Raw genomic sequence first — 56,985 nt, 5'->3', positions numbered from 1 at the left:
TCTTGACTTGAACCCACTCATACAAGTGAATGCGAATCTGGACTTACTCAGGGACCAGATGTTTCGTTTTTCTACATATTTATGATAAACATATAGTGGACACACCTATTTTCCAAGGCAATAACTACCGTATACATATGACTCGAGTTTGTACATAGTTGGAGGAACTTTATAGCACCTGATCTAGCCAGCAAATTCCCAAGATTTAAATCCAATTGAAAATCTGTAGAACTATATTTGCAAAGCGGATAAAACGCAGACATAAGCACCTCTGTACTTTGCTGGCTGGACATATGGCGAACAAGAGAATTCACATCGATGAGACAAATCTGCAACATTTCGTGGAACTTCCAAATAAATCGAGTCACGCAATATTACGTTTACGAAGGAGTTTGTTTGCTTACGTAAAACTGCATATTAGAGACAATTTCATTTTTAGAGGGCAAAAGGTTCATATTTTGATCGAAGATATATAATAATAGGCGTAGGCGTATAATAGGATTTTACTCAAAGCACAAGTATGTATAGAAGGTTATTCCAGGTTTGTAAATAAAGTTGTCACGTCTACCAGCTAAATAACGCGACGGCACCAGTGATTGTGCTCGATATGAAAGCTATTGTCCTGCAACTGTTTCCACTAAAGAAGATTGTTGAACCATTATTTGATCACGTCAGTTCCATTCCTCTTGACAAACTTTCCAAAGATCGTAGTGTGCGCAACTGTCAATGGCCTAAGGTTCGTTTCAATAACGGGAACCTATAAAAATCCACGGATGATGCACCAAGTGATTTCAAAGGAATGTTTGTAATTAATTAATTAATTATATATATAAAGCATTCCAGTTACACATGCCATATACAGGGTGACCCAATAAAACCTCCACATTTTGAAGGCTAATAAAGTATTGCAGATACAAAATATTTATTCAAAAATATAAAAAAAGGTATTGAAAGCAATTTATAATTACTTTGTTCTGATTTGAAATGACAACTGACAATACACTTTGAAGGTTAGAGTTCGTAATTACTTGGTTTTGTAAAAAAACGTCTGCTTATGCTTACCCATTGTTATCAATACAAATTTGAAGACAATTTCTGATAGCTATCAGTACCAGACGTCACGTTTTGTGGAATAGCTGCTACCTCGGCTTTAACTGCTCTCTTGAGATCGCCGAGAGTGTAGGCAGACATGTGTAAACCTTAAGTTTAAGGTAACCCGAAAGAAAAAAAATCATTTGGGGTGAGGTCTAGTGAACGGCGCGGCCAAGCAACATCACTGCGTAACGAGATAAGTTTTCCAGGAAGGTATCTTGGCACTGTGACATCTCAGTGATGTGCGCTGCAGTGCCAATTTGTTGGAACCGAACATCAAAGTCATTCAGTCTGAAGTTGAATCCTTAAGTTCCCAAGCACGGCAACGTAACAATGGGACGTTACTGTAACTATTGCATCCTTCTCTTAAAAATAATGACTAATAATGGTCTTTCGTGAGTTATGATCAAACCAATTCCCAAGAAACTTTGTTTACACAACCACTTAAATGGAAATGTTCATCACTACACTAAAGAACAGCATCTTTTTGGAACACTGCAGGTTGTTCTCACATGGCTGCTGGCGTCTTAAAAAATCTGCTGGTTTAAGTTCTTGGATACCCATAATTTTATAAGGGTGGAAGTGCAAATCTTCTTATAAAATTCTTATTACACTCTCCCTAGGAAGCCCAACAGCTGTAGCATGTTTCCTTGCAGAGCACGGTAGTAGCGATTCTCCTAATAATTAGCGGCCTTGAGACAAACCCTGGGCCTTATTCAACGGACGACTTATTCAAGAAATTAGAAGAAATGGATAAGAAAATTACAGGACTGTATGACATGGTAGGAGATTTCAAGAAGCAGATGGATAATGTAGTGGAGGAAGTAACTAACTTACGGAAGGACAATGAAATGCTAAGGCAGGAGATCGCAATAAATAGGGAAACTATCGACAAACTGGAAAATCACTCGAGACGAAACAACATTATATTCCGTAACATACGACGAGAACCCAATGAAACGTGGGAAGAATCTGAAAACTTAGTGAGAGCATTTTGCAAGGAACAATTGGGAATCGAACTTAGTTCGCATGATATTGAAAGGGCACATCGTCTAGGGAAGGGTCAAAATTCTCCAATCATTGCTAAACTTTCTTCGTATAAGACCAAAATAATAATTCTAAAAAATGCATTTCGTGCAAAAGGTTCTCCTGTTGTTATAACGGAAGACTTTTCAAGAGCTGTTCGAGAGACTCGAAGAGAACTTAACATGTTTTTAAAGGAGGAGAAATCTCGTGGAAAGAACGCTAGGCTTCGGTTTGATAAACTCTATATAGACAACAAACCTTACACACTAACTGAATTAAAGGCTGCGAAGAGTGAAGTGCGTGTGAATAACAGTGAAGTGCGTCTGAATAATAGTGAAGTGTGTCTGAATAATAGTGAAGTGTCTGTGAATACCGCAGTAAGTGTATGGAGTCCAAAAGAGGATCAGAATCCGGAGATGGCAACAGTGGCAAAGGAATGTCATTCCGAAGCACAGGTGAGTGAACCAGTTACCCCCCACAATCAACCCTCTAGTTCTCATCCTTCAAGAAAAACAAGAGCATCAACTGTGTCTCGGGGAAGGGGAAAGGGGCGACCTTGACAGAAGGATGACTCAGTTTGCTGCATTGTTAATCCCCCCAGCAAATCTGATAACAAAAGCAGTGCTCAAAATAAACAATTTACTGTATATTATCAAAACGCGAATGGACTACGAAGCAAACAATTTGAATTCTATACAAATGTATTAGCAAATAATTACGATTTAATTATAATAACTGAGAGTGGGCTTTGTGATGGTATACACAACGCGGAATTCTTTGATTCAAGATATACCGTATTTCGCCAAGATAGGAATCTTGAACTGACTGGGAGGGCTAAAGGAGGGGGGGTAGTTGTAGCTGGGCTGCACGTGCACTCTGTTTATAATATTGCTTCATATGATAGGGGATTTGAATGTGTAATAGCAAAGATAACAATCAGGTCATCAAATGTATACGTATGTGCTGTTTATATACCACCGGATTCAAACATGGGTTTACGAAAATTTTTTCAATTCATTGAGGGCAACATTTCTGTGGGAAGTGCTGTTTTGTGTATTGGAGATTTTAATATTCCAGAAATAACAGGAGTGGCATTTTCTTTTGAGCATTCAACTGGTACTTGTAAAAGTTTGTATAATTTCATGAGCTTGTTTGGTCTAAGTCCATATAACAATGTTGGAAACGAAAATAATCGTACATTAGATTTAGTAATATCTAGCATAGAAGGAGTGGAAGTTGAAAGAGCGGAAATGTCATTGGTGTCTGAAGATCGCCATCATCCAGCACTGGTAATCTTATTGTCATATAAACGACCACCAAAAATGATATCCCAAAATAACTTCCAGGGTTACAACTTTAGAAGGGCTAACTTCTTAAAAATGTATAACGATTTATCACATGTGAATTGGGACTGTCTTAAGCTTTCAAATGATGTTGATGTTGTAGTAGATAAATTTTACGAAATACTCCATAACGTTTTTGGTGCAAGTGTTCCTCCTAAGAAACTCACTAACCAAAATTATCCGTGCTGGTTTACGGCTAGTATCATTAAAAAACTTAAAGCAAAATCATACCATCACGAAAAGTGGAAAGGGGAATATTTCATTTCACAGAGAGGAGTTTCGCAAAATGCGCAGGGAAATAAAACTAGAAATATCGCAAGCTCTTAGAACGTTCATATTAGAAACGGAAAATAAAATAGGCACGGATCCTTGTTATTTCTGGAACTACATTAAAAGTAAAACTAAACATATTTCAACTGGGTTTCTTGCCTTTAATGGTCAGGAATTAAAAAACAACAACGATATTGCTAATTATTTTCGGTCAGTATACTCAGATGTCGGTGCTAAATATAGTACACAATATTACACTCCTGACAAACCTGTATATGATACATTAGATCTGTTAGTACTCAATGAAATAAAAATGGAAGAAGTAGAAGAAGCGATAAGAAAATTGAAGCCAAAAACGTCGTGTGGTTCAGATGGCATACCACCTTATATACTAAAAGGTTGTATGGACATTCTTAAATATCCCATACATATTATAGCGAATATCTCAGTAAAGACAAGAATTTTTCCAGAAAAGTGGAAAGAAACCATAATCTGTCCGATACCGAAGGCCAACGGAACTAGAGATGTAGATAAATTTAGACCCATATCAGTATTGTCACCATTTTCAAAGGTATTTGAACAGATTATTTATCAACGTATTCTGAATCATGTGAAACCCGTGCTATCGACCTATCAACACGGCTTTGTACGAGATAGATCAACATCCACGAACCTGGCCATCATTACTAACTACATCTCAACGGAGATTGATAAAGGTAATCAGGTGGATGTAATCTATACTGACTTTTCTAAAGCCTTCGACCTAGTGGATCATGACATTTTACTAGCCGAACTAAACTCTTTCCACTTTTCTCAAGAGTACAAACAGTTAATATCTTCCTACTTAAGTAACCGTAGGCAATCAGTTGTTTATAAAGGGTGCATCTCTGAAAAGTTCAATCCTTTGTCAGGAGTTCCCCAGGGCTCAAATCTCGGACCGCTTTTGTTTCTCTTGGCAGTGAATGATTTGCCGACTAGAATTAAACATGCTAACTGTCTTCTATTTGCAGACGACCTCAAAATATATATTAAGGTAAATTCAATTGATGATTGCGAGAAAGTACAAGACTTAACTAACATTATGGAATGGTGTAATAAAAATAAATTTAAAATGAATGTAAATAAATGTAACTTCCTACGTTTTACACGTAAGAGTAGTTATGTAGACTATACTTATTCGATTGATGGGACAAAATTAAGCTCTCCCAAGTATATCAAAGATCTTGGAATTTTCTTTGATCAAAATTTAACATTTAAGCATCATATGGAAACAGTAACGAGCGAGGCTTATAGAAACCTTGGTTTTATCATGAGGCTAGGTAAAGAGTTTCGTAATGATTTAACTTTAATGAAATTGTACTTCACTTACGTTCGGTCAAAATTAGAATATGCTACTGTTGTGTGGACACCAAATATGCAAAAATACTGTGATATGATTGAGGGAATACAGAAAAAATTCCTAAGACTTCTAACGTACAGGAAAACTGGGCTTTACCCGAAATATGAATCTTACAAAGAGTTACTGGAAAATTATCAACTACCCACTTTATACGAAAGAAGAAGATATAACGATCTAATATTTTTATATAAATTAATACATGATAAAATTGACTCTATTGAGCTGCGTTCGTTGCTTTGTTTCCAAGTCCCATCAACCAGAACGAGGATAGGAAACACATCTACGTTTTATCATAGATAGGCAAGAACAAATATCCTTCGGAAATCTCCTATATGGAGGATAAGCACTTTCCACAATGAGGTTGAAAAAGACTTCAATATCGATATATTTAGCATGTCGGAAAGTTTGTACAAAAGAACAATTAAACAGGCATGTTTTGGAAACGGCATATAAAGAGCACATGTGCTAAAGACAATATAAATGTGTATTTTTAAATTGTCTATTTTGTAATGTGTATTTCTTTTATTTATTTGTATATCTCACTGTTTTGTATTATTATGTATTTCGTTGTCAAAGACAACACAATAATTGGGCCTAGAGCCTGTTGTGTTGTGCTTGAACTAAAATAAAATAAAATAAAAATAAATAAAATTTTGGGGACTAAAAAATGGCACACACGAGTCTCAATATCCTCAGACATACGAGCACTTTTAGGTCGGCAATTTTATTTTCCACCGCCGAATCCATTGTTCGGAAATTCTCGATCCACTGCAAGATAGTCTTTCGATCAGGAATATTTTGGTTACGTGGAATAGCAAAATTTAAGCGAAAAGCTCTTTGCACTGTAATCATTCGATTTCGTACGCGCGATGAGATCCTGACTAAACCATGATGATTGCAAATGGCAGGAGTGGTGAACGGAAGCGACGATCCACACTTCTCTACTGACAGCTACAGCCGATCGAAAGTGGGATATTTTATTGGGTATTATTGATAATAATTGCATTCTCAATTGTTGTGTAATTTAAACACAAAACAGAAGAGAGTAATTACTAGAGACGATTTTTTGATGACACATGAAAACGCAAAATGTATCCGTTTTGTGCAAAAACGTTGTGTACCTAAAATATATACTTTTTCACCATTTGTTAGGCCATATAACGCTCGCGACTAAACGTGAAATTCTGTCGAAGTAGCGAAATTTGCAACAAGTCCCGATATTCCACGAAATTTACTGAAAAGTGACAATTTTTCAACGCAATGCGTGATGAAAATTCTCATTTTTGAGAAAACCATGAATTTTTGAAATTTTACATGCGAGCTCCAAACGGTATCTACGGGTGAAGTGGATAGTGTGGAAAGTGTTGCGCGGTATGTTAAATGAGCATTCAGAAATCGCTGGAAAGTGTCCCCAACTAATGTACACTTCTGTCCAAAATTATTGTCGCATGTCTATAAATATGTTGTTGTAGGAATATAATTTGATAACGAATTTGCCCCGTATTTCTTACATTTTTAGTATGTATATAATCAGCAAAGACATGTATGCAACACATTTAATGTCAAAAGAGCAGTAAATAAAAAAAAAAAAAAACTAAAATAAATCTTTCTTGTCCATTTAGCAACATTTTGTTTCACTCATACTAATTTTCGTATTTATAATTCTTTCCCCATGAAATTACCACAAATATTCATTTCCCGTTATACACATAGTATCAGTATTAAAAGTCCTACAAAAGCATTATCAAATTATGTCTTACAAAAAGACAGTTATTACAGATATGCGACAATCATTTTGGACATGAGTGTACATATCAGTTTCGAATGTTCATGTGGAGAGGGCTCTCTCTTCTTACAATGACATACTTACCAACAAAAGAACCAATTTAACACCAGAAAACATTGAAACAATACTTAAATGTTATTTGCATAAGTAAACTGTGAACACTAAAGTTATTTTTTTCTATTAATGTTCTCTCTGTGTGTGTTTTTTCTTTAAATGGTATTTTTATTCAGTGAGGATGCTTAGTGTTATTTTTTAAAAACTCAAATATTGTTTGATATAGTCATGCATAAGCTTATATCATGGTGGTTGATGAGTGGAAATTAAGGTGAAATAAAAGGTAACTAATTGTAATTGCCAAGGAAAAAAGTGTTCTTACATTGAATTTTTATTCACGATTTTATCCCTCTTTACGCATATTTTTTATAACGAAATTGCGAATTTTTATTTACCACAAAATCGTGTCTCTAGTAATTACTAACAGTTTTCAATACCATTTTATATTTTTGAATAAACAAGTTTTCCTCTGCAGTACTTTGCTTTAATAGCCTTTAAAATGTGGAAGGTTTATTGAGCCAACCTGTGCATCTCTGTTTACTTCGCCATATAACTGGACGCCTTGTCCTGGTGAATAACACGAAATGTTGCGCTGCCTGTACGGATGGAATATCATGGTGGTATATAAGGGGACCAAAACATTTGCCCACTATGCACATTAATTTTATACTTTTTATCTACTCTGCGCAGCGTAAGTTTACCGTTATAGCAATAACCACCAACAGCCATAAAGCCACGTGAAAACTTCGCACATTCACGTCCCGTCAGAGCAATCTTCGGAATCACGGGGATGATAGAAGATGGCCCTCTTTTCATCATTTTCTGACACACTCATGCCTTGTCCAGTCACTACAAACCTCCATCTTGTTCTTCGTCTCCACACTTGAGCTCGAGCATTATGCTTCTTTGCCAGATGAAAATCTTGCGCAGTTACGCGATTTAAGGTCGCTGGCTATTGTTCTATGAAACTGTTATTCCATCGCACCAAGAAGCTCACTCTTTGCACCTCATTGGGACTATACCCAAACCTCTCATATCTACGATCCCCAATTATATTGGAGGGTCCAGCAACAACAGAGATGCCAGTTTATTGCGATTTAACACGATGTGATACTTTTCTATGATATACCGAAGCTTTTCATCACACCTTTTTACTTATTTCGCTCGAACTATAATGTCGGTAAGGGTACAAATGTGGCCCTCCCAAAAGGCCGTATGACCACTCACACAACAGCTGCAAGTGAATACACAACACACTTCCAAATTATCCGCAATAATTTCTTGAGTCCTGTACTTAGCGATCGAATTCGTTACCACAAACCTGAAACTATCTTTTGTGATAAGAAGATGGACATCCACCGACAGTATTCAATGCACATACGTTTGCAAAATAAGATGAATCGGAACAACATAGTATAACATTGAGATAAATTTCATAGTGCAGTGGTTCTCAACCTAACTCCTATCACGATCCCCATTTTATCACATCCTCTTGCCAGTGGGATCTTTAATATACCTATCGCGGAGATCTCACGATATTCTTCTATTTCTATAATAGTAGAATCCATTTCTCGCATATAGTGGATACAGTAATATATTTCCTACAATGAAAGTGCTGGTTCAAGATGGATATTGAATCCCTTCATTGAAGAGGCCATCAAAGTAGTTAATCTGAGCCCACAACTCCTTGACCAACTTATAGAATTATCGTGCGACAAGTTCTTGCAACTGGTTTTCTGTAACTAAGACTTGGAGTAGCTCTGGCTGAAGAGGAGAGAAGAATGTCCTGGTCTGGTACCTGCTGCTTTAAAAGTAATAATTCCATTTGCTACATCGTACATGTGCGAAAGTGGTTTTTCTTCCATGGTAAGCATTAAAACAAAGACAAGAAATCGTTTATCAGTTGAAAATGACTTGATAATGTTCGTCACAAAAATTGAACCGGATATTGCTGCACTAGTGAAATCACATCATGCTCAGGTATCTTATTAGCACAGACTAGAATACATACAGATGAGCAACTTCCTATATGCGCTATTGAAATCAGTTTGGATCGTTTACACAAAGAACGAACCAATCATCGCTCCCGGTGGGTGGGATCAGTGTTGTTGTGTGTGAATGGCGCTGCCATCGCTCTCGGAACATGACATCATGAGTTATGATAGTAACTGGCATATTGTGTTCGTCTGCTTCGCATTTCACGAGGGAACCTATCTAAGTGTAACTCTGACTTCGAGTCAAGACTTTGGCCGTTGGATACCTTATCCCAAAAGAACATAACACGAAAAGGGATCATCTTAGATCTCAACCGTTGCGGAGATATAAGCGTGAAAAGTTAGAAATTGAGCTCCATACTATACATTACAAAGTCAAATTCCGGGTCAGATTTTTCGGAAACGGTCGGGTAAAGAAATTCAGTGAATACATATCAAATTAGTGTGGGGAGCCCAGCACCTCTTGAATAAAAAATTGTGTCCCCGAGGCACACACACGGTCCCAGGCGGGGTCCAACTCAAAATTTGCAAATGGAACCGGGGGTCAAGTAGCATATTGTATGGAAGCTATTGTTAACTAAAAGAAGATAGCACAAGTCTCAACTCTCTACGATAACCCTGTGCAAACGGGCAACTGGTCAAAATGTCAATACAACCTACATCAGAAAATCTATAACCACGCTTCTAAATCCGTTAAGTTGCGACAATAACAAAACAGAAAAACACGTTTAAAAGTGCAAGATATTGAAGTAAAGCAAATTGCTGCAGAGTCTCTCACAGAGTTGCACAACGGACCTTATGCAAGTATAAGTGAATGACCAATCCAAGTATAAGACTTAGAATGACCAATGGACCATAAAATTACCATGACCATTGGATTTTGTGTCCCAGAAGAGAAAGGATACATTGTTAATCGCAACCGTCGTGGAGGGTTAGAAGGTCCCGCCTGGGATCCTGCGTGTGCCCCGGGGACACAAATTTTTCATTCAAAACGTGCTGGACTCCCCATACTAATTTCATATGTATTCGCTGAGTTTCCTTACCCGACCGTTTCCGAAAAATCTGACCCGGAATTTGACTTTGTAATGTATAGTATGGAGCTCAATTTCTAACTTTTCACGCTTATATCTCCGCAACGGTTGAGATCGAGGATGTATCCCATTTCGTGTTATGTTCTTTTGGGACAAGGTATCCAACGGCCATAGTTTCGACTCGAAGTCAGAGTTACACTTGGATAGGTTCCCTCGTCAGTGTTAGATGTAGTGCAGAAAGATGAGATAAGCTTTTTTTTTTTTTTTTTTTTTTTGGTGTGTGTGTGTGTCTTTGGACTAGACGTTCCATTCCAGCTTTTTGTATATTAATAGAATTTTCTTTCTTTTAAAGAGTTCAGTTTGAAAATATCCAAGTTCCGCGAAACACGTCAACAGAAAAAGCTGTTCCTCAAATGCAACTAAAGGAGCAAAAATCTAGTGGTTACTTTCGAAATTTCCACATTAAGTGACGTCAGATCGATTGGTTAGTTCCATTGTCACGTGTTACAGGCGCTACTGTCGCCAAATTTCCAGTTTTTCGTTGCGTTTGTGGTCTTTTTTTTAGTCTGTGCTTATTAGTTTTCAATTTTAATTGTATTTCAATATGCAGGTATTGTTGCATTTGTATTTTTCTGGTATGTCAATATGCAGTTGTTGTTAGTTTCATATCGTACCTCTTTAATTTAAATTGATTTTTAAAAATTCTGCACCTGTTGAAAATGTTTAGTAAACTTACTTTTTGTTGTTCTTAACAGTATGTATAAAAATAAAAATATGCCAATCAGAACAAAATTCAAAATAACATTTAAAAATATTCTCCGGTATTAGATTCTAACTATATTTTATCTCTTCCGCTTATCTTCGCGACCCCCCGGTTGAGAAACTGGCATAGTGTATCAAAACCTATGGAAATAATAATTACAATGAAAATTCTCTTCGATGTACAGGCCTAGCGTGACTTTACGATATGATACCCTGTTATATTATAGGCAATGTACGAATCAAGTGATTTCGTCATTTCTGCTCTCAGCCTTAGTGAGTTCATAATTAATACTTTCGGTTCCAAACAATATGTCTGCTAGGTAAAGAAACCGCAGGGCGGCGTAGCTTTTTTTTTTTTTTTCTTTCTTTCTTTTATTCATGTCACTACCTACCCTATCTTTGATCCATTTGCTCTTTCAAGTTTCTTCTTTTAGAGATTAAACAAAAAAATCAGTTCTGTCATTGTAAAACGTAACGTAATTTCCAAATGTAGTTCATGTCTTTAAAACCCACAAACAAATACTGTAAGTACTGGTGGAAACACGTCACGCTTGATCCATCTATTTAGCTTCTCAGTGACGAGAGGCTGCTGAAGAGTTCGCAGCCCAACCTAAACGGATTGCAGGTAGAATGATTAAATTGGTACAGTTTTAAGGAGCATATCTCTGTATGTACATTTTTTTTTTAAATATATTAATGAACAAATTATATCCCACGTGCAGGAAGACCAAGAACACTGACTGTCCCCGAAATTGTGGATGAAATTCATGACATTATTATTGAAAATCTCAGCAAAACGTGTGACAGAGATTGTGGGCATTTATGATGACTGATACGCACGAGCTCTCGGCAAAAGGGGTTCCCAAATATTTGATAGCAGAAATGAAATCTTTCAGTTTAATGACCCACATATATGCCCATTAAGCTAATGGAGACGAATGATTAAGGCAAGTGAATGATGGAAGAAAAAAAGAAATAAAATATTTCAGTTTAACCTCCCCGATTATGCATAATTGTCCTCTTATTATCTCTACACTATTGGTTTCTCCTTGATTCAAGAACAACTTCATTCCTTATCCTATATATAGATTGCTAATGAGTCGGGTCTGTCCAGTTGACCCCGGTTTCTTTTCATATACATCAATTTCTGTTTTGGTAATTCTGAAATTGATCGACATCAAAGAAAATATTCGAAATCGAATTTACACTAATTTTACAATTCTTTCTTCCCAACCAGTGACCTTGCAATTTCATGACTATTATTGAGAACATTAAATGATTCAAAATTAAGGGTTACACAGCGTAAGATAAAGACTTCCATAAACTGGAGAGAAACATTTTGTTTTTCCTGTTTAGAATGTACCATAAGCAGCACAGGGAGGCAGACGGACACATTCAATGCGGTATTTATCTTGAGAGGAAGAAGTCTGGTAGGATGTATCTTCTGATCCAAGAAACACATGTAACAGCGAGAATTTATCTTCGCCATCCTTAGTTTTCTCGAGATTACGCAGCGAGAATAACACACTAAGTCTCCGGACAAGTAAAAGAAATACAGTTAAAGATTAAATACACACATTTGTAAAGAAGCATGAAATAATGTAGAATTTATTATATTTATTCTGGGTACCTTGAACACCATAATTAAACTATCTGTATACAATTAACTAAAATTGTAATCGAACCTGAAAAGAAGATAGAATAAATTGTTTCTACCATGGCACTATCCTAACTCGTATTATATGCAAACAACTTATTTAACTTCCACAGAAATGTAAATTAAGAGAATTAAAAGTAATTCAAGGCAACTGAAGTATCAATTCAATTTCCTTTACAGTGATCACTTGTAGCAATGTCTGTAATCAATACTAAGTCCTTCATAATATATTTCGTTAATGTAAGTCTTTAAGAAGAGCAAGAATATATTAAATCTTTTGCGGAAAAATAAAATACGTACAGACTAGTTACTCCTGCGGTCTGGGAAGAAAAGTGTTTGCAATAAATTATCTTCCCAAATGGATATAATATTTACAAATCAGTAATTCTACTCTCCGCTCCCATCAGAAATAGGATTTCTCTCTCTTTATGTTACAGTCACATCCAGATGCCTTCTGTCCTTTGCAGTAAAGCACTTTGTAGATTTCACATTGATAGACGTGTTGTGCACCACCAATACAAACAATTCTAATACCCTGTCCGGAGTCGTGGCATCTTGACTTGAAAGCATTTTCTACACTTGATAACGCTAGAAAAAGGATCATATCTAGTTGTATTTTCCTCCATTCTTTATTAATTGATCCGTCCTGAAACAACTTTCTTTTTGAAATGTACTAGGTGTGTAGGATTTTTTAAACGCCTCTATTATTACATTACATATTTGCTGGTATTAAAAGTTGCTTTCAATTTTCACATGTTGCTGTTACATTACTAATGCATACAACCACAGTTGCGCATTATACATTTTGTAATAAATGCACACAAATACTACTACAGTCATATTTTAATTACAGACCTGCAAAAGTTTAAATTAGGCATTATATAGATATATATTTGCAGTGGATAGTTCAATTTGATTTCAGTTATATTACAAAGTAACCAGAGTTGGAAGAATATTCTTTTTTAATACCCATAATGGACGAAGAAGGAGCGAGCACCATATGTATTTCACATTCGACTAACATACGTTAAACTACTACTTTTTTATTGTTTTTAAAAAATCCAGATATAATAAATTCAGAAAGTACACTTGATTTATGTTATTCACTCCAAGTTACAGGAAATATTTAAATATATAATGATAGAATTCTCATCGTAATTCAACATTTTACGTACGGAAATTGTTCATTGAATGCAGCAAGCAGAAATATGCAATACCTTGCGTATTAGAATGTTACCCAATGTGAAACATTTGTGCGTAGTCAGTATTTTTTTTCTTTCTTTACCATATTAATACAACCACTATTTCGTAATGTATACAGTATCTAACCTTCCCTCTGGTTACGAATTTCATTACTTATCTAATTTAGAAATTTCTTTTTATATAGTGTACGGTATCACCAATTTCAAAATTTCAATAGCAGTTTCTACTATACATAATATATATCATATCAAGATCATTAGAAAAATTACCATTGGAAATAGTTTTTCAAGTATTGTTAAACGTGAAATATATTCCTTAACTAGCTAAAAAAATATACCCATGACCTGAAGATTTGAACGAAAATGAACTTTTAACAGCCTTATGCGTATCTATGTTAATTGAATTTATAGTAGATTAATTGGTAAATAATAAACGAATCTGGTTTTCACAATACAGATACCCCAATTTTCTTTTACTCTACCGATCACTGACTGCACGATTTCTTAAGTCATTTGTATTATACAGAATGGACAATGGAACCATATGATGCATACAAAACGGCACAGGTATATGTGATTCCGAAATTTCTTCACAAGCCGTCATATACAGAAGCACTGTTCCAATCAAAATGTATATAAGAGAACCGTCTTGAATTATTGATTAGCTATTGAATAGTGTTAATAGATGTTTTGTTCCTTTTCTCTCGTTACAAAGCTAGTATTATTTCGGACTTCCACTATATTTCCTCATTTTGCAACGTTCATATTGATACAGAAGTTTTTATTTAGTAAAAAAAAAGTCTTACATCCTCACATCCACTGCATAGGATTTTCTTGTTCAACTTCTATATCACATGTTATGACCCTGCCATACGGGTTCTTGCGGTGATGCATAATGAGGTATTGTTAAGTTGGAAAGCTGACAAGGATTGGATTTCCGCTGTAAAGAGAAAGAACATATAGAAACAAGTACATGAATTAACGATATTGCTGAAACTTTTATTTCTTACACTGACTATTTAAAAATAATTCAAAATACCAATAAAAGTTATAAAATAACTAATATAAACTATTTTTATACAAATATACAGAGGATCGTGTTATTCAACCCGCTAAGGGGTTCTGTCACACACATACTGATTGTCCAAGCACAACTGGAGTTTTAATTAAGTCCATGTACTCTAAAAAAAAAAACTATGCGCTGACCTAATAGAAACAGAGTAATGGAAAACCGTGTGCCACTTTAGAAAGAGTAAGTAGCGTAGTAACCCGAGAATCTTGGTTCGATACCCGGCCCAATTCGTGCATTTTTTCTTTGAATGTAATGAAACACCTTAATTAAACACGAAAAGCATTATTACTTTGTCGAGTTATTGAAATCATTAGCAATATAATAAAATGAAATGAAATCTTTCAGTTTAACGTCCCACGCGATTATACCTGTTACGCTAAGGAAGACTACGATTAAGGCAAGTGAATGATGAAAGAATTGGTGGTGGCTTTACCATTGAGCCACCGTGCCCCTAGCAATATAATGAAGAAATCAAAGCAGAGTGACTTTTTAATACTAGCAAAAACAAGTTACTAAATACAGCAATCTCAAACAAACAAACAAATAAATAAATAGCCAATAACGACGCATAACACTTACAGATATTGATTAAAATGAGAGGCATCCCAGATCTCTAGTATTTCGGACGCAACAGGTCAGGTCTAACAGCATTTGACAGTGATAACTGAAGCTAATAGGTGTGCAAAAAGTTGCTATTCTTTTCATCAAACATAAGATATGAACTTTTCACAAAGCTGTGTCACATCTTCCATTTTATTTCGATAAAGGCGCAATGCTGCGCAGGCCCGCTTAGAAATTTGTGCTGTTTATGGGAGATACGTTATCAGAGTAACAGCCAAAATAAAGATTCAGTCGCTTTTGTTCTGGAAATTTTGGAGTCCACGATGCTCCTCGAAATGACAACGAATCACCGAGCAAAAGCTGACCAAGACCGGGATGTAGGCAATCATGATATCACTAATGACGTAAACATCCATCACCAAATAGTGTTAAACCACTTGGCTACAAGTAACAGCTCCATGTTTGGATGCCACATGATCTTACCCATGAATATTTACTCGATCAAATTTCTAATCTGCAAATCTACTCAAACGAAACGAACTGGAGCTACTTCTACAGCGGTTGATCACGAGTGGTGGAAAGTAGATAATTACGACAAAAATGGGCGAAAAAGATCGTGGTCGAAGCAAAGAGATGCTTCCAGTCTGTAACTTTTGATTTGATTTCAGTTTGAGTTTAGCGTCTCTTTCAGCATTGAGGCTATATGAAAAGTGAACCTACAACTTACCGTGGGATCCGAACTACATTAGCTCCCCGAGAATTGAACCAGAGTAAGGCGCGTATGCTAACCGCTTAGCATAGTTTGTGGAAAACTAGACGCTGACGACCAGGAAGGTTATAATGTGCGTTGGCGAGCTTAATGCATCACAAGGTGCTGCTGCTGAAAAGATATCATATACCACATTGATAATTCCAGACTGCATATATCTTTAACGACCCGTCAGAAATTGCGAGAATCTGGCTGGGAGGTTTCAATGCATACACCGAATAGCCCGCACCATCAGACTATTATTTGTTTTGATCTCTGCAGAACTCCCTGAATGGTGGTGTTTGTTTCAAAAAAGGTCTGGGGAAACAACACTTAATAAAGTTACAGGAATTGTATAGCGACAGGATTATGGTGGTGTCGCAAAAACGCCAGGTTACTGAACAAAACGGTTCATATATAGTTTCCATAATGTTACCTTTCAATAACAATAAATGCATTCTCAATTTTGACCTCCAAAGGTTCAACACTTTTTAGACAGCCTAATATTTATAATCACTCACTTTCACTTAACAATACAGTCTCTACCGAAAAATTCGCTATTGCCTTCAGTAGAGGATACTTAAGACTCAATATTGGGATGTTTCTCCCTTCAGACCATACCCTCAAGCACGGATCATTATTTGTAGTTCAGCCGTTTAAGTATCTTTAAGGCCAATCAGCTGGTAAGATGAAATAAGGCACATTCCCCTGAAGCCACTTCAGCAATGTACCTGATTGTGAGCAGATACTGAATCCTGTTCGAAGCACTGCTCATTATGAAACATGATGCTCATCAATACAACAGGCGCCAACACGCCTTTTGGTACATTTCTGCAGACGTTTTTACACCATTTTCAAAGAAGTGGAGCTCCACTGTGGCGCTATACGACACCTCGAACAAAACCACCACTAAGGCGAGTAAGGCTTCTCAGAATCTTTGACGTTTTGCATGAGCGTTCTGGGATAAGGAGGCATACACCCTGTCATTTTGACAGTTAAAAGAATCTTCAATTCTGAGGATGTTTTCATTAATGTAGAGAATCCTCCAATGGCCACCCTTTGCGTAATGCTGAAGAACTCTATGAGCTCTCTCTGAGCCTTCAGCTATGAAGTGAGCAAGTGACCAATACTTTGCTGGTAAGCTCTTAATTCTAAATAATTTCTGAACATGAGACATCGACATATCAGAAATGTTCAGCTCATGAGCCATCAATTCCTATTTGTCAGGATTTCTTCGAATACGCGGCGCCACTGCTTTCATAATCTTCTGGCTCTTTCACTTTGCGCATTCGACCTATCCTGGAATGGTTCTCAATGGTTCCTGTGTTACAGTATCTCTGAAAACCTGTCTTAAGTTCTTTTCAGTTACTGAAGATTTCAGATTGTGATTTTCTCCTCTTAAACAGAGCTACAGCCATCACATGGTTCCCTGGAACACCTCATTAGACTAGTCTCGGAATTCACATGTTTCTACCAGAACCCAACATACTCATTTTGTACAATCACGCTGAAGGATAACTTCAAAACCAGTATTGTAATTCTTGTCAACAGTAGGTAACAGATCTTATAATAAAGGTAGCTAAAACAAGAGAATTAACTGGATTAAGACTTTGCAAGTTACCATGAACTATCCGATTGCCTGTGTACAAACATTTTATATACGCAGGAAACATTTGTAGTTTACCTCAACAAGCATTGTATTCTCAATAAGGATATTTAGCCTTTTGTTTCATATGACTAGTATCAAATGTAGTGGCACTTACTTCATATTTTTAAGGATTCCAGAAACTCGAATTATTATAAAATGGCACACTTTCTCCTCTTCACTGGTTCTGGAGGTTCCAGAGCAGCGAGAATAGCTTCATCAAATACATTCTTCAATCCTTTCTGCAAAATAAATTAATTTTTTAGAAAGTAAAAAAGGGGCAACGAATGATAAATTTAAGACTACTAAGACAGCCAATCAAAAGAATTAAACAGGACAATTACTAACTTTCACTACGGGTTAAATACTTCAGAAATCACTTATGGATATCTAGAACAGAATGAAGAAACCTAGTATAATCAACGTTTCGGGTCACAAAATTATATCTGTACATATTTCTTTTAAATGAATGTAATAATGTTGTTATACTATACAGGGTAACCCAAAAGTAGGTATACACCCCATGTATAACATCCTAGTTTATGGGTTCCGAGCTTAAAGTATAAGTAAAAAGCTATTAAGAACAAATAATAAAGTCTATCTAATGGATAACAATAAGAAATTATGTAAAATGCAATGAGCTGATCAGTACGGTACTTACTGATACTTACTTTTGGGCCACCCTGTATATCTAAAATGACTACTTGCTTTGATTATTGATAGAAACTTAAAGCAGCATTAACTGCTGATTTTGTATTCTTCGGATTGAGAAATTGCATATACTTAATTACTGTAAGTGTCGAATTCATATAAAATACAAAACTCCAAAGTTCAAATAATGTAAAGACTAACTTTTGATTCTGTTTACAAACGACATTATTATCAAAAGTAAAAGCACTTTACTATTTGGAAATTTTAGTTGACTACAATTTTCACATAACTTTCCTCACTTAAGAAATATAATGTATTTCCGTGATACTGTTAGATTATGTAATAGTTAAGATTTAACACTGGAATATTTGAAAGTATGAGGAGTAACTACGAGACACTAATTTTCATTCTTCCACTGAATATATTAGTAACGCGGGTGTTACTGCATAATAGTGTGGAATAAACACTTCGAAGAAATCAAGAAAAAAATTGGGGTTTCTGTTTAGAAGAAAATCATCCTTTTAATGCTTATATTAGTAAAGTAAATACAATGTCATTCCACGCTACTTTTAGCAGCAAACTGAAATCACTGTAAATTCTAAATTTCTGGAACAGAACTGTTATTCTATGCATCTGTGACACTTAGCAACGTCACCTAAAATTCAGTTTGAAAAAGATTTCGTCTTAAGTTCATTTACAATATTGATGACTACGAAGTTGATAGAGCAGTACTTACATTTCACCTTAATATTCAAATCACATGTAAAATATTGAGAACTTGTTAGACTATTACATATAGTTAAAAAAAATAAATTAGGAAGTGTAAATTAAAAATATTTCATCTCTTTCCCAAGTACTTTACCTGTGTCAAAGCTGAGCACTCTACGTATTTTACTGCTTTCAACTCTTTTGCTAGCTTTTCTCCTTGTTCAAAAGCTATTGGTTTCTGTTTGTTTTTTGCAAGCTTCTCTATCGTTGCATTGTCATCTCTCAAATCTATCTGTGTTCCAACAAGCAAAAATGGAGTTTTCTGACAATGATGCGTTATTTCTGGTACCCACTGTAAAGAATTAACCATATTAATTGCATGAAATCAACACAAAAAGAGTCAGTTTAAATACCACAGCAAAAGCAAACAAATATTTAGGGAAACACTTAACAGATTATTATTTTACGTCGTAGTTTACAAATCAATGAGGTTGTTAAGTTCCGTGATGATGTGAAAATATTGAATGAATTCGTTAACGTCCCACGATCATGTCCTTTAAGAAGACGGGTGATTAAGGCAAGTGAATGATGGAATAATTGGTGGAATGAGAATGTGGTAGGAAACGGAAGTATCCAAAGAAAATCCACGGACATGTTGTGGTAGTTCCCCCACAGAACTCTCCAGGTGACGTAGACATCCGAGTGACGTCACCACACAAGCTAGCAACGCTGCTGTCTAGTTGGCGAGCCTACGAAACGGCTATACTTCACGAGCACTAAAAAGAACTCGGCGCTGCACGGAGCAAGTAGTGAGCTTCCACCGAAGGACGACGCAAGCTGCAACGAGTGAGCTCCCACAGAAGAAAGGAGAAATGTGCTTAATTACGTGATAATCATATGCATCTTTATATGTAAAAACAGTGGACGAATATTTACTCTAGCCATTTTTATACTGTAATATACTTTACAAAAAATGTATAATGAGTATTGGGCTCGAAGCCTAATAAAACTGTGATTTTATTTCAGTTGTTTGAATCATCCAATTAGTTCATAGTCGCATGCCATTAGTTGTTAACTTTCCTGCATGTGGTTTAATTCGTTTTTTCTGAGCAAGCAACGTTAAAGCGTATTCCTGCTGTTTGCTACTTTGGCTGGCAACGGGTGAAATTTTCACTTGTTTTGAGAGTTTGTTGGTCCCCAGATCATTTAATTTCGGATATTACTTCCTGATCCTTTTAAGTAAATAAGTCGGCGCCCACAATATTATTACGCCAATAAATTTTACAGACTACCTTCTCACCACACTTAAATTAGCTACATTCTATTCTCCGATGATTGGTGCTGCGCATTCACTCATTTACTCGTCTTAAATCCAATGTAATGTTTTCTTTAACGACCTAACAAATTTCAAATATATATAGTGTCTGGTTCGAGAATATCTTGTCATTTACTCTATTCTGAAAGCATTATATTTAAAAACATATACATGGAGTAACTGAATACTTTGATTCCAAAAATTCTACAAAGGAAATATATTTTTATGTAAATAACCGAGTATGTGCGTAAAAGGACACAGAGTTCAAACAAAGTCTTGTTTCTTCTTGTCTCTTGACAGTAAGTCAAAATTTGGAATACCCTACCCGCTGGTCTAGTGGCTAGCGTGGCATCCATCTCCTCCAACATAAAGGGAAGAACTATGCGACGTTAGAATCATTTTCAAACCTTAGAATAATTTATTTACAGCATACCAGTTAAACATCAGAAATAAATACCTTTTCTTTTACATTTTCAAACGATGATGGTGACACAACGGAAAAACAAACAAGGAAAACATCAGTTTGTGGATAGCTGAGAGGTCGCAGTCTGTCATAGTCTTCTTGCCCTGGAAAAACAGGAAATGTACGGATTTAGTTTTATATTGTCACACAGAAAAGTAACAATTGCATTATCACTTATTTTAAATATTCTTATCACGATGTCCGATTTTCACAACACCGTGAACGACATGGTGATCAAAAGGATACAAAATATCAAATACCGGGTAGAAAAGTATATGAAATAGACAAATCGTCTTCATTCACCTAAAAAATATATATGCAAATTCATTTAGTTAGCTCCCTGATTTACATATATTTATTTTAAGACTGTTTCTAGGTATCTAACATAATTGATAAAATCAATAACAGAATAACAACTCCTTTATACTCTATTTGTAGTAATTAACCACTTCTGGTTTTGACGATAAAACTGTTACCTTGTGCTGAATTAAATCTTGGTTCTTCCAATATTACGTTCGCCTAAGGGCATCGTCGGGGCTTCAGTTTCTGCTCGCAGGCATGTTCGATTTTTCTGTTATCTTTTAAAGATTACACAAAAATCTTCTATCATGATTTTGTATGGAAATGCTTAAAATACTGATAACCTCCACTACTAGAATAACCTGTCTAATAGCTAGCTGAAGCCCTGACGATATCTGCAAATCATCAGATAGACTGAATATTTTGAACAATCAGGATTAGGTAACAAATTTAAATTTAATTTAATACTAGTATATACGAAGTTTCTTCAAATTTCTTCTGATCTCAATGCAGTACAGCATTTCTTGAATTAATTTTAAATTTTACAATCGATTTTTATTGTCTGAATTCTCTGAAAATGCTGGAAACTTATTTCAGCAAAATAAATGCAAAGGATACGTAGTGATAAATAAAGGGAATATTACCTGCTGTATCAAATAAACCTAAAGTATACGGTTCTCCTCCTATCATCACAGTTACAGCATAGTTATCGAATACCTGAAAAAGAAATTAAAAAGTGCTTATTTAAAACTTTTTGAAAATAATAAAAGCCTTATTATTCTTTGAAGTGGGGAAATTGATATTTTGGCTGAAATACGAGGCTTGATTACCAAGATGTAATAAAGTTATTTTGAAGGTTTTAGAGAGAGAAACGGTTAATGATTTTAGAATCGCATTGTAAAAATTGTTGCAATCGATATGAAATTGGCCATTACTTATCTACTGTTTCTATCAAACTTATTTTTACTGAGTAAATTTTACATCCAACGATGACTTAATGCAAACAGCTCTGAAATTCTTAAGTTCATAAAATACATGAGCCATTCCATGTGAAATCAACCAAATTTTCAGGGAAAAAATTCGTTGTCTCAGAATTTGATGAAACTTGATGTACATGTACGCCCTTATGAGCGATGATCATGCACCAAATTGTAGCCCTGTACCCCCTGTAGTTTCAGAGTACAGAGCAGTAATAAAGACAAATTTGATGTATTTTGTAGAATCTTGTTAACTTTAATTGGTCATATCTCCCGTAAATATTGAGCTAGAGAGAAAAATAATATACCATTTTGAAGAGGAAAGAATAGGCTACAAGATATGTCAGGAAAATTTATTTGAAAATGATATTTTCCGGGAACCCAGGGAAAATTTTGGATCAGTGATATCTTAGAAAGTGCCCATTTAATTTCCTTGAAATTGGGAACAAAGATAGCACCAAATGTTCGGCATAAGTATGCCAAATGTCAACTTGGGTCAAGAACGGGCCTGGAATTTACAATGATTTTCGTGTGACTATGTCGGGAGAGAGACCTGGGGTTCCAAAGTGGCAACATGCCAATTTGTCAGTACTGGTGAAGTAAGGTGTAACTGACCTAGCAGTAATGTTTTTCTGGTACAATCTGTAATTCAGTAATCCTGTGCGGATCTTTGGAACATTCCATTATCAATCGTAGTACATTGCATTGACCTAAATATGTGAACATTCTGGAAGATTCTCGAATCACCTGGAACATTCAGGAAGGTTTTCGAATCATCTGGAACATTCTAGAAGGTTCATCTGTTCCAGAAAAAAATTGGTGTAAATCCTGAAAGACAAGTTTCCCAATGCGTCAAAAAAATGTATTACTGTTCTGATGGAGTTGCATCTCAGTACAAGAACCGGAAAAACTTCATTAATAATCTGTATGCATTCCCACGACTATGGTGTGGCATTTGTTTGCAAGCTCACATGGCAAGGAAGTGTGTGATTGTATTGGAAGTGCACTGAGAAGGAATGCTGCAAAAGTAAGCCTTCAAAGACCGTACATAAATCAGACGATGACTTCACGCCAATTGTACAAATGGGCTACGAATAACAGCAAAGATTCTAAAATGGTGTATGTGTACTGTACAGAAGGAGAACATGAATACGAAGACCTTCCTAAAGGACAGAGTTGATACAGCTCGACAGACTCTCGAAACCCGTAAATTTTACTCTGTGGTTCCTATGTCGCAATATTCTTCTAATCGAGACTTTAAGGAAGTTAGTAATTGCAGTAGATGGCTCACAAGTTGGCATTAACATTGATAGAATCAGACGCTTTGTTACTTGCACCTACGGTAGCTTCTGGTGGCTTGCTTGTGTTCTGCAAGTCGACGAGATACATGAAACAGCAAAGCTGTATTTTCTGAGACTTCATGGGCCAGCACCTTTATTTGTATATCCAGATATACCAGATATGCTCTCACTGCCTGCTTGTGACATCATCTCTCTTGCTGATCCCATACCTGCAACTGGCCGTACATACACCTCTGCAATAAGGAGATGGAACAACCCAGTCGATTGCTTCAACACAGGCAACGCTGACAACTGATCACTTCCAGCAGGTCAGTAATAGCTAAATAATGCTTTCGCCTTACTTCACCAGTATTGACAAATTGGCAAGTTGCTACATTGGCTTCCCAGGTGTCTCTCCCGACATGGTCACACGAAAATCATTGTAAATTCCAGGGCCATTCTTCGCCCAAGTTGACATTTGGCATACTTATGCCGGACATATGGGGCTACCTTGGTACCCAATTTCAAGAAAATCAAATGCGCACTTTGAGATACCACTGATCCAAAATTTTTCCCGGAAAATGATATCTGATTTTCAGATAAATGTTCCTGACATATCTTGTAGCCTATTCTTTCCTCTTCAAAATAGTATATTATTTTTCCCTCTAGCTCAATATTTACGGTAGATATGACCAATTGAAGCTAACAAAATTCTACAAAAAACAAATGTGTGTGTGTGTTTTTTTTTTTTACCACTCTGTACTATGAAATTATAAGGGGTACAGGGCTACAATCTGGTACATGATCATTCCTCATAGGGGCCTACATGTACACTAAGTTTCATCGAAATCTGATATTATGAGGTTTTGGGCTTAGTTGATTTCACATGGAATGACCCACGTAGAAGGCGGTACGTGACGTTTGGGCGCCGCCGTTTGGGCGCGGACGTTTGGGCCCCGCCGTTTGGGCACTGGACGTTTGGGCGCGAAGCCATTTGGGCGCCAGACGTTTGGGCGCGAGTTAAAAAGTCGTTATGTTAGGCCTGAGTACTAAGTTCGAATCAAGATATCACAAGGTGTCTACTGTAGTGGAAGTCCTTGAATTATACTGGATTTTGTTTTACATACTAGAAATATTGGAATTTCAAAATTATAAAAACTGAATTAACAATTAAATTTTGTAAATTTAAGTTTCAACGAAAGTTAAGTGTGCTTTTTATTTGATAACTTTTCAAGCCAAATGTAAGTCGACCAGACTACATATGATTGACTGCATTACATACATAGTGAGCCTATTCCATTAAAAAACTTAAAGCAGGCCTTCTGCTGTAGTTACGCAATAAGTGTGAATGTCAAACACATTTCTAGTGGCTAAATGACCAATATATGTACACTTAACTATTATTTTTCACTTTGAAATCGTTGTTTTTTTTTTCTTTCGCCACTTTCTTTAATGCAGATTAAATGCTTACAATGGGACGAAAAAAATGTGTGTTAAGTTTTGATTTTTATATTGGAATGTTAATAAAAAAAAAGTGATACCAGAAATACGGCATACTACAGTTCCTAAACTCAATGTGTTAGACATCCTGTATGCAAAATATGTCTTAGACACCATGTATGCAAAATATCTTTCCCTCAACTCGATTAGGATATAGGATTTTTAGATTTCTGGGCTCTCGGCATCTAAGGCCATTTAGCCCGTCACGTTTGAGGGAGCACACAATCCGGGGAAAGGGAAGGAAGAAAGGATTGGGGAAGGAAGGAAGCTGCCTGGACCTATAAATTAGGTACCACCCCGGCATTTGCCTGGTGTGAATGAAGAAAACCCAGGAAAACCTCATTCAGGGTGGCTGGCCTGAAAGAGCGTGTTACACTTTTTCGACCGAGTGCCCCCACCGGGAATCGAACCCGGAACCGATCGCACCGAAGGCGAGTGTTAGCGACTACGCTGCAATCTTTTATTGGTAGTTCTTTATTGGACTTAAGGAAGAGAAGAGTTTGGCAAACGTAATACGAAAGAAAACAAATTTTAATATTCATAAATATGTAATTATTAACTTTCTTTAAAAAAATACAAAAATTAAAGCAATATGTTTTATTTAATATTAAGAAAATTATTCACAGTTCGTCTGATTCCGTCATTTCCTAGCTTTCTTATATAATACAAAAATTAGATCAGAAGTACAAGAATCGTGAACAAGCGAAAAATCAATCCATGACGAGGTTAGGCAACAAATGCCACAAACGCATTAAACTATTTAATTTAGATGAATAAATAAGATAGAGATAGAAAATATACAGATAAATGAGGTGAGATAAAGATAGAAGTGTAGGAAATGTATATATCTTGATTGGCGCTTAGTTTTCAGTGCCTAGCTTACTTTATATGTCGTAAATTGTGATTTTTACTATGTACCTCGCGCCCAAACGTCTGGCGCCTAAACGGCTTTGCGCCCAAACGTCCGGCGCCCAAACGGCAGCGCCAAAACGTCCGCGCCCAAATGGCGGCGCCCAAACGTCCTGTCCCGCGTAGAAGGCGCCAGTTTAACATCAAAACCTGAAATCTTGCAAATTCTAGTATCTGTATATTTTATTTCAATTTCCAAACACACACGAGACAGAACTGCATATAACTGATGGTGTCAACATTTTCTGTTTTCTATTTCCTCGTTTTCTTCATAAAATACTTGGAACTTACTTCGTTTTACTAACAAAATAAATTGTGCACTGCTCGACCGTCACGAATTGAATAACAAATAAATGGGAAAGAAAAAACAGTTTCTATTAACTCTATGTCACAAGAAACATAATACTTCTAACTTTTCATCTCCATCAGAAAATCGAACTGGCGCATAACATTTTAAACTGTGAAATAGTTAAGATCTTCGAAGCAAAAATCAGATTAACAAACAGACCGAGCAGAATTCCACAATATGCACGAACCACTTGATGTAGCGATATAACTTTTAATGGGCAAAAAACGTGGCGGAACTATTTTTCTCGTAATTAATGCAGTTGTAGTCGGGGCTGTGATCAGTTACTCAGAAATATTTATCGAAAAATAACCTAAATTCTCAGAAATGCATTGCATAACAATTTTAAATAATTTTGATAATTTCTATAGATATTTACATCAACAACGGTATAATGTAAAATATGGAATTCCGTATGCCCACGACAGCCATTTTCTAAAACAAAGTATATACCAATTTCTGGAAAAATCAGCACCTAGGCAGGTATTTTCTATATTGCCATTGGATGCAAAGGGGGAAAAAAAGATAAGTTCTAATATTTGTAAATTATTTACTATTTACGCAAAGAACTTAATGTTACAGGGAGTGTACATGCAATAATGATAACAACCCTACAAAACCTCGTCATTAACATAGGATCTCCATTAAAGACTAATGACAGAGTTTTTAATTAAGTTAATTTTCTTACAGTTCCCTAAAAATAAGAACGCAAAATGGAGCGTACGGCAAAAATCTCTCCTAAATTATAATCCGTTCCAATAAAACAGGCCAAAATAATAATACTTTATAATGGTATAAAAAAAATACATGCAACACTTAGACTTGATATTCTCTCTTGCAGTTTTCGATTCATTACGAACCGCTTACAAGAAAACTAATAGCTAACTTTATGCCTCATAATCTGCACAATGTATGCCCTATCCAGTTGGTGAAACAAAAGTCAGTTACCTGCGTTTTTTTTTTTTTTTTTTTAATTTAATTTAATGATAGGCATTTGAGCTTTAATTTTAACGAAATACAAAAATGCAGAACACTTTCATCCGAGACTCGGACACTTACGTAAAGGAATGGATTCTACTAACATTACAAATTTCTTTTGAATTTGAACATATATTGGCTTGAAATTCGATATATAGTAGCTATTTAATATACAGAATAGAACACCTCACTCGCATATAAATACGAGGGTGGAAAGAATGTCCAGACAACACATTCCTTTAATCCCTAGTCCTCTGCCACATTCCTGGAAGTCGCAAGGCACAAGTAGCAATTCCATGTTCTTCCGTTGGAGAAGAGACCCAAGTAATAGGGGTTTATAGCCACGGACCCTGTATTTGGGGAGTATGGGGGACGTTCAAGGTCTTTCCATCCCTACCGTTTTCTCCGCAACGCACGACGAAGATAACATAATAACGGACGGTAGTAACGGCATTCAGCACTTGCTTTGAAAGAACTGCATGATGTGAGTAGCATGATACTTTCCTCATCATACGCCAATATCACCAACACTTTCAGATTCCCAAATCTTGGCGAAAATGTCAAGTCGGGAGACGATGGATGGCGCCGTTTCACTGGACTGTCGTTTCAATTCTGGCTCGTGATTGAATCTAAGATTATTTCATGGAGATGATTCAGTCCAGATAGTTGTCTTTTCCGTTGAAACGCGACAAATAATTACTTTTAACAGTACAGCGTGTCCTTTTTTGAACCTTCGTAAGATAAGACACTCAACGCGATGTCATTTTGTGTATTCCAGCACGGGGTATAACGCATACAACTTCTGCCATGTGCGTTAGTCTTACCTCTGCGGCTATGTCCAAGTACAGTGCATCAAGAACAGAACATCTTCACGTAGTAAATTTGCCACACTCATGTTTTTGTAGGTACTATAACCCAAAGTGTCACCATCAGATACGACAAAATTTCACTGTCACAGGCTTCCTGGATATTCACCTACGGATCATTTCAATCTTCATCAACGCACGTTGCTCCAACTTCGAAAACATCTTTTGCATTGGTCCCATTTCACATGTACACTTCACAGCTGCGTTTTCGTCTTATACACACAATGCACAAACGATACTGAATGTAGTGCATCTTCTGCCTTTCCACACTATACTTATCTCAAACTATAGACTCCTCGATGCAACATGGCGACAGTGCTACCAGTACTTTATCTCCAGCGCTTCTATTTCAGAAATTCCAATCCGATGAGGAAGGAAAGCGTGGAATTTCACAACTAATACACGTTTCTTTTTGACTGTTGGACATAAAAGTACACTTTCTTTTTTCAGTTTGACACTCCACGGTTATGCAGTAAGACTAAGGGTATCTACGCACTGCAGTCAATGAAGACATATTTTTCACATACCGATATTTGGGCTTTTAATTTCAGAAATACGAATATGTTATTTAAGTGCACAGAAGAAAGAGGAAGGGTAAGTAAAACAATGCACGAAGAAGACGCAGAGGCATTTATACAGAAGGTCGTAACACTACCTGAAGCAAAATTATAATGAATATCAGGGGAAAAATGACTAACCAGGGATGATATCGAAACTGCATCTTGAATTGGGAGACATTCTATTTATTTCCTGATAGGACATCTCAAGCAAGTTCCAAAACAGGTATTCGTTTCTTGCCCGGAAGTGACCCCGTCTTTGCAGGGGCTAAAATATATAGAACATTTTGACCTATTTTCTATAGCAGGTGTACATAAAGTACGTTGCTATCCCTAAAAGTTGAAACCTATACTAAAACGCCAAAACACATGTTTCATCATTGTAAAAGCATAATTTAACGAAGTGAAAATATTTGCCCCAGGGTCTCCGCAGGGTCCCAGGTGGGGTCCAACTCAAAATTTCCAATTGAAAAGAGGGGCAAGTAGCATTTCGTTTGAAAGCTAGTGTTAAAAGAAAAACGATAACAGAAGTCTCACAGCTCTAATCAAACTCTGTGCGAAATGGTGGAAGATTCAAAATTTGAAAACAGTGCATGACCACCACTAGAATTCAAAACGAGTGAAACAGGTGTCAAAATTCTAAAACACGTGTTTCATTATTTGAAAAGTGCTATTTATCGAAATGATAATGTTTACTCCAGGGTCCCCGGAGGGTCCCAGGTGGGGTCCAACTCTAAATTGCAATTGAACAGAGGTGCAAGTAGCATATCGTTTGAAAACTATCCTGCTACAACTTACCGACAGCCCGTCTGGTAGAAGCGATCTAGAAACCTCTAAACCACGTGGCTGTTTTGCATTTACAAGTGTCGTTTTGATGTGAAGAACCACATAGTTCCACATTTGTTTCAAAGCTTTAGGTGTAAGATGTGGTCATGGACTTTAAGATTCAGCATGTAGACGTAGTGTAAACACCCCACCATTTTGCACAGGATTGGCGTAGAGATGAAAGATTGGTTCCATACGCTGTCTGTTTTGAGAAACTTTGAAAGAAAATACTACTTAACCCATTTGAAAATGTGTAGTTTGACCGCTGCCCGCATATAGGTACTCCAGGACATACGTTTTCATTTCTATACATTAAACGTTTGCAATGACGAATTTGGAAAGCCAGCAACCCTGACTTATAGCCTGTGATAGCTTGAATGAAAAGTTATGTTAGTCAATTTGCAATAATGTTGACTTACATCTAGAAAATTGATTCTCTAGATTGCAAAGAAGGTTCACAAGCTCATTAAGTTGATGGTGACAAACTCTGTTCTCCAGGACATTACAATGACCGTAGACGATTATGTTACGTTCGAAGATAATACTCAATTCCAGCCCTTGGACACGACATCAAGTCAACAAGGAACTGCTTCGGGTACCGAAGGCGATCCTGATTACGACTACCTGGACCCAAATCCTTCTCAGGAAACCGCATTTTGGAGATCATGGAGTGAAACGAAATTGAGGGATACTGTAGCAGCTTATAACAACGCATCCAGTGGTTGCAAACTCAAGGATGCGAAACATGTAGCAAGAGTTGGCATCTATATTCGGCATCATTCGGATGAAACTATTCCTGGACAAGGCATCCAAGCGGACCAAGCTAGCAGAACCGGTCAAAGCATGGTGCAAAAATCAACGCGCTGCTCCGAATTTTTTAAGGATCACTGAAGAAGGCATTGCCGTGGAAGCCTTGGAACAATCATGGAAGCTAGGGATTACTGGTTTCAAGCCATCCCGATTCTGGATCCGCCGACTATTGAGAGAAATGAACTGGGGTTCCAGGAAAATCACAAAAATCATGACAATGGCAGCCAAAACAAAAGCACTGGAGCGTTCAAACGAATTCCACAGCTACATTCAACAAATCAGGTGGGAGATTGAAAAGGATAACTACAACCTTGATAAAATTGTGAGTCTTGATCAAAGTGGAGTCAATTATAAATTACTAACACCACGAACTCTAACTCAACGTGGAGTAAAAAATGTCGAAACTCAAGTAAAATGCGAATCAAAAGTGGCACATTCTTACACAGTCCAGGAAGCGATTTCGGCATCAGGAAAGCTTTTGAGCCCGACTGTCATTGTGCTCCGCGAACCATCCGGGAAATTTGGATCAAGGGTCCAATGTAAAATCCCTCAGATCCCTGGGGTCATAATCAGAGCCAACAAGTCAAGAATGATGACAAAGGCAATATTCAAGGAACACCTGCCACATCTTGTTCGAGACGTTGGAACTTCGTGTCTTTTGTTGAAGGACGACACAGCCATCATGAGGGATCCGGACTTGTATCGAGTGTCCTGACTTACATCCAGGAACAATCACTCCAGGCTGTACTTCCTATGAACAGCCACTCGATGTGGGATATATTCTTTACAGAAAAATGATGGTGAAACGTGCCCACAAGCATGTTCGGAATGAAGGACTTGGAGACAAGCTAGACATGACAAATCGGTATTCCAGTGCTCACTTGATTGGGGTAACACGAAATCAGTTGGAATCACCCAGATTCCAAGATATGATCAAGTACGCTTTAGGTAAATGTGGACGCATCGACCTTCCTGATGATTTTAGTTACCAGTCAGTGAAAGACTTGTCTTTCAGTTTCCACACAAAGGATCCAGCTTTCTCGACATGTTCGATTCCGGGCGACGAACACTGCATGGATAAGTTTTATTCAGTGCAGTTGGTGTCTCCAACCACTGTGCTTTTATTACTTCTTCATGAACAATAGCATGGCCGCACCCTCCACGAGACACTCAAGCCTCACTATCACGTCGTAGAGTGATCGTCATGTATATGGCCCTCATACCTGCATAACAAAGATACAGTCCTGGCAGCTACCACGTTGCTACGACCGTGGTGTGTGGCTTACGTGGCTCTCACACATAGACCAGAACAAAAGCCAAGCTTCAGCAAACAACATTCGATGGAGCCATGTCTTCTAGACTGCTTCTACCAGACGGGTCGTCGGAAAGTTGAAGAACGATAGTTTATAAACGATATACTTTTTGAAGCCATTCCAAATGAAAACTTCGAGGTAGACTTCGCGTGGGACCCTACGAGGGCCCTGGGGCAAACATTTTCATTTAGATAAATTGCACGTTTTAAATACTGTAACACGTTTTAGAATTTTGACATCTGTATCACAGTTTCGGAATTCCAGTGGAGGCCATGCACTGTTAGCTGCAGGCTGTTTTCAAATTTTGAATCTTCCGCCATTTCACACAGAGTTTGCATTGAGCTGTGACTTCTGTTATCGTTTTTCTTTTAACACTAGCTTTCAAACGATGTGCTACTTGCTCCTCTTTTCAATTGCCAATTTTGAGTTGGACCCCACCTGAGATCCTGCGGGGACCCTGGGGTAAATATTTTCATTTCGATAAATAGCACTTTTCAAATAATGAGACACGTGTTTTAGAATTTTGACACTTGTATCACAGTTTTGGAATTCTAGTGGTGGCCATGCACTGTTAGCTGCAGATTGTTTTCAAATTTTGAATCTTCCGCCATTTCGCACAGAGTTTGGTTAGAGCTGTGAGACTTCTGTTATCGTTTTTCTCTTACCACTAGCTTTCAAACGAAATGCTACTTGCCCCTCTTTTCAATTGGAAATTTTGAGTTGGACCCCACCTGGGACCCTGGGGCAAATATTTTCACTTCGTTAAATTATGCTTTTACAATGATGAAACAAGTGTTTTGGCGTTTTAGCATAGGTTTCAACTTTTAGGGATAGCAGCGTACTTTATGTACACCTGCTATAGAAAATAGGTCAAAATGTTCTATATATTTTAGCCCCTGCAAAGGCGGGGTCAGTTCCGGGCACGAAACGAACACCTGTTTTGGAACTTGCTCGAGAAGTCCTATCAGGATATAAATAGAATGTCTTCCAATTCAAGGTGCAGTTTCGATATCATCCCTGGTAAGAGCATCTACAATAAACATCTTGGCCGTCTAAACGTCAAGATAAGAACTGAAAATAGATTTTCTCCATATGTTTACTTACTGTTGGTACATATTCCGAAGGAAATTTGTTTGTTGTATATGATATTAGAAGACAAGTTTTACCAACTGCTCCATCCCCAACTACCACACACTTTATTGTTTGCATTTTTGAGGCTTATCTACGAAAAAAGAAAAAAAAAAATACATGTTAAACTTACTAAACTAAACTAAGTATTTAAACCTAATTACAGTTCTAATTAAATTTGATGCATCCCTGAAAACATGAAATTTAAAAATTTAAAAATCAATTGCTAATAAGATCTTCAAGAAACCTTAATGCAATGAAACAACAAAAAACCTAACGGGCCATGATCACATTAGCATCTCAAAGGTGGCGGTAATTATGCAGGAAACATACCACACACGATAGGATACTGCGAACCAGATTTCCACTAAGCTACAGGAGTTTTCACCCTCTTATCGTGTCTGGAAATTGTGTACAAGTAAAGATAAGATAGTTTTATATAATTATAACAATGCTGAAAGTGTACATTTTGCACGGTATTATATTATTTGCACAATTCTCATTCATCGTTATCAGGGTGTCTACTGAGTACCATTTTCAAAATTTTAGTATATTTCCAGTATATTCAGTATAACTATCAGCAAAATTCCAATACCTAATACAATGATTTTTTAAAAGTCCTTTAGGAATAATCACACTTTTGATGATCTCAGGTTTGTAATTGTTTTAACATCAAAAGAATATTTTATTATTAATAAATTTAGTTAACCTTAATTTTTTTTTAATACAACGATTTCTTTTAACATTTTTAAAGGGCCTCCTAACTCCCCTCACAGCCCTCCATTCCACCCGTTGCTTTAAATGTCTTATTACAAAATGTATACAACTCTTGCTTTGGAAAAAATTACAATTTCAATGGATACAAAATTGTTCTAAGACTATTAAAACAGTTACAAAAAAGTATTGTTGAGAGATTACCAGTTTTATGATTTTTCCAGTATATGGATCAAAATTCTAATATATTTCCAGTACCAAAATTAAATTCCAGTATAATTCAAGTATTTCCAGTTTCAGTAGACACCCTGGTCATTAACCATTACACTATCCGAGATTACCTGGAATTTTCATGCAATGTGTAAACCTCAATTGTTACTCTTACTTCTCGTCACATCTGAATGAAACAGAGTGCATGCTCAGTACAGATTGTTTTTTACAATGGAATCATTGTATTGTCAAGGTTCCCACTTACTTGGCGAACACGAACTCCCCGACTTTTCCAGGCTTACCAACTCGCCAGGCTTACCAGGCTTACCACTTGTTTAATCCTAATTTTGCTTCTAGAACTCTTCTTATCACTTTCTTAACACGGGACGCTAAACTAAAATCACCTCACCTCACCATTTATCATTTAGCCTTGCACGGATATTTGGTAGAGGATATTTTGTACGAGGGCTGTTTTTTTAATCTTCGATGGAGAATAACACACACACATAAAGTGAATCACAATTTTATTACCAAAAGTCAAGCACAATTACAGCCATTTCTCCACATAGTCACCATAAAGATTGAGGCATTTGTCATATCGATGAACGAGCTTTCCAATACCCTCTTCATAAACGGTTGCCGCCGGCATACGGAGATAGGTCTTGTGGAGTTTACGGAGCCAGGGACTACGATCACTGCAAATGTGTACTGCCAGACATTACATAACTTGCGGCGAGCCATACAAAACAAAAGAAGGGGCATGCTGTCATCTGGAATTGTTTTGATCCATGACAACGCGAAACCGCATACTGCTGCCGTAACCAGGCAGCTGCTTGCTCAGTTTCAGTGAGAAGTGTTCCAGCACCTGGAATACAGCCCAGATCTAGCGTCTAGTGATTTTCATCTTTTTCGGCTGCTAAAACAGTCTGGAAGGACAGCAATTTCGCACTAATGGAGACCTACCTCCATACGCTGGCGGCAACCGTTTATGAGGAAGGTATTGGAAAGTTCGTTCATCGATATGACAAATGCCTTGATCGTTATGATAACTATGTGGAGAAGTAACTGTAATTGTGCTTGACTTTTGGTAATAAAATTGTGATTCGCTTTATGTGTGTGTGTTATTCTCCATCGAAGATTAAAAAAACAGCCCTCGTACAAAATATCCTCTACCAAATATCCGTGCAAGGCTAAATGATAAATGGTGAGGTGAGGTGATTTTAGTTTAGCGTCCCGTGTTAAGAAAGTGATAAGAAGAGTTCTAGAAGCAAAATTAGGATTAAACAAGTGCCCTAGTATTTCACTTCTCGAGTGTCAAAATTCTTAGAACACGGTAACAGTGCGCAGCTATCACAGTCTAAGCCTTCCCCTCGTATCTAGTGGCTAGCGCGTGCGCCTTTGGTATACGTGGTCGGGTTAAATTCTCGATGGAGAGCACAAAGCATTTAATTTCACCATCATTTGCTTTCACTAATCATCCGTCTCTTTTAGCATAAAGGGCATATATGTGGGACATAAAACATTAAAAAAAAAAAAAAATCAGTGAAGGTTGAACAAAAATTGATAAAACTAATGGTAAGAGAACGGAATCTTGAGGGATGCTTGGCACAACCTTCACAGGAATCCCTAGTTCAATGAACAGCCTAACATTTTGTAATATACAGTGAAACTTGCTTAAACCGGAACTTGAATAAGACGGAAATCTGTCTATAGCGGACATTTTTCAAAGTCCCGGCAGCTCTTATGGGAATTCCTTTACAAATAGTTTCTGTAAAACGGAATCTTCCGTAACGCGGAAACGGAAAGCAAAAATAGTCCCAGGGAACCTTTGAAGCTTGCATAAAACGGAATCTCTTTTTCGCAGTGGACCTTTCACCTCTCTTGTGCGTATCTTATTTGGAGGTGAAGAGATCAATACGGAATGCCACTTAATAGAACAAGTGAACCCTCCTCCATTAGTTCTTGCCTTTAAATAATGCATCACAAAATACCGCTAGAGATTTGACCTCGTTTTCCTATGACGATCATTTGCTGTTTGAAGCACTGAAGCAGATGATTGACAGGTTATTGTTCATGTATCATTTTTTTATCTGCATTTGCTTTAAATCCTCCACCTGTGAACTTCACCTGGTCTTAAAATAATGCTGGAGTCCACAAGTCTTTATGTTGGTGGCTCTCCAAAATCTGAGAATCTTAATTTACAGCTGGTGCTTGTTCACGGTTCACTAAATTTGCCCCAAGCAAATTCATTTCGAGCATAATGACAGAAACTTGTCATCAAAAACAGAACTAGAGGGGGAGTGGAGCGAGAGAGAAGTACATTTCTACAGTGTTCTGAGTTTGTGTTCAGTATCATGTTTTCTCGTTCAGTATCGTTCAGTATCGTTAAACTCTTTTGTCAACAAAATGGACAACCGGATGACGGAACAGCTTACATTTCAAGTGATCAAGATGTAGCAACTTATTCTACGATTGAATCGGCTGCGGATCTCTTGCATGGACCTGAAACTGAGGAAGAAAAAGATGACGATGTCACCGAAGTTGAAGAAATCAGAGAACCTAAAATTGGTTCTTTAAGAGAAGCTCTTCATTATGTTGAAGACTTCATTGAATTTGCGGCTGACTCAAATTATTCAGACCTTCTAGAACCACTCTATTCTGCCAGGGAAGTGTTACAAAAAAGTCTTGTCACAAAGAACAAAACAACTTACCTTGAAAGAAATGTGGAAAAAAATGTAAATAAGCATAGGGGGGGAAAATGATGTTGGTAAACTGCAACTAAAAGTAGTTTGTGTAACTTTCTAAACTGCATCTTGAGTTTCAGTAGATTTTCTTGCATTTATTTGAAGTATTCACATCATTTGAAGTGTTTTAATGCTGTGAGAATATTAAGTGTTGTGTATCCTGAAAACTAAAAAAATACAGAATATTTTGCGCGCGTGTGTGTGTGTATGTATGTACAGAGTATGAAAGACTGCATTTTGGAGTTCCAGAGCAAATATAAAAGTAAACTATAAAACCATTTCCATCTGTCTTATTTTTGTAGCTATTTATTATCAGATTTGTATAAAACGGAAATCTGTCTAAAACGGAAACAAAATTTCGACCCGTCGCTTTCCGCTTTATACAAGTTTCACTGTATATATATAATCTACAATTAGATAAAGTCCTAGCACATGTATAACACCCAGTTGAGCCAAAGTTAACACTTTTTATTAATCTTTGAAGAGTTTTTACCAACAATGTTGTAGTTCTGCTTTTCGTTCAATTTTCTTCTCTTCTTGCAAAGAAAAAAAAATACGGTGTTTCGCGAATATAGGAAGCATATTTACCTACGTTAAAACATGTGATAGTAACTATTACTGTTTCACTGTAGTGTCGGTTCCAATGAAAAACATTCCTTCAATCGAATGAACTGAGTTACCAAAGTAATCCAACTATGTGCACCAGTTGATTGATAGTGTAATGGTGAAATTTAAGATGTTGAGTTCTATTCATGAAAGAAATGATATCTAAGTTTTATGTGACTAACGTGTATGAAACAAGGGATAGTATGTGAACTAAAATAGATGATATCTTCCTATCTCTGCAAGTGTATAACCCATGGGTAACTCAAGTCGTTTACTTTATTAGACGAACAGTGCTCGATATATTCCACTTTGCACTTTCGAAGAACGTTTGGATGAGGTATTGAAAATATATTCTGACACTTTCACCATCAGAATCCAGCAATGAAAAAATGAAATGAAATATTTGAGTTTTATGTCCCACAGTTATGCCAGTGAGGCTAAAGGAGACAGTGATGATGAGTAATGAATGAAATGGTGGAATGAAGAAAGTGGGAGGAAACGGGAGAATCCCGAGGAAACCCACGCACACGGTGTTTGTCCACCACAAAGTTCACTTGGCGGGAGCTGGGATCGAACCCGGGACCCCAAGCACCAGAGGTGAACGCTCTACCACTGAGCCAAGAATCCAGCAATGGTAAGTGAGAAAAAATCCTGTTACCAACTAGATAACGATCTTTAAATGATATGCTCAATATATCCAGTTAGGAAAAAAAAACTGCACAAAAATGTTGTTTTATACTTATGATTCTCAAATAAATTATATTTTTGGAAGAAAACTCTCTTTTGTTTATTCTTTACATAAGATCTCACTACATCCGTCTAAAGTTAACAAAAAACTTTAAATATATCAATTATCTACCAAACAAACTGGTCAAGGAGGACAAACTCTTTCATTACTTCCGATTATCAAGATTAGTCCAAATTTTCAAATTTTAGCTGCTGTATTCCAAAAGAGTGTAGTTTCGACGGAAAAGTTTCAAAGGGTTTTGAGCGGGCTTAATCATTCGCCCCTTACGTGCAATGCGATTCTTCAGTACACCCTTTGCTTCCAGTATACATGGCATGATTAACCGCACAAACAGACAAGTTTAGTTTGGTGAAATATAACAATTATAAATTTTAAGTATAAAGGAAACCTTTTCTTAATTACAATCTAATAAAGCAAAATGTCTGTTCGAATAATAATCCTAATACTTGTCTCAAATGGCTTCCTTTTTTTCGCATCAGTCTCGCCTAGAAACACTCCGCGATGCATAACTTTTAATAACAGAAGAGACACGTTAAGTCTTTGGAGTTCTAGCACCTATTTTTAGGTACTAAAGTAGTGTCTTTATTATCCGATTAAAAAAGAACCAATAAAGCTCTTCACTTCAGTTTTTGTTATTGTTGCTTTTTCAAGTCTAGAGGCATTGTAGAACACGTTACATGTAATTTCACGGCTTTCTGCGTCCAGACATAGGAGGTGATGACGTCGTAACTTAAAAAAATGTTTTGTTTGTTAGGCCTATTTATATTATTTTTTGGCGGGCTTACTTTTGCACCTAGAAGAATGAAATTTTGCACAAACCTTTAGTCCGCCGAGTAGTATTTATCTGATTTTTTTCCCGATCTGCATTAACACAGAGAGGAAGGGGGGTGTTCAGAGAGGCAAAAAGGTATAAAAAGAAATAAACCAAAAAATCCCTTTTTTCGCTATTTTCACGCCTTAGACACATGATTGAGACATGCGAATGGTACTGTTTGAAAGGCAGTTCTATTTTGAAGAGAATGATGTACAAACCATGATCCTAGGACTGAAAGTCTTTACCTTTAAGATGCCGGAATTTAAAACGTAACTGGCCCGCAACCAGGCACAGAGGTTAAAGGGGGGGGGGGGGGTCATTAAAGATTCTCTTACAAATAACTTTATTTGTATTAATAATACTATTTTGTGTGAAGAATTGGAGGGGCCATGAAAAGTTTAGAGGGCAGGACCCATTCTGGTTACGGGCCTGCAACGTAAGTATAAGAAACAATTAAAAATGAAAATTTTAATTCTCAGTGATGCATAACTTCTACCCCTCTGTAACCTATATAAATCTCTGCAGGTTAGGTATAATGCTGCTCCCTATATACCAGTAGATATATTACGCTCACCAATGGAAGAATCATTGAAAAATACAAAAGTAAATAATAAACAAACGAACACATACGAGTCATATAGTAAAATAGAAATAACCTGACTATCATGTAGATTAACAATAAGAGTGTCTAACCTATCAATGCACATCCCGTATTGCAGTGCAAGGGCAAATTACAGTATACCTAGCAGTAATGTACATAATGTTACGTAATCGGCGTAAACGGTACGTATCAAAAATGACTTAACACAGTTTAGTAACTACACGTGTGATCAGTGACTGCCTCTGGCATGATATCATCACTGTTTATGCTTTTCTAATACACTTGAATATTTGGAGACAAACATAGGAATAACTAATAGCAGTGATGTCAAAGTTCTATTCATCCAGACATAAATTCTGGATGGAATTGGTAAAATTCTTATACTAAGCAGCTGATCCATCACTAAAGTAGATGGATCAGCTGCTCAGTATAAGAATTTTACCAATTCCGTTAACTTATGCCTGGATGAATAGAACTTTGATATCACTGCTCAACTGAATTTCCTCGACACAAGCCACGGAAAATCACCTTGTGGCAACACTGGACGAATAGAAAAAAGAATAGGAGCTCGTGGTAGTTTACAGAGGTCCTTCGATGATCAAATATTGGCAACATAATTTGCTAAAATTCCGCTATAATAATATTCCAGGCTTTTTTTAAATTTGTTTTAATGTGTCACTGGACCAAATGCACACATTGAGATTGATCAAGGAAGATTTGCCAGGGAGTATACAATTGTTGGGAGAGAAAATCGTCAATTTAATCTCATTTGTTTCCGTAAGATTAGAGTAAGCAGAGTATTAAAGGTTGGTGTAGCATTCATAATTAATGTCTTTGAAGTACGACGAAATTGCAGCTATTTCAATTGCAAATTCATAACCTTACAGTAAGTTGCATATAGCTTGTGTATGACAACATTTGGTGGGAGGAAAATGTATGCGAAGTTTCATATGAAAAACAGGATGCCCTTATCAGCCTAATGTATCCTCATGGCCTTGCTTGCCCCTTCCACTGCTCAACTGTTCAAGATACCATAAACATCATCACGAAGACAGTACATTTGTCTAGAATCAGTACAAGACAGGACTGCAACACGATCTAGCTAAAAATGGAACTGACTGTTCATTATATTGCAAATTACTATGTTTCTATTCACTTTAATGTTACCTTTATGCTTTACACTGATATGCATATTTGTCGTTACGCATGTTCAGTACAAATCATTTTCAATAACCTTGTCTCGCCCTATACTCATACCTCATTTATACAAATTTTCACCAACTATCTCAAGTACTACATTACTAAACTTTTTTTTATTATTATTATTTATTCATAAAGATACAGGGTTCTAAAATTAAATTATATAGCTTCCATAAGCTTGAAGCATGCTTTTTCCAGATGTGGCACGAAAAATAAGATGGGAGAGGGTATAGTTGATTTATCATCCCCCAAAAATATTGCATCTACGAAATCTTGACCAACCTTACAAATGCGTATCTTTGAATTTAACTCGACAATGGCAACTCAACTCAGTGATGACTCCAAGTTTTGATTGGACTGATGCATTCACAACGTAGTTATGGTGTGTTCAACGTGGGCTCCCTGAATTGTGCAACGACTTTTGCCAAATATTCAAAAGTCGTACCCATACTGAGGTATACTAAACAGTTAATTAGTACCACATTCTGAATCAGCGTTAAAAATTGTTCAACTGTGGAAAAGGTTAGGTCATTACGTTTATTACAACTTTCAAAACCGCTGAGCAAACATAGCACTCTTGCATCTTCGCACGCGAAACGAGAACAAGTGGTCTCTCATTGAAAGGCCATATCAATGCAACCAATGCAGATATTCAACTCACATATAGCACACAACAATCAAAAACAATACAGAAACTTCCGACCAAATTTCCCCCCTGGTTCGCTTGACGTGGATTGACCTTCTCTATTCTTGCTTCTACTTTTTTATATTTTATCCTAGCATTGCGCTGGCGTCTTCTCAATGTTTTGTGCAAGCAACCTATCGGTAATATTGATAAATACTTTCTCGTTTCGGACCAATTGTTTAGCATACTTTGAATATTTCCTTTCCCCCGACTCCAGTCGCTGTGCTCTTGATCTGTATAGTAATGAAAACCATCCGCCAAAACAAATTGCCACAGAAGGAACAAAGATTCTCGAACATCGAATACAGACAAAATTCAAGTACATTGCTGAAGCACTTACACTACGTATTAGCACACATTAGTATCTGGATCAAACACGGCCCAACTCGGAATGCATCGGTTTGATTTGTCACGACTCACTTCTGGTTATTTCATACCGACGAAAGCGTGGTGATTCTGGTCAACCCGAGCTAGGGGTTTTAGTGTTAAAAGGCCTTGGGGGGCGCGGTGGCTCAGTGGTAGAGCGTTCACCTCTGGTGCTTGGGGTCCCGGGTTCGATCCCAGCCCCCGCCAAGTGAACTTTGTGGTGGGCAAACATCGTGCCCGTGGGTTTTCTCGGGGTTCTCCCGTTTCCTCCCACTTTCTTCATTCCACCATGTCACTCATCTCTCATAATCACCGTCTCCTTTAGCCTAACCGGCATAACCGTGGGACGTAAAACTCAAAGATTTCATTTCATTTCATTTGTTAAAAGGCCTCGAAAGTTACACCAAAGTACTCGAACCAACTCTCACATTACTAAATCTTTGACGCATGAAATTTTACAAGTAGATATTCACTTTTCCTCGAGACTATATGAATGCTACATGCATTACCAGAATCGTCGAATTGAACATATTTTTGTGACATCTTGTCTTTTACATATAAAGTTCCAAGTTTAGTTGTCATCATTTACACTAATTACCAATATATTAACATTATACTCTTCTTTCATAGTGAAATCACAACAAATGTCCAGGATTCAGATAGGTCAACCCACCGAACCCAAATCTATTCTCCATGTTTATCTATTGACTTCACATTTGGTTACCCAACACCCTAATCTTTGAAATGCAAATATGCAACAATAATAACGTGCACATAATAATAATAAAGGCGCAATCATAAAATGTTTTACAAGTCAATTTTCATTACGCATTCTTCCATGAGAGGGTTTAGGTTAAATCCGACTGACTTTACTAAAGTTTTCTCCAATTTTTTCGAGTATTTGTTGCGAAGAATCCATTGATGCACATCCCGCTGTCTGGAAAAGACTATATCAAGGTGAAAGGTGGAAAGCTTTTGATTCTGTTCCAGCCTTCGCAAACCCTATGGCTGTTTAGATGGATACAAATTGCTAACTTTTTACAGCCTGAGATGGATGAACGAGTATTTTGTGTGTATGAGAGAGAGAGGAGGAGGGGACAGTGAAAAAATGTAAAAGAGATAGTAAAGCTGAAAATGTCAGAATCAGGTTTCCACCCTATTTGAAAGAAAATATCCCGTGTTTTCGCCACAGTTAAGAATTTCTTGTTTTACGGTAAACTTCCAGCCAACTGATAACACTGGTTCAGTTTCCAGCTGATCGAAGCTCAAAATATACTGTGAAACGCAGGATGCACACACAATAATAAACCGAAGCGTTAACACTACAGTAGGGCTTTTTGACCTTTACTTCGGTCACCTCCAGAAATCGGTTGGTTGTATTAATCGATTTATCGCATCAAATTACGTACACATGCTTAAAACATTTTCGGAAAAAAAAAAAAAAAAAATTGTCAGGTTTAATCAAGGGTTTGTTTCCGTAATTCAGGAGTAGCTGGCTTTAGTAATAGAGTGTAAATGAAGTATCCTTCAACACAGATGCTGTATGAGACGTCGGAAATGTGTTATTTGAAGTCGCTACGGCCTAACGAGAGCAACTTGTTCGTGTGTGTAGTAAGTATACAACAGGTCCTCATCATTTCCCGAGGACTCACGAAATTCAGTCTTTTACGGATTATTCATTGAGGATCTAGGAACTTGAAAATGGGGTAACAAAGCGACTTTCATTTACTTATCGGCTGAAACTTGTACATGACATACCACCATTTCTGTACGTGGTGCAAGAGTAAGAACTATCCTCGAGTACGGAACACGATGAGGAGCTGTTGTATACTATTACCATAATACGTATGACACCTGCTCAGGCAAACTCTTTAAATACCACTCTTTACGAATTTAAAACAAATCTCATATTGGATTTTCCATATCACGCCCAGTTTCTTAATCTATACCCAACAATAAGAAACAGTCAGTGCTAAAATCAAGTTCTTTGGTCAGTTCCTATAGATACTTAAGTTGTTAATACTAATTGATTTCGTAAAACCCACTTAATCTAGAACGTACATCTGTAGGGGAATAATGTGAACATTTGTGATGATACCGAACGGTACTTTACTGAATTTAGAACTAATCGTTGCCAGTATCTTCGTATATACTGATACTATACACATATTCTTTCGAGTTTCTGAATACAATTAGATACTCTCGATGCTCCTCTGCTGGATGTATAAATAAATCGAAAAATTCCTCGCATAATTAAGAGGAAAATGAAAGAACGATCTTGAATGCAAAAACAATTTAATATTTGCTCATATCGTATGGCGGTTCTGGCACATGATTAAATAAATAAAAACACAGTTCTCACATAAACTTCAAATCCATTATGATAATATTTGATATCTGCAGGGTATTTATCTCTGTACTGATTCGTTCACTTTATACGACACGTAATATAGTCGGGAAAGAAACAGCAACTTAGCATTATTTATTAGTCCAAGTACTACTACACCTCAGGGTTTACAGAATCATTAATGGAAGTTTTATTTTATCCGCATATCCACACCCAAATTAACAACTTCGTAACATAAAATATAACCTTGCATGATAATGAATGGGTAGTTAATTTTCGCACATTCAAGAAGCCATCTTGCGCTTCCAAACACACATATAACTGAAATACTGGTCGCCTGTGGCATGTTTTGTTTCCAACAAAACAAACTCTTACCTGAATCCACTTCGCTTCAATTGCCTGGCAATATGAGATACACACAACAGAAAATGAATAAATAATATCACACCTTGATTTTTCTTTTCTTGAGGGCGTCAACACCACAGTTCTTCCGCCTGCACACCAGCACTACAGAGAATCTGTCGGGTTCAATCGGCAGTGTTGCCAACAAGATGATACAAAAGGTCGCTAAATAGGAGATGAAATGACTCCAATTTTGAGTGAAAAGTCGCTAAAAAAAAACATTCGTGGAATTTCGTCCTTCTCTTATATATGCATATATCATACAGGTATAAAGATGTATGATCAATTCAAGCCATTATACTATCTACGCTACAAAAACGTATACCGGTACCCGTACGTGAAAACGTAAATGAAAGAATCATATGTAACTAACAATAATTTCACTCTTAATACAACATATCAGTAGCGTAGCCAGGATGTGTGTTTGGGGGGGGGGGCAAGTGCTGTTATAGGTGCATATAGAAAAATTACAAACAAAAAAATTTATAAACATAAAAATATATAAAAAATTACAAACATCAAAGTACCAAAGTACATTGTCGGACCTCTTTGGGGAGGGGAGCGGCCCCTCCGGGCCCCCCTTCCCTACGCCACTGCAACATATATTAATACATCGGGGCGTAACTAAGGCCTTGGGGGCCACCCCGCAGACAACGTGGAATGGGGCCCCTTCTCTACGTCCTACATCACGATTTGGGGGCCCCGTGATGGCTTAGGGCTCCTGCAATGCGGGGTCTGCGGGGCCCTTATTTACGCCCCTGTTAATACTATATTATAATCAATTTCTCTTCAACGAAATCAAAAATAAGTTTAGAAAAATGAACTAAAGTAAAAGGCTTACATCCAATTCATTTTTACTCATGCTTCTACAGATAATCAGCTTGCTATTGCTAATGTATTATTTGTGCCTCTAAACGGAAGCTCTGAAAACTAAAGGGCATTAAAGGTTGGAGTTGGTCCCCGTTAGAGGGCAAGAGATACCAGCAATCAAAGTGGGAATATGAAGATAAATGCTATGTCCTTTCCTAGCTCGTCAACACCAGCGCTGAATCAAATAAGCAAAAGAAAAATGAACATATATCTAAACTGATTCGAGGTAATAGTACTTGATTACATGGGACAAGTTGTTCACAGCACAAAAGTAGCTAGGTTTGTAAGTCGCCAAATTGTCATTCAAAAATCACCAAAAAAGTCGCTAACCGGAAAAATTATTATTTGTCGCTGTCCTAGAAGTGGAATCCCCTCGATTTAGCGACTTTTCCCCCTAATTTGGCAACACTGTCAATCGGATCTAGTGTGTACAGTGCTGCAACATTTTAAATCGTCTTGTGTAGCATGCTTAAATGAGAACAATATGCGTAATAATGCTATGGTTTGCATCAACGCAACGCAAAACCTGTGTTTTTCCTTGCGATAATAGGTATCATAGTTATAATTTACGTTATGCTCTGCAATTTTTGCGAAGGCTAATACAGAGTTAACACAATGATAAATGAGCTATTTAGTTTGCGATTATTGGCATAGCAATTATAAGGACTTTTGCGAAGAATTATACGTAATGACCCCAATGGGCAATTTGGACTGCGTCTTTAGTAGAACGGAAAACCATTGCGAGTGGAAACTCACCGAGGAAGAATAGTCGTGGCAGTCATAAGCGAAACTCACCTCAAGCCCGACAAGCAATTTACTGTCAGGAACTTCACAACATACCGCTCAGACCGACAAGGACCCATGGGCGGTATGGCCATTTTCATGAAGTCGCACATTGCCCACGAACCTCTCCCCACGCCGACACTAACCTCACTTGAAGCTATAGGAGTCACGGTCCACTCCCCGGATGGCCCACTGCAGCTGATCTCCGCCTACAAACCTCATAATGGGCCTCTTCACCTGCCAGACCTCACTCTTCTCAGGAGGCTGGGACACCGAGTGATGGTTGGTAGAGACTTAAACAGCAAACACCCACACTGGAACTCAAGAACCTCCAACCGAAATGGCCGCATTCTCTATCAGGCTCACCGTGGAGTCGAATTTCTGCCTTCCGCGCCCACAGAACCCACTCACTTTCCCCGGAATGGCGGACAGCCCGATATCTTGGACATGGTGCTTAGCGCAAACATCGCCTTGACGGACGGCCCCATGGCCATTCCGGAACTCACCTCAGACCATATCCCCATCAAGCTAATAGTGGCCCTCCACACACATGTTCCTGCAAGGCAACTACGTACACTGCGACAGACCAACTGGCAGCAATACACGGACCTTCTGGCAGCGTTGGTGGACCTCCGTCTCCCTTTGCGCACCCCTGAAGATATCAACGCAGCAGTAGCATCCTTAACCTCCAAGATTCTCGCTTCGATGGATGTGACCACCACCACCAGCAACAATCCATCTCACCAGCAGCAACTAGACCCGGCAGAGGCCTGCATATCGGCACTCATCCATCTCAAACGAACAGCACGAAAACATTGGCAGTTAACATGACACCCAGAATACAAAGCGTGTGTGAAACTCCCTTTCCATAAGAATAAAGAAGAGGCTGCTACGCAGGCGTCTGCAGAAGTGGAATAACACCCTACAGGAGATGGACACACCTTCCCGTCACTTCTGGCGACTAGTCAGAACACTCGCCCAACCTACTGGCCCACCACGTGCGCAAACCCTCAGAAGCACACAAGGACTGGTGTACAACCCGGAAGAGCAAGCCACCCTCTTTGCGGACTACCTCGAAGGTGCTTCTCAACTCAAAGATATACAACCTGACGCCGAGACCCTAGAGGCAGTTCAGCACTCCATCCACACTGCCGATCACCTTCAACTGCTGAACCACCCCCACTGGTACGCCCAAAAGAAGTGGAACAAATTGTAAAGCATCTTCCGACCCACCGTGCCGCTGGACCGGATCGCATCCCACCCCAAGCGCCCAAACACGCGCAAAGGAAAGTCATAGTGCTCCTTTGCCGTTTGGTCAACGCCATCTTCAACACCAGGCACTTCCCTCCAGCCTGGAAGGACGCAAGAGTCATACTCATCCCTAAGACGCTTAGTAACAGATCTGAACTCAAAAACCATCGCCCCAGCAGTTTGTTATCTCATCTCAGCAAACTTGTGGAAAGGATCTTCCAACGGCCGCTGCAGCAGCATATCACAGCCTAGGACATCCTCCCGCCGCATCAATTTAGTTTTCGACCAGGACACGGCACGACAGTCCAACTGGTGCGAGTGGCAAATGACATCACCTTCAGATTTAACGAACGTGGGCACACTTTAGGCCTTTTCTTGGATATATAAAAGGACTTTGACAAAGTGCGGCACGAAGGTCTCATTCATAAACTCATGGAAGCGAGTTTCCCAACCTACCTCGTGAAACTGTTACACAGTTATCTGCAAAACAGGAGTTTCCATGTACACCATGCAGGCCACACCACCACGTCAAGAAGTATTAGAGCGGGAGTTCCACAGGGTTTCTGCCTCTCCCCCATTCTCTATAACGTATAAACGAGCGACATCCCTCAGATCGCCAATGCCACCACTGCCACATATGCCGATAACACCGCACTGTTTGCCAGCCATCTTATAACGACCACTAAATGTGTATTATGAAAATTGCAGTTTGTAATTAGCTTAACGCTTGTTCTGCATATTTTATATGTCGTTATAGCTCTCAGTCCGTATATTTACATAATCTAGGTTACTGTTTTATCAAAATCCATCTAAACACTTCATTTAGGTATTACCTTTTTTATTGCAGTACGTAATAAATAAAATATTGACACGCTTTTAAATATTGTACATGTATACATCACAAGATGGATTCTCTATATATTATATGTTTTCCGTTGCTATGACGACTTACAAAACATGTCATATCACTATCACGACAGAACATCAATCATAATAACAAAAAAATTACATCTATTTCTCTTTATATTTTCTTCTTCTTCTTCGTTTTGAACAGCTTATGCATATTTTAAAAGCACATTTTGCCCGTAAATACAAGTTAATATAAAAATTACACAATACCGATACAATCTAAATCACTGGTATGCAGAAGTCTATTTGCAGCGACACATACGCATGTTGGAAAACTGAACACGGAATTGACGCATCAAGATAAACCCCAACAAGATCACCCTGATGGACTTTACAAAAAACAGGAAGCAGAGACACATTCACCTCTCACTACAAGGAACCAACCTTCCACTCAGTCCCCAAGCAAAGTACCTCGGAGTCATCCTCGACAAGAAACTTTCCTTCATCCCCCACCTCTCCGCGACGGCGAAGAAGGGAACACAACGCTTCCGAGCCCTCCTTCCTCTCTTCCTGAGCCCCCAAATCACCCATGGAAACAAGCTTAACGTCTACAAGATGTGGATCAGATCGGTACTGCTGTACGCCCTCCAAGCCTGGGGCCATTTGCCACACACACATCTCCGCCAGCTGCAAGTGGTTCAGAACAAAGCTGCCAGAGCAATCACAGGACACTCGCGGGACACCAGGGTGGCTCAACTTCATGAAGATCTCAACCTGGCGACGCCGACAACAACAATCAGCTTCCTTCTGGCGCCAGGTCAGAAGTTCTGCATACCCACACATTGAGCACATCACCATCAAAGAATTAAGAAGACATTTGTACAGGATGCCTCGGCCCTGAACATCCCAGGTGGCCAGCACGGAGCCAGCGACAGTTGCGGCCCGAAGAACTGTTACGCCACTCACCACGCCGCAACAAACAGGTTAGGCAAGGGCTCAAGCCCGTCACTTCACCACTCAACAACAACCATGACAATGACTGACTGTCAACGGCCTAATACATTGGGTTCGAAAATTTGCAAACACAAATTACATCAACGTACCTCTTTTTAATAAACATAATTTAAATATGATGGTTAAAAATTCGTACCTTCCATAATATACTACTAGTTATCCCTTAACTAGAAAAAGTACCGTAATTTCCACTTTCTGCTATACTGCACCACTGTCAGAATAAATATACTTTTCCTGTAGATTAAGGAGTTTATATTATGTTTCCAGCAGCTTAAGCTTCATCTAAAGAGCCACGAATACGCCACTGAGCTCTTAAATTATTTACCTTACGTCAGGGGTAAAAGTGGATCCGAAAAGGTGAGGGGACGCATGACGTCATGCTGTCTCCCGCGCCTACCTTTTCCCATTGTATTTTTTTAGAAAGTGGGGGACGCCACGAATAAATTTTGAAGAGGGGGTATGGCGTTCCCCGAGTTCCCTCTCACTTTTACCCCTACCTTACGCGATAATATGCCTGGATATATGTTGATAATATAAAATTAAAATATAAATAGCATGTGTGTGTCTGTCTTTCAATAAGGAGAATAGTTAAGAATATACCCGCAGATATGAGAACGTTTAACTGAAGTAGTGAAACCATCATAAACATTGTAAAATTCCATCTCAAGGGGCAAATAGCCCCATTATGCCTATGAATTTCCCATGTTATGCTTATACAAATATGTAATATGAAAATTGAAACTATTGTGGATTAGTAACTTTTTAATATTTGAACGAATTATCTTCTATCAAACTTATATCTTTATAAATTAATTTAAGAATAAATATTTCGTTAATCGAAAACAAACATATCTTGTTGCCAGAAGTACAATGTCTATACCATGACTTTGTGCTATCCACTTCTACTCCCCATAGCGATATTGGAAAAAACTTCTTTCTTCAGACATTTTGTGAAAAATATAATGAAAGTTGATTGTTTCCTCTTGGTATTCTACTATCTTGTTTTATTCATTTGTTCATTTATTTTCTCTCTCATTTCTTAAGTATCCGAACACAAATTATGTTCCTTGGCGCTTGGTTCCAGCACAGACTATGATTAACTCGCTTCATAAGCCATTTCCCCACTTAACAGCAAAGAAAAAGACTTCGAATTTGACGATCTACATTGATTTAGTGTTTATTCATGATTCATACCGCCTTATGCAGAATCGTTTTGACGTGTGATTAGTATCATACAAAAGGTCTGACTACTGCACGAAACATACGTTAGTTGAACTCTTTAGTATGGCGTAATCGGCACTAATCACGCGTCAGAACGACTCTGCATATGGTCCAATTATGTCTACTTTCCGACCGTACAGAATTTTGTTAACGCGGATTTTATATATGTGTGCATATATGAAAAATCTCTTATCGGTTTGTAACCATATGGTTTAGCTTATCGAATATTAATGAAGAAAATTTTAACTTTTTAACTGAACCTCGTATAAAACCACTCTTAAGAATTTTTCTCTCAGCAAACAAAGGAATATTCATATGTGTGTGTGGGTCGCGTCTGCGACGGAAGTGTTAGTGGACCCTCTCGTCTCTCCAAATGAGGTGCTAAAATTCAGTACAGGGAGCAAACTTCGTCTCCAAAAATTCCTACCTATAGGTTGTCATAGTTATTTCTAGCTCTGACATCAACAGTTTGCATCGCAAGCCTCTCTGTTGAGTAGAAACGCGAAGAGGCGGGGAGAAAAAAAAACAAAACAGGCTGACAATTGTTTCTAGTGTGTTAACAGCATGTAAACACGCAGTGCCTATAAAATAATATTTTACTTCAGCTAAGCGCAATTAACACTTACAATTAACACTAAGCCTAAAATGCTGTTTACGTACGTCTGCATAATTCAGTGTAATGTAAAATAGCATTAGTGCAACATATTATATTAAATAAAAGAAAATGTAAAGCAACGCAGTCCAAAGCCTTCGGACAACTCTCAAAAGTTAAATCTAAAGAAGTAGAAGCGCGATGAAAAAACTTCAAGACCACCGAAAAGAAGATAAAATGGGAAGTAAGGGAATTAAACTCAACCTTAAGGACATCTCCCTGGAGTCGCCAGAAACCACTTTTCTCCAGCATCAAAGTGAGTGAGAAGTGAAATTGTGAAATAATAAAAACGTACGATGTAGTGAAGTTCAACCGGTAACCCGCGACAACCGCGCCTTCCACGATTGTAGTAAGAATAATTGGGCCAAGTGTTAAATTTTATTATCATTTTCAATTAGTTAAAACAAAGTGTCAAATTGTAATATAATATGTGTTTGTGCAGTTTCAGTGTTGTTTATTAAAGTGGCAAGTGAAATTTCGCATATCCTTTATCAAAATAATTATCATGGTATAAATTTATATTTTCTAGTTTAAGAGATTTTAATTTACTTTTCTTTCCAGCATAAATAATTAATGCCTATGCAACGTAATAATTTTCGCATTATTAAATTGTATCGGCATTGAGAAAACGATTAGAATAAGTTTTTATGCCAGTTTCCCACAATGTTCTGACCCGAACTCTGAACCGTGTTGTCCAGTGGTTATATGGTGGGCTTTGGTAGAAAGTCCGAACTGCTATTGAAGTCTAAAGGAGACGTCCATAACATAGTGGATCGAATCCCGGACTGTCATGAACGCCTAAGCCCTCCTAGGGAACTGCAGGACACGAACCACATACAGTAATATGTCTTCCCGAACAGGGACGTACAAGGATTGAATCCTGATACAGTAATGAGTTGCCCTTAATCACTTTTCGAAATATAAACGTCAGTAAATTCCACGAAATGAGATTTTTCTGATAGGTTGGCATCACCGTGAAGACTGTCTTCACTAATATGAGTATTGTAGACACTATTCAGGCTCAAATATTTTGAATAAATAGACATAAAGAAATACAATTATTTCATTTATACAATTCAAGTTTGTACTAAAATATATAATTGCATTCGATGAAGCTGTAAATTTACCTAAACTCTCCTTCTATAGACATTTCCCACACTGAAAACTTCATCCCTTCGACTAGAGACAACACTCCATTCGCACGAATTCTGACGAATAATCCTTTGTTACATTCGCATTCGCAGTTTCGTCGTTATTCAATTCGCAGGTCGAATATACAGATGGCTTTTCGATTTATTCACACTGTTGGCAAATACACTTTTTCATTTGCAATTGCATTCCGATGCAATGGAGGAAGTCTTTTGTTCATAGCAAATGTTCTGGTTTGAAAACTGTGTATCACAACACATTAGCAAAAAATACAATGAAGAAATACAAACTCCATGCGCAAACAAAAACGCAACTTTTCATTTATGTGTTAGGGTGGGCCTTCATTTAATTAGTAACGTGAGTGAGACTTGGCCTAACATTCAGCTTCTTGCTCAGAGGCCATATAATTCCTGCCCAGGATCAATGAAAAAATGAAATGAAATGAAATCTTTGAGTTTTACGTCCCACGGTTATGCCGGTTATGTTAAAGTGTATTGATGAGTAATGAATGAAATGAAGAAAGTGGGAGGAAACGGGAGAACCCCGAGAAAACCCACGCACACGGTGTTTGTCCACCACAAAGTTCACTTGGTCGGGGTTGTGATCGAACCCGGGACCCCTAGCACCAAAGGTGAACGCTCTACCAGTGAGCCACCGCGGCCCTCCCAGGATCAATGACAATAGCACCACCCCCATTGTATTTTGACAATCTCGTTGCCCATCTCGTCAAATTTCAGGGAGAAAATAAGACAAATTCTTAAATTTTTGAAAACGCCAAAACTAAAAAATCTGGGATGGTAGTATATGACCATAGCATGTACCTCTATAAGCTAGGTGGTCCATCTCTTTCCCTTTAATGAGTAAAAATTGCCCAAAATTTAAAATGATAGGGTTTATTACGTTATACTGTCACATAGTTGAGTGTATGAGTTATTTCTCCTTCATAGACATAAATACATTGATGCACTCTAAAATTTTCGGAGGTATACATAAGGCCACCCCTTAAATTTGGGAAGATAAAAATGATATGGTAGTATCAGATCGGCGTACGAATTTCTGTAAGTTTGAAGAGCATTTCTTCCCTTCTAAGGGTAAAAAATTACCGAAAAATGAAATTTCGAATGTTTTTGTCCTATTGTATCCTCTTTGTTGAGGTTTTATTTCGTTATATTGTTATAAAAATGAATATAGGGTTCCATTGTCTTTCATAAGACATGGGAATGTTGATACCCTAGGATAGAGTAGCCAGATGTTGTAAACGAAAAACTGGGACAGCAATCTCAGACTACATATAAGGTCAGGTTTCCTACGGTACTACTTTCATCTGAGTCAATTAAGGCAAGTCAACAAATTTTAACTTTTTTTTTTGGTGTAACATAATAGAAATCAACTCATCTTAAAGAAACTTTTTGTGTTGAATTCGAATATGCATTCCGTTTTTCTCCATCACATACAGTTTTCCCGCGCCAGAGTAACTTTGGGGAAATTCCCTTTTTCACGTATTTCATAACCCTAGCTCTTGTCCCCCTTATGAATGATAACACAAGAATTAAACCAAAGAAAACATTGATTGATACTCAATAAACTTTCCAAGTTCCAGAACAATCACGTTATTACTTCTAGAGAAATAGATATATTTATTGTATACTGTGTGTATTGTTCATTGTACCATACTTCATATCTCTTGATTTGGGAAAAAATGATTTGCTTCGTTACGGCAAGCACAGACATGCATATGATTGTTTACAATAATCAATAATAACAGTCCTCTGACACAGTGTCAACTTTGCTAAATCTCATACATTACAAGGACCATTGTTGGCAAAAATGTTGTGATCTCAAGGTTAGTTGGTATTTTACTAGGACTGCAGTGCGGTTACACGAAGTATCAATGCTTTTTATGTTCATGGGATAGAGAGCTGATGACAATCATTAAGAAGTGAAGGACTGGGAACCTCAAATAAATTACGTTCCTGGAGAATGCAACGTCAAATATGCTTCTTTGGTAGATCCTAATAAGATACTACTGCCACCCTTCATATAAAGTTAGGACTTATTAAGAACTTTGTCAAAGCCATGGACACAAGTGGTGAAGGTTTCAAGCATTTGCGACATAAGGTTCCTAACCTGAGTGATGCTAAGCTTTCAGCAGGAGTGTTTGGTGGTCGTCAAATTAGGAAACTTACGCTTGATGATAGCTTTGACAGCAAGTTAAACAGTGCCGAGCTAGCGGCCTGGACAGCATAAGCGTGTTGTGAGCAAACTACTGGGCAATAAACTTGCAAATTACAGTGAAATCGTACAGGACATGCTACAGAAATACAAAGAATCGGGTTCTAAGATGTCTTTAAAATACACTTTTTACACTGTCACCTTAGCTTCTTTCCTGTTAATCTAAGTGCTGTCAGAGACGAAGAGGGGGGAAAGATTCCACCAAGACATAATAGCAATGGAGAAAAAGTACCAGGGACGATGGGATCCTTCAATGACGGGGGATTATCGTTGGGGTCTTGTTAGAGAATGCAATATTTCATACAAAAGAAGGAAGTAATGTAGGGGTCTATATTTGTGCAACTCAATGGAAGTTTCATACATTCTGGTAGTTTTAATGGCTTTTCATGACTTTTTTTATATTTATATTATTGTTTATTGTAAATTGTGATACATGTAAATCGTATTGTATTCTATTTTATGTCTGTGCTTGTGATAATGAAGCAAATCTTCTGTGCATTAAATCAAGAGATCTGAAAGCATAGACATATAAATATCTTTATTTCTCTAGAAACAGTAATGCGAATGTTCTGAAACTTGAAGGGTTTATTATCAATCAAGATTTATTTGATTTAATTCTTGGGTTATTATTCGTAAGGGGATAAGAACTAGGGTTATGAAATATGAGGCAAAGGGAAAATTTTGAGGGAATTTCCCAAAAATCTCTGCCGCGGGAAAATTGTACGTGATGCCGAAAAACTGAATGCATATTCAAATTCAGCGCACACAGTTCTTTCAAGATCAGATGTTTTCTCTTATGTTACAAACACATAGTTAACTAGTGTAATTATCAGTCTTTTCCCGCTTACTACTCACAATTTTCCAGTTCATTCTATACATAGTTAACACAAATGAAGCCCTACAAGGGATGTAGACCTATAGCTAAAGTGTGTGAAAAGGTAGGCTAAGAGCTGCCTGATGTCCTTATTCCGAATTAACAGGTATTAAAGGGCCTAGGACAAATCTGCCAATGACCAAATGCGCCAATCGTGAAAATGGACAAATCTGCCAATTGACAAATCCGCCAATGGACAAATCTGCCAATTACCAAATGCGCCAAACGCGAAAATGACCAAATGCGCCAATTGTGAAAATGGACAAATCTGCCAATTACCAAATCTGCCAATTACCAAATCTGCCAATTACCAAATGCGCCAAACGCAAAAATGACCAAATGCGCCAATTGCGAAAATGGACAAATCAGCCAATTGACAAATCTGCCAATTACCAAATCTGCCAACTACCATATCTGCCAATTACCAAATCTGCCAATTACCAAATGCGCCAAACGCGAAAATGACCAAATGCGCCAATCGTGACAATGGACAAATCTGCCAATTGACAAATCCGCCAATTACCAAATGCGCCAATTGTGAAAATGGACAAATCTGCCAATTGACAAATCCGCCAATTACCAAATCTGCCAATGGACAAATCTACCAATGGATAAGTCACCGAACTATCATTTTACTTTAGATGTATTGTTCAATCATCGTCCCACAGTATTACAAAGAAGAAGAGGAAGGAAAATTTATGAAAGAGCGGAAAAGGATATTTTAATTTTAATGTGTGTTACTTTTATAAATTCGCAATTATGTTTCAAAATGAATGTTTACTGATGTTGGTTGTTGGAGTTTAGTATCCCATTACTGTACTTAGGTTATATGAGACGTGACGTAACACGTTTGAATTTTAATGCCCTCTCACTGGGAATCGAACCCGAAAAGACTAATGTTTGTTGTAATTATTGGATAGCCAACAAGCCAATTTGGTCTTTCACTTAAGTAGCTATTGCTTCAATTCTGTTCATCCGATTATCTTGGTTCATATGCCATTCACTTCAGAATAAACCAAGCTTGCAAGTGGTACTATGCGCATGTGTACATGATGTATAAGAAGAAAGAAATTCAAGGTAAAATTGGGAATTTCCCGTCCAAAAGTCCCTTTGTTCAAATGTAGCACCCCCTGGTACGGCCCCAACTAAAGGCACCCAAATATAATATACCTTTAAAACTACTATAATTTATAAATAATATATGTGCCAAGTTTCATTGTAATACCTAGAATAGTTGTGACGGAAAAAATATTTCTCAGTTCTGCTAGACAATACCAAATTTCATATAGGAAGAAAGTGAGATAACTATAAAATCAAATTAATCCGAACAGTATTATTTATTTGAAATGAAATGAAATCTGAGTTTTACGTCCAACGGTTATGGCGGTAAGGCTAAAGGAGACGGTGATGATGAGTAATGAAAAAATGGTAGAATGAAGAAAGTGGGAGGAAACGGGAGAAACCCGAGGAAACTCACGCACACGGTGTTTGTCCACCACAAAGTTCACTTGGCGGGGACTGGGATCGAACCCGGGACCCCAAGCACCAGAGGTGAACGCTCCACCACTGAGCCACCGCGGCCCTTTTATTTATTTAAGTATGATGACTTATACGTCATTCTCTTCAGAATAAAACAAGCTTTCAAATGATATCATGATAATATGTGTGTGTGTGTGTTGTACGAGAAAAGGGGAAATTAGGGTAAAATTGGGAATTTTCCGTCCAACAACAATCGGCAAGAGCAGAGTTGCTCCAGTAGCCCTGATATCGTTTCTCCATCATAGATATAACTTGGTAGAAATGTTTCCCATGTCCATCAATGACTGCTCCGCAATTTTCTGGGAAGAAATCTATATGGGAGTGCAACATATGTATTTTTAGTGATACATTACACCCTATTGCTTGGTAGAAGGTATTAGGTGCAACTCTACTTTCTTATAGTTCTGAGACCGCTCGTTTTCCAAAACATTCGTCACCACTTTTCGGAAAGAATCTCATGCAATCCTCTCTTCATTTTCTAACACTGCATCAAATTCAGGATCATTGAGGAGTTGAATTGAGGAGGCGAATTTGACTCATAAGACC

At 37.6% G+C, this 56,985-nt stretch overlaps 1 protein-coding gene across 2 annotated transcripts; it reads right to left on the bottom strand.

The window, feature by feature from the left end:
• Positions 1 to 12,359: 12,359 nt before the first annotated feature.
• Cdc42 (Cell division cycle 42) lies at positions 12,360 to 44,332 on the bottom strand. 2 transcript variants are annotated; one of them, XM_081736817.1, is made up of 7 exons: positions 43,979 to 44,332; positions 32,545 to 32,662; positions 21,724 to 21,796; positions 20,774 to 20,883; positions 19,156 to 19,353; positions 17,761 to 17,884; positions 12,360 to 14,556 (listed from the first exon to the last, which is right to left on the bottom strand). In XM_081736817.1, the coding sequence occupies exons 2-6, from the start codon at positions 32,647 to 32,649 to the stop codon at positions 17,795 to 17,797; spliced, it is 576 nt and encodes a 191-aa protein (XP_081592943.1). In that variant the 5' UTR covers positions 32,650 to 32,662; positions 43,979 to 44,332; the 3' UTR covers positions 12,360 to 14,556; positions 17,761 to 17,794. The 2 variants fall into 2 exon arrangements, with proteins under 2 accessions (XP_081592943.1, XP_081592942.1); XM_081736816.1 differs by having other exon boundaries at positions 44,052 to 44,327.
• Between the last annotated feature and the right edge of the window lie 12,653 nt (positions 44,333 to 56,985).

This window comes from Thermobia domestica, chromosome 13 (assembly GCF_964235325.1).
Source record: "Thermobia domestica chromosome 13, izTheDome1.hap1.1, whole genome shotgun sequence".
Taxonomy (NCBI): Eukaryota; Metazoa; Arthropoda; class Insecta; order Zygentoma; family Lepismatidae; genus Thermobia; species Thermobia domestica.
Note: the sequence above shows the minus strand (reverse complement) of the source record. Positions and strands in the feature narration are given on the sequence as shown.

Coding starts and splice junctions, on each gene's coding strand:
- Cdc42 (XM_081736817.1), bottom strand. CDS start 32,649: ATGCAAACAATAAAGTGTGTGGTAGTTGGGGATGGAGCAGTTGGTAAA. Junction 20,884..21,723: donor AGGTTTATTTGATACAGCAG/GTAATATTCCCT, acceptor CTGTTTTTCCAG/GGCAAGAAGACTATGACAGA. Junction 17,885..19,155: donor AGTGCTCAGCTTTGACACAG/GTAAAGTACTTG, acceptor TTTATTTTGCAG/AAAGGATTGAAGAATGTATT.